The following is a 71,438-nucleotide window of genomic DNA, read 5'->3' on the forward strand; positions in this document are numbered from 1 at the left end:
AGCGCCGCGCTCCCTCAGCACTGACCCTCCGACAGCGCCGCGCTCCCTCAGCGCTGACCCTCCAACAGCGCCGCGCTCCCTCAGCGCTGACCGTCCGACAGCGCCGCGCTCCTTCAGCGCTGACCCACCGACAGCGCCGCGCTCCCTTAGCGCTGACCCTCCGACAGCGCGGCGGCCCCTCAGCGCTGACCCTCCGACAGCGCGGCAGCCCCTCAGCGCTAACCCTCCGACAGCGCGGCGCTCCCTCAGCGCTGACCCTCCGACAGCGCGGCGCTCCCTCAGCGCTGACCCTCCGACAGCGCGGCGCTCCCTCAGCGCTGACCCTCCGACAGCGCGGCGCTCGCTCAGCGCTGACCCTCCGACAGCGCGGCGGTCCCTCAGCGCTGACCCTCCGACAGCGCCCGGTCCCACAGCGCTGACCCTCCGACAGCGCCGCGCTCCCTCAGCGCTGACCGTCCGACAGCGCCGCGCTCCTTCAGCGCTGACCCTCCGACAGCGCGCGCTCCCTCAGCGCTGACCCTCCGACAGCGCCGCGCTCCCTCAGCGCTGACCCTCCGACAGCTCCGCGCTCCCTCAGCGCTGACCCTCCGACAGTGCCGCGCTCCCTCAGCGCTGACCCTCCGACAGCGCAACGCTCCCTCTGCGCTGACCCTCCGACAGCGCCGCGCTCCCTCAGCGCTGACCCTCCGACAGCGCCGCGCTCCCTCAGCACTGACCCTCCGACAGCGCCGCGCTCCCTCAGCGCTGACCCTCCGACAGCGCCGCGCTCCCTCAGCGCTGACACTCCGACAGCGCGGCGGTCCCTCAGCGCTGACCCGCCGACAGCGCCGCGCTCCCTCAGCGCTGACCCTCCGACAGCGCCCGGTCCGTCAGCGCTGACCCACCGACAGCGCCGCGCTCCCTCAGCGATGAACCTCCGACAGCGCCGCGCTCCCTCAGCGCTGACCGTCCGACAGCGCGGCGGTCCCTCAGCGCTGACCCTCCGACAGCACGGCGGTCCATCCGCGCTGTCCCTCCAACAGCGCCGCGCTCCTTCAGCGCTGACCCACCGACAGCGCCGCGCTCCCTTAGCGCTGACCCTCCGACAGCGCGGCGGCCCCTCAGCGCTGACCCTCCGACAGCGCGGCGGCCCCTCAGCGCTGACCCTCCGACAGCGCGGCGCTCCCTCAGCGCTGACCCTCCGACAGCGCGGCGCACCCGCAGCGCTGACCCTCCGACAGCGCGGCGCTCCCTCAGCGCTGACCCTCCGACAGCGCGGCGCTCCCTCAGCGCTGACCATCCGACAGCGCCCGCTGTTTCAGCGCTGACCCTCCGGCAGCGCCGCGCTCCTTCAGCGCTGACCCTCCAACAGCGCCCGCTACCTCAGCGATGACCCTCCGACAGCGCGGCGCTCCCTCAGCGCTGACCCTCCGACAGCGCGGCGCTCGCTCAGCGCTGACCCTCCGACAGCGCGGCGGTCCCTCAGCGCTGACCCTCCGACAGCGCCCGGTCCCACAGCGCTGACCCTCCGACAGCGCCGCGCTCCCTCAGCGCTGACCGTCCGACAGCGCCGCGCTCCTTCAGCGCTGACCCTCCGACAGCGCGCGCTCCCTCAGCGCTGACCCTCCGACAGCGCCGCGCTCCCTCAGCGCTGACCCTCCGACTGTGCGCGCTCCCTCAGCGCTGACCCTCCGACAGTGCCGCGCTCCCTCAGCGCTGACCCTCCGACAGCGCAACGCTCCCTCTGCGCTGACCCTCCGACAGCGCCGCGCTCCCTCAGCGCTGACCCTCCGACAGCGCCGCGCTCCCTCAGCGCTGACCCTCCGACAGCGCCGCGCTCCCTCAGCGCTGACCCTCCGACAGCGCCGCGCTCCCTCAGCGCTGACACTCCGACAGCGCGGCGGTCCCTCAGCGCTGACCCTCCGACAGCGCCCGGTCCGTCAGCGCTGACCCACCGACAGCGCCGCGCTCCCTCAGCGATGAACCTCCGACAGCGCCGCGCTCCCTCAGCGCTCACACTCCGGCAGCGCGGCGGTCCCTCAGCGCTGACCCTCCGACAGCGCCCGGTCCCTCAGCGCTGACCCTCCAACAGCGCCGCGCTCCCTCAGCGCTGACCGTCCGACAGCGCGGCGGTCCATCCGCGCTGTCCCTCCAACAGCGCCGCGCTCCTTCAGCGCTGACCCACCGACAGCGCCGCGCTCCCTCAGCGCTGACCCTCCGACAGCGCGGCGGCCCCTCAGCGCTGACCCTCCGACAGCGCGGCGGCCCCTCAGCGCTGACCCTCCGACAGCGCGGCGCTCCCTCAGCGCTGACCCTCCGACAGCGCGGCGCTCCCTCAGCGCTGACCCTCCGACAGCGCGGCGCTCCCTCAGCGCTGACCCTCCGACAGCGCGGCGCTCCCTCAGCGCTGACCATCCCACAGCGCCCGCTGTTTCAGCGCTGACCCTCCGACAGCGCCCGCTGTTTCAGCGCTGACCCTCCGACAGTGCCCGCTCCCTCAGCGCTGACCCTCTGACAGCGCGGCGCTCCTTCAGCGCTGACCCTCCGACAGCGCGGCGGTCCCTCCGCGCTGACCCTCCGACAGCGTGGCGCTCCCTCAGCGCTGACGCTCCGACAGCGCCGCGCTCCTTCAGCGCTGACCCTCCGACAGCGCCGCGCTCCTTCAGCGATGACCCTCCGACAGCGCGGCGCTCCCTCAGCGCTGACCCTCCGACAGCGCGGCGCTCCCTCAGCGCTGACCGTCCGACAGCGCCGCGATCCTTCAGCGCTGACCCTCCGACAGCGCGCGCTCCCTCAGCGCTGACCCTCCGACAGCTCCGCGCTCCCTCAGCGCTGACCCTCCGACAGTGCCGCGCTCCCTCAGCGCTGACCCTCCGACAGCACAACGCTCCCTCAGCACTGACCCTCCGACAGCGCCCGGTCCCACAGCGCTGACCCTCCGACAGCGCCGCGCTCACTCAGCGCTGACCGTCCGACAGCGCCGCGCTCACTCAGCGCTGACCGTCCGACAGCGCCGCGCTCACTCAGCGCTGACCGTCCGACAGCGCCGCGCTCCTTCAGCGCTGACCCTCCGACAGCGCGCGCTCCCTCAGCGCTGACCCTCCGACAGCTCCGCGCTCCCTCAGCGCTGACCCTCCGGCAGCGCCGCGCTCCCTCAGCGCTGACCCTCCGACAGCGCGGCGGTCCCTCAGCGCTGACCCTCCGACAGCGCCGCGCTCCCTCAGCGCTGACCCTCCGACAGCGCCGCGCTCCCTCAGCGCTGACCCTCCGACAGCGCCGCGCTCCCTCAGCGCTGACCCTCCGACAGCGCCCGCTACCTCAGCGCTGACCCTCCGACAGCGCCCGCTACCTCAGCGCTGACCGTCCGACAGCGCCGCGCTCCTTCAGCGCTGACCCTCCGACAGCGCCGCGCTCCCTCAGCGCTGACCCTCCGACAGTGCGCGCTCCCTCAGCGCTGACCCTCCGACAGCGCCGCGCTCCCTCAGCGCTGAACCTCCGGCAGCGCTGCGCTCCGTCAGCGCTGACCCTCCGACAGCGCGGCGGTCCCTCAGCGCTGACCCTCCGACAGCGCGGCGCTCCCTCAGCGCTGACCCTCCGACAGCGCGGCGCTCCCTCAGCGCTGACCCTCCGACAGCGCGGCGCTCCCTCAGCGCTGACCCTCCAACAGCGCCCGCTACCTCAGCGCTGACCCTCCGACAGCGCCGCGCTCCTTCAGCGCTGACCCTCCGACAGCGCCGCGCTCCCTCAGCGCTGACCCTCCGACAGCGCCGCGCTCCCTCAGCGCTGACTCTCCGACAGCGCCCGGTCCCTCAACGCTGACCCTCCGACAGCGCCGCGCTCCCTCAGCGCTGACCGTCCGACAGCGCGGCGGCCCCTCAGCGCTGACCCTCCGACAGCGCCGCGCTCCCTCAGCGCTGACCCTCCGACAGCGCGGCGCTCCCTCAGCGCTGACCCTCCGACAGCGCGGTGCTCCCTCAGCGCTGACCCTCCGACAGTGCCCGGTCCCTCAGCGCTGACCCTCCGACAGTGCGCGCTCCCACAGCGCTGACCCTCCGACAGCGCGGCGCTCCCTCAGCGCTGACCCTCCGACAGCGCCGCGCTCCCTCAGCGCTGACCCTCCAACAGCGCCCGCTACCTCAGCGCTGACCCTCCGACAGCGCCGCGCTCCTTCAGCGCTGACCCTCCGACAGCGCCGCGCTCCCTCAGCGCTGACCCTCCGACAGCGCCGCGCTCCCTCAGCGCTGACTCTCCGACAGCGCCCGGTCCCTCAGCGCTGACCCTCCGACAGCGCCGCGCTCCCTCAGCGCTGACCGTCCGACAGCGCGGCGGCCCCTCAGCGCTGACCCTCCGACAGCGCCGCGCTCCCTCAGCGCTGACCCTCCGACAGCGCGGCGCTCCCTCAGCGCTGACTCTCCGACAGCGCCCGGTCCCTCAGCGCTGACCCTCCGACAGCGCCGCGCTCCCTCAGCGCTGACCGTCCGACAGCGCGGCGGCCCCTCAGCGCTGACCCTCCGACAGCGCCGCGCTCCCTCAGCGCTGACCCTCCGACAGCGCGGCGCTCCCTCAGCGCTGACCCTCCGACAGCGCGGTGCTCCCTCAGCGCTGACCCTCCGACAGTGCCCGGTCCCTCAGCGCTGACCCTCCGACAGTGCGCGCTCCCACAGCGCTGACCCTCCGACAGCGCGGCGCTCCCTCAGCGCTGACCCTCCGACAGCGCCGCGCTCCCTCAGCGCTGTCCCTCCGACAGCGCCGCGCTCCCTCAGCGCTGACCCTCCGGCAGCGCCGCTCTCCCTCAGCGCTGACCCTCCGACAGCGCGGTGGTCCCTCAGCGCTGACCCTCCGACAGCACGGCGGGCCCTCAGCGCTGACCCTCCGACAGCGGCGCGCTCCTTCAGCGCTGACCCTCAGACAGCGCCCGCTCCCTCAGCGCTGACCCTCCGACAGCGCCGCGATCCCTCAGCGCTGACCCTCCGACAGCGCCGCGCTCCTTCAGCGCTGACCCTCCGACAGCGCGGCGCTCCCTCAGCGCTGACCCTCCGACAGCGCCGCAATCCCTCAGCGCTGACCCTCCGACAGCGCCCGGTCCCTCAGCGCTGACCCTCCGACAGCGCCTGGTCCCTCAGCGCTGACACTCCGACAGCGCCGCGCTCCCTCAGCGCTGACCCTCCGACAGCGCCGCGCTCCCTCAGCGCTGACCCTCCGACAGCGCCGCGCTCCCTCAGCGCTGACCCTCCGACAGCGCCGCGCTCCGTCAGCGCTGATCCTCCGACAGCGCCCGGTCCCTCAGCACTGACACTCCGACAGCGCGGCGGTCCATCCGCGCTGACCCTCCGACAGCGCCGCGCTCCTTCAGCGCTGACCCTCCGACAGCGCCGCGCTCCTTCAGCGCTGACCCTCCGACAGCGCCCGCTCCCTCAGCGCTGACCCTCCGACAGCGCCGCGCTTCCTCAGCGCTGACCCTCCGACAGCGCCGCGCTCCCTCAGCGCTGACCGTCCGACAGCGCGGCGGTCCCTCAGCGCTGACCCTCCGACAGCGCGGCGGTCCCTCAGCGCTGACCCTCCGACAGCGCGGCGGTCCCTCAGCGCTGACCCTCCGACAGCGCGGCGGTCCCTCAGCGCTGACCCTCCGACAGCGCGGCGGTCCCTCAGCGCTGACCCTCCGACAGCGCGGCGGTCCCTCAGCGCTGACCCTCCGACAGAGCGGCTGTCCCTCAGCGCTGACCCTCCGACAGCGCGGCGGTCCCTCAGCGCTGACCCTCCGACAGAGCGGCTGTCCCTCAGCGCTGACCCTCCGACAGCGCGGCGGTCCCTCAGCGCTGACCCTCCGACAGCGCCCGCTACCTCAGCGCTGACCCTCCGACAGCGCGGCGGTCCCTCAGCGCTGACCCTCCGACAGCGCGGCGGTCCTTCAGCGCTGACCCTCCGACAGCGCGGCGGTCCCTCAGCACTGACCCTCCGACAGCGCCCGCTACCTCAGCGCTGACCCTCCGACAGCGCGGCGTCCCTCAGCGCTGACCCTCCGACAGCGCGGCGGTCCCTCCGCGCTGACCCTCCGACAGCGCCGCGCTCCTTCAGCGCTGACCCTCCGACAGGGCCTGCTCCCTCAGCGCTGACCCTCCGACAGCTCCGCGCTCCCTCAGCGCTGACCCTCCGACAGCGCAACGCTCCCTCAGCGCTGACCCTCCGACAGCGCAACGCTCCCTCTGCGCTGACCCTCCGACAGCGCCGCGCTCCCTCTGCGCTGACCCTCCGACAGCGCCGCGCTCCCTCTGCGCTGACCCTCCGACAGCGCGGCGGTCCCTCAGCGCTGACCCACCGACAGCGCCGCGCTCCCTCAGCGCTGACCCTCCGACAGCGCCCGGTCCCTCAGCGCTGACCCACCGACAGCGCCGCGCTCCCTCAGCGATGACCCTCCGACAGCGCCGCGCTCCCTCAGCGCTGAACCTCCGACAGCGCCGCGCTCCCTCAGCGCTGACCCTCCGACAGCGCCGCGCTCCCTCAGCGCTGACCCTCCGACAGCGCCCGGTCCCTCAGCGCCGACCCTCCGACAGCGCAGCGGTCCCTCAGCGCCGACCCTCCGACAGCGCGGCGCTCCCTCAACGCTGACCCTCCGACAGCGCCGCGCTCCCTCAGCGCTGACCCTCCGACAGTGCGCGCTCCCTCAGCGCTGACCCTCCGACAGCGCGGCGGTCCCTCAGCGCTGACCCTCCGACAGCGCCCGCTACCTCAGCGCTGACCCTCCGACAGCGCCGCGCTCCTTCAGCGCTGACCCTCCGACAGCGCCGCGCTCCTTCAGCGCTCACCCTCCGACAGCGCCCGCTCCCTCAGCGCTGACCCTCCGACAGCGCCGCGCTTCCTCAGCGCTGACCCTCCGACAGTGCGCGGTCCCTCAGCGCTGACCCTCCGACAGCGCCGCGCTCCCTCAGCGCTGACCGTCCGACAGCGCGGCGGTCCCTCAGCGCTGACCCTCCGACAGCGCCGCGCTCCTTCAGCGCTGATCCTCCGACAGCGCGGCGGTCCCTCAGCGCTGACCCTCCGACAGCGCCCGGTCCCTCAGCGCTGACACTCCGACAGCGCCGCGCTCCCTCAGCGCTGACCCTCCGACAGCGCCGCGCTCCCTCAGCGCTGACCCTCCGACAGCGCCGCGCTCCCTCAGCGCTGACCCTCCGAAGGCGCGCGCTCCCTCAGCGCTGACCCTCCGACAGCGCGGCGGTCCATCCGCGCTGACCCTCCGACAGCGCCGCGCTCCTTCAGCGCTGACCCTCCGACAGCGCCGCGCTCCTTCAGCGCTGACCCTCCGACAGCGCGGCGGTCCCTCAGCGCTGACCCTCCGACAGCGCGGCGGTCCCTCAGCGCTGACCCTCCGACAGCGCGGCGGTCCCTCAGCGCTGACCCTCCGACAGCGCCGCGCTCCTTCAGCGCTGACCCTCCGACAGCGCCCGCTCCCTCAGCGCTGACCCTCCGACAGCGCCGCGCTTCCTCAGCGCTGACCCTCCGACAGTGCGCGCTCCCTCAGCGCTGACCCTCCGACAGCGCGGCGGTCCCTCAGCGCTGACCCTCCGACAGCGCCCGCTACCTCAGCGCTGACCCTCCGACAGCGCCGCGCTCCTTCAGCGCTGACCCTCCGACAGCGCCGCGCTCCTTCAGCGCTCACCCTCCGACAGCGCCCGCTCCCTCAGCGCTGACCCTCCGACAGCGCCGCGCTTCCTCAGCGCTGACCCTCCGACAGTGCGCGGTCCCTCAGCGCTGACCCTCCGACAGCGCCGCGCTCCCTCAGCGCTGACCGTCCGACAGCGCGGCGGTCCCTCAGCGCTGACCCTCCGACAGCGCCGCGCTCCTTCAGCGCTGATCCTCCGACAGCGCGGCGGTCCCTCAGCGCTGACCCTCCGACAGCGCCCGGTCCCTCAGCGCTGACACTCCGACAGCGCCGCGCTCCCTCAGCGCTGACCCTCCGACAGCGCCGCGCTCCCTCAGCGCTGACCCTCCGACAGCGCCGCGCTCCCTCAGCGCTGACCCTCCGAAGGCGCGCGCTCCCTCAGCGCTGACCCTCCGACAGCGCGGCGGTCCATCCGCGCTGACCCTCCGACAGCGCCGCGCTCCTTCAGCGCTGACCCTCCGACAGCGCCGCGCTCCTTCAGCGCTGACCCTCCGACAGCGCGGCGGTCCCTCAGCGCTGACCCTCCGACAGCGCGGCGGTCCCTCAGCGCTGACCCTCCGACAGCGCGGCGGTCCCTCAGCGCTGACCCTCCGACAGCGCCCGCTCCCTCAGCGCTGACCCTCCGACAGCGCCGCGCTTCCTCAGCGCTGACCCTCCGACAGTGCGCGGTCCCTCAGCGCTGACCCTCCGACAGCGCCGCGCTCCCTCAGCGCTGACCGTCCGACAGCGCGGCGGTCCCTCAGCGCTGACCCTCCGACAGCGCGGCGGTCCCTCAGCGCTGACCCTCCGACAGCGCGGCGGTCCCTCAGCGCTGACCCTCCGACAGCGCGGCGGTCCCTCAGCGCTGACCCTCCGACAGCGCGGCGGTCCCTCAGCGCTGACCCTCCGACAGCGCGGCGGTCCCTCAGCGCTGACCCTCCGACAGCGCGGCGGTCCCTCAGCGCTGACCCTCCGACAGCGCGGCGGTCCCTCAGCGCTGACCCTCCGACAGCGCCCGCTACCTCAGCGCTGACCCTCCGACAGCGCGGCGGTCCCTCAGCGCTGACCCTCCGACAGCGCGGCGGTCCTTCAGCGCTGACCCTCCGACAGCGCGGCGGTCCTTCAGCGCTGACCCTCCGACAGCGCGGCGGTCCCTCAGCACTGACCCTCCGACAGCGCCCGCTACCTCAGCGCTGACCCTCCGACAGCGCGGCGGTCCCTCAGCGCTGACCCTCCGACAGCGCGGCGGTCCCTCAGCGCTGACCCTCCGACAGCGCGGCGGTCCCTCAGCGCTGACCCTCCGACAGCGCCCGCTACCTCAGCGCTGACCCTCCGACAGCGCGGCGGTCCCTCAGCGCTGACCCTCCGACAGCGCGGCGGTCCTTCAGCGCTGACCCTCCGACAGCGCGGCGGTCCCTCAGCGCTGACCCTCCGACAGCGCCCGCTACCTCAGCGCTGACCCTCCGACAGCGCGGCGGTCCCTCAGCGCTGACCCTCCGACAGCGCGGCGGTCCCTCCGCGCTGACCCTCCGACATCGCCGCGCTCCTTCAGCGCTCACCCTCCGACAGCGCCCGCTACCTCAGCGCTGACCCTCCGACAGCGCCGCGCTCCTTCAGCGCTGACCCTCCGACAGCGCGGCGGCCCCTCAGCGCTGACCCTCCGACAGCGCGGCGGTCCCTCAGCGCCGACCCTCCGACAGCGCGGCGGTCCCTCAGCGCTGACCCTCCGACAGCGCCCGCTACCTCAGCGCTGACCCTCCGACAGCGCCGCGCTCCTTCAGCGCTGACCCTCCGACAGCGCCCGCTACCTCAGCGCTGACCCTCCGACAGCGCCGCGCTCCTTCAGCGCTGACCCTCCGACAGGGCCCGCTCCCTCAGCGCTGACCCTCCGACAGCGCCGCGCTCCCTCAGCGCTGACCCTCCGACAGCTCCGCGCTCCCTCAGCGCTGACCCTCCGACAGCTCCGCGCTCCCTCAGCGCTGACCCTCCGACAGCGCAACGCTCCCTCTGCGCTGACCCTCCGACAGCGCAGCGCTCCCTCTGCGCTGACCCTCCGACAGCGCCGCGCTCCCTCTGCGCTGACCCTCCGACAGCGCCGCGCTCCCTCAGCGCTGACACTCCGACAGCGCGGCGGTCCCTCAGCGCTGACCCGCCGACAGCGCCGCGCTCCCTCAGCGCTGACCCTCCGACAGCGCCCGGTCCCTCAGCGCTGACTCACCGACAGCGCCGCGCTCCCTCAGCGATGACCCTCCGACAGCGCCGCGCTCCCTCAGCGCTGAACCTCCGACAGCGCCGCGCTCCCTCAGCGCTGACCCTCCGACAGCGCCGCGCTCCCTCAGCGCTGACCCTCCGACAGCGCCCGGTCCCTCAGCGCCGACCCTCCGACAGCGCGGCGGTCCCTCAGCGCCGACCCTCCGACAGCGCGGCGGTCCCTCAGCGCTGACCCTCCGACAGCGCGGCGGTCCCTCAGCGCTGACCCTCCGACAGCGCGGCGGTCCCTCAGCGCTGACCCTCCGACAGCGCCGCGCTCCTTCAGCGCTGACCCTCCGACAGCGCCCGCTCCCTCAGCGCTGACCCTCCGACAGCGCCGCGCTTCCTCAGCGCTGACCCTCCGACAGTGCGCGCTCCCTCAGCGCTGACCCTCCGACAGCGCGGCGGTCCCTCAGCGCTGACCCTCCGACAGCGCCCGCTACCTCAGCGCTGACCCTCCGACAGCGCCGCGCTCCTTCAGCGCTGACCCTCCGACAGCGCCGCGCTCCTTCAGCGCTCACCCTCCGACAGCGCCCGCTCCCTCAGCGCTGACCCTCCGACAGCGCCGCGCTTCCTCAGCGCTGACCCTCCGACAGTGCGCGGTCCCTCAGCGCTGACCCTCCGACAGCGCCGCGCTCCCTCAGCGCTGACCGTCCGACAGCGCGGCGGTCCCTCAGCGCTGACCCTCCGACAGCGCCGCGCTCCTTCAGCGCTGATCCTCCGACAGCGCGGCGGTCCCTCAGCGCTGACCCTCCGACAGCGCCCGGTCCCTCAGCGCTGACACTCCGACAGCGCCGCGCTCCCTCAGCGCTGACCCTCCGACAGCGCCGCGCTCCCTCAGCGCTGACCCTCCGACAGCGCCGCGCTCCCTCAGCGCTGACCCTCCGAAGGCGCGCGCTCCCTCAGCGCTGACCCTCCGACAGCGCGGCGGTCCATCCGCGCTGACCCTCCGACAGCGCCGCGCTCCTTCAGCGCTGACCCTCCGACAGCGCCGCGCTCCTTCAGCGCTGACCCTCCGACAGCGCGGCGGTCCCTCAGCGCTGACCCTCCGACAGCGCGGCGGTCCCTCAGCGCTGACCCTCCGACAGCGCGGCGGTCCCTCAGCGCTGACCCTCCGACAGCGCCCGCTCCCTCAGCGCTGACCCTCCGACAGCGCCGCGCTTCCTCAGCGCTGACCCTCCGACAGTGCGCGGTCCCTCAGCGCTGACCCTCCGACAGCGCCGCGCTCCCTCAGCGCTGACCGTCCGACAGCGCGGCGGTCCCTCAGCGCTGACCCTCCGACAGCGCGGCGGTCCCTCAGCGCTGACCCTCCGACAGCGCGGCGGTCCCTCAGCGCTGACCCTCCGACAGCGCGGCGGTCCCTCAGCGCTGACCCTCCGACAGCGCGGCGGTCCCTCAGCGCTGACCCTCCGACAGCGCGGCGGTCCCTCAGCGCTGACCCTCCGACAGCGCGGCGGTCCCTCAGCGCTGACCCTCCGACAGCGCGGCGGTCCCTCAGCGCTGACCCTCCGACAGCGCCCGCTACCTCAGCGCTGACCCTCCGACAGCGCGGCGGTCCCTCAGCGCTGACCCTCCGACAGCGCGGCGGTCCTTCAGCGCTGACCCTCCGACAGCGCGGCGGTCCTTCAGCGCTGACCCTCCGACAGCGCGGCGGTCCCTCAGCACTGACCCTCCGACAGCGCCCGCTACCTCAGCGCTGACCCTCCGACAGCGCGGCGGTCCCTCAGCGCTGACCCTCCGACAGCGCGGCGGTCCCTCAGCGCTGACCCTCCGACAGCGCGGCGGTCCCTCAGCGCTGACCCTCCGACAGCGCCCGCTACCTCAGCGCTGACCCTCCGACAGCGCGGCGGTCCCTCAGCGCTGACCCTCCGACAGCGCGGCGGTCCTTCAGCGCTGACCCTCCGACAGCGCGGCGGTCCCTCAGCGCTGACCCTCCGACAGCGCCCGCTACCTCAGCGCTGACCCTCCGACAGCGCGGCGGTCCCTCAGCGCTGACCCTCCGACAGCGCGGCGGTCCCTCCGCGCTGACCCTCCGACATCGCCGCGCTCCTTCAGCGCTCACCCTCCGACAGCGCCCGCTACCTCAGCGCTGACCCTCCGACAGCGCCGCGCTCCTTCAGCGCTGACCCTCCGACAGCGCGGCGGCCCCTCAGCGCTGACCCTCCGACAGCGCGGCGGTCCCTCAGCGCCGACCCTCCGACAGCGCGGCGGTCCCTCAGCGCTGACCCTCCGACAGCGCCCGCTACCTCAGCGCTGACCCTCCGACAGCGCCGCGCTCCTTCAGCGCTGACCCTCCGACAGCGCCCGCTACCTCAGCGCTGACCCTCCGACAGCGCCGCGCTCCTTCAGCGCTGACCCTCCGACAGGGCCCGCTCCCTCAGCGCTGACCCTCCGACAGCGCCGCGCTCCCTCAGCGCTGACCCTCCGACAGCTCCGCGCTCCCTCAGCGCTGACCCTCCGACAGCTCCGCGCTCCCTCAGCGCTGACCCTCCGACAGCGCAACGCTCCCTCTGCGCTGACCCTCCGACAGCGCAGCGCTCCCTCTGCGCTGACCCTCCGACAGCGCCGCGCTCCCTCTGCGCTGACCCTCCGACAGCGCCGCGCTCCCTCAGCGCTGACCCTCCGACAGCGCCCGGTCCCTCAGCGCTGACTCACCGACAGCGCCGCGCTCCCTCAGCGATGACCCTCCGACAGCGCCGCGCTCCCTCAGCGCTGAACCTCCGACAGCGCCGCGCTCCCTCAGCGCTGACCCTCCGACAGCGCCGCGCTCCCTCAGCGCTGACCCTCCGACAGCGCCCGGTCCCTCAGCGCCGACCCTCCGACAGCGCGGCGGTCCCTCAGCGCCGACCCTCCGACAGCGCGGCGGTCCCTCAGCGCTGACCCTCCGACAGCGCCCGCTACCTCAGCGCTGATCCTCCGACAGCGCCGCGCTCCTTCAGCGCTGACCCTCCGACAGCGCCGCGCTCCTTCAGCGCTGACCCTCCGACAGCGCCGCGCTCCTTCAGCGCTGACCCTCCGACAGCGCCGCGCTCCTTCAGCGCTGACCCTCCGACAGCGCAACGCTCCCTCAGCGCTGACCCTCCGACAGCGCAACGCTCCCTCTGCGCTGACCCTCCGACAGCGCCGCGCTCCCTCTGCGCTGACCCTCCGACAGCGCCGCGCTCCCTCAGCGCTGACCCGCCGACAGCGCCCGCTACCTCAGCGCTGACCCTCCGACAGCGCCGCGCTCCCTCAGCGCCGACCCTCCGACAGCGCGGCGGTCCCTCAGCGCCGACCCTCCGACAGAGCGGCGGTCCCTCAGCGCCGACCCTCCGACAGCGCCCGCTACCTCAGCGCTGACCCTCCGACAGCGCCGCGCTCCTTCAGCGCTGACCCTCCGACAGCGCCGCGCTCCTTCAGCGCTGACCCTCCGACAGCGCCCGCTACCTCAGCGCTGACCCTCCGACAGCGCGGCGCTCCCTCATCGCTGACCCTCCGACAGCGCCGCGCTCCTTCAGCGCTGACCCTCCGACAGCGCGGCGGCCCCTCAGCGCTGACCCTCCGACAGCGCGGCGGTCCCTCAGCGCTGACCCTCCGACAGGGCCCGCTCCCTCAGCGCTGACCCTCCGACAGCGCAACGCTCCCTCAGCGCTGACCCTCCGACAGCGCAGCGCTCCCTCAGCGCTGACCCTCCGACAGCGCCGCGCTCCCTCTGCGCTGACCCTCCGACAGCGCCGCGCTCCCTCTGCGCTGACCCTCCGACAGCGCGGCGGTCCCTCAGCGCTGACCCGCCGACAGCGCCGCGCTCCCTCAGCGCCGACCCTCCGACAGCGCGGCGCTCCCTCAGCGCCGACCCTCCGACAGCGCGGCGGTCCCTCAGCGCCGACCCTCCGACAGCGCCCGCTACCTCAGCGCTGACCCTCCGACAGCGCGGCGCTCCCTCAGCGCTGACCCTCCGACAGCGCGGCGCTCCCTCAGCGCTGACCCTCCGACAGCGCCCGCTCCCTCAGCGCTGACCCTCCGACAGCGCCGCGCTCCTTCAGCGCCGACCCTCCGACAGCGCCCGCTACCTCAGCGCCGACCCTCCGACAGCGCGGCGCTCCCTCAGCGCTGACCCTCCGACAGCGCGGCGCTCCCTCAGCGCTGACCCTCCGACAGCGCGGCGCTCCCTCAGCGCTGACCCTCCGACAGCGCGGCGCTCCCTCAGCGCTGACCCTCCGACAGCGCCCGCTCCCTCAGCGCTGACCCTCCGACAGCGCCGCGCTCCTTCAGCGCTGACCCTCCGACAGCGCCCGCTACCTCAGCGCTGACCCTCCGACAGCGCGGCGGTCCCTCAGCGCTGACCCTCCGACAGCGCCCGCTACCTCAGCGCTGACCCTCCGACAGCGCCCGCTACCTCAGCGCTGACCCTCCGACAGCGCCCGCTACCTCAGCGCTGACCCTCCGACAGCGCGGCGCTCCCTCAGCGCTGACCCTCCGACAGCGCGGCGCTCCCTCAGCGCTGACCCTCCGACAGCGCGGCGCTCCCTCAGCGCTGACCCTCCGACAGCGCGGCGCTCCCTCAGCGCTGACCCTCCGACAGCGCGGCGCTCCCTCAGCGCTGACCCTCCGACAGCGCGGCGCTCCCTCAGCGCTGACCCTCCGACAGCGCCGCGCTCCTTCAGCGCTGACCCTCCGACAGCGCCCGCTACCTCAGCGCTGACAATCCGACAGCGCCGCGCTCCTTCAGCGCTGACCCTCCGACAGGGCCCGCTCCCTCAGCGCTGACCCTCCGACAGCGCCGCGCTCCCTCAGCGCTGACCCTCCGACAGCTCCGCGCTCCCTCAGCGCTGACCCTCCGACAGCGCAACGCTCCCTCAGCGCTGACCCTCCGACAGCGCCGCGCTCCCTCAGCGCTGACCCTCCGACAGCGCCGCGCTCCCTCAGCGCTGAACCTCCGACAGCGCAGCGCTCCCTCTGCGCTGACCCTCCGACAGCGCCGCGCTCCCTCTGCGCTGACCCTCCGACAGCACCCGCTACCTCAGCGCTGACCCTCCGACAGCGCCGCGCTCCTTCAGCGCTGACCCTCCGACAGCGCGGCGGCCCCTCAGCGCTGACCCTCCGACAGCGCGGCGGCCCCTCAGCGCTGACCCTCCGACAGCGCCGCGCTCCTTCAGCGCTGACCCTCCGACAGGGCCCGCTCCCTCAGCGCTGACCCTCCGACAGCGCCGCGCTCCCTCAGCGCTGACCCTCCGACAGCGCAACGCTCCCTCAGCGCTGACCCTCCGACAGCGCAACGCTCCCTCAGCGCTGACCCTCCGACAGCGCAACGCTCCCTCTGCGCTGACCCTCCGACAGCGCAACGCTCCCTCTGCGCTGACCCTCCGACAGCGCCGCGCTCCCTCTGCGCTGACCCTCCGACAGCGCCGCGCTCCCTCTGCGCTGACCCTCCGACAGCGCCGCGCTCCCTCTGCGCTGACCCTCCGACAGCGCCCGCTACCTCAGCGCTGACCCTCCGACAGCGCCGCGCTCCTTCAGCGCTCACCCTCCGACAGCACCCGCTACCTCAGCGCTGACCCTCCGACAGCGCGGCGGCCCCTCATCGCTGACCCTCCGACAGCGCCCGGTCCCTCAGCACTGACACTCCGACAGCGCCCGCTACCTCAGCGCTGACCCTCCGACAGCGCCGCGCTCCTTCAGCGCTCACCCTCCGACAGCACCCCCTACCTCAGCGCTGACCCTCCGACAGCGCGGCGGCCCCTCATCGCTGACCCTCCGACAGCGCGGCGCTCCCTCAGCGCTGACCCTCCGACAGCGCCCGCTCCCTCAACGCTGACCCTCCGACAGCGCCCGCTCCCTCAGCGCTGACCCTCCGACAGCGCCGCGCTCCTTCAGCGCTGACCCTCCGACAGCGCCCGCTACCTCAGCGCTGACCCTCCGACAGCGCCGCGCTCCTTCAGCGCTGACCCTCCGACAGCGCCCGCTACCTCAGCGCTGACCCTCCAATAGCACCGCGCTCCTTCAGCGCTGACCCTCCGACAGCGCCCGCTACCTCAGCGCTGACCCTCCGACAGCGCGGCGGTCCCTCAGCGCTGACCCTCCGACAGCGCGGCGGTCCCTCAGCGCTGACCCTCCGACAGCGCCCGCTACCTCAGCGCTGACCCTCCGACAGCGCCCGCTACCTCAGCGCTGACCCTCCGACAGCGCCGCGCTCCTTCAGCGCTGACCCTCCGACAGCGCCCGCTACCTCAGCGCTGACCCTCCGACAGCGCGGCGGTCCCTCAGCGCTGACCCTCCGACAGCGCCCGCTACCTCAGCGCTGACCCTCCGACAGCGCCCGCTACCTCAGCGCTGACCCTCCGACAGCGCCCGCTACCTCAGCGCTGACCCTCCGACAGCGCCGCGCTCCCTCAGCGCTGACCCTCCGACAGCGCCGCGCTCCCTCAGCGCTGACCCTCCGACAGCGCCGCGCTCCCTCAGCGCTGACCCTCCGACAGCGCCGCGCTCCCTCAGCGCTGACCCTCCGACAGCGCCGCGCTCCCTCAGCGCTGACCCTCCGACAGCGCCGCGCTCCTTCAGCGCTGACCCTCCCACAGCGCGCGCTCCCTCAGCGCTGACCCTCCCACAGCGCGCGCTCCCTCAGCGCTGACCCTCCCACAGCGCCGCGCTCTCTCAGCGCTGACCCTCCGACAGCTCCGCGCTCCCTCAGCGCTGACCCTCCGACAGCGCCGCGCTCCCTCAGCGCTGACCCTCCGACAGCTCCGCGCTCCCTCAGCGCTGACCCTCCGACAGCGCGGCGCTCCTTCAGCGCTCACCCTCCGACAGCGCCAACGCTCCCTCAGCGCTGACCCTCCGACAGCGCCGCGCTCCCTCAGCGCTGACCCTCCGACAGTTCCCGGTCCCTCAGCGCTGACCCTTCTACAGTGCGCGCTCCCACAGCGCTGACCCTCCGACAGTGCCCGCTCCCTCAGCGCTGACCCTCCGACAGTGCCCGCTCCCTCAGCGCTGACCCTCCGACAGTGCCCGCTGTTTCAGCGCTGACCCTCCGACAGTGCCCGCTCGCTCAGGGCTGACCCTCCGACAGTGCGGTGGTCCCTCAGCGCTGACCCTCCGACGGTGCCCTCTCCCTCAGCGCTGACCCTCCGACGGTGCCCTCTCCCTCAGCGCTGACCCTCCGACAGTGCGGTGGTCCCTCAGCGCTGACCCTCCGACAGTGCCCGCTCCCTCAGCGCTGACCCTCCGACAGTGCCCGCTCCCTCAGCGCTCACCCTCCGACAGTGCCCGCTCCCTCAGCGCTGACCCTCCGACAGTGCCCGCTCCCTCAGCGCTGACCCTCCGACAGTGCCCGCTCCCTCAGCACTGACCCTCCGACAGTGCGGTGGTCCCACTACGCTGACCCTCCGACAGTGCCCGCTCCCTCAGCGCTGACCCTCCGACAGTGCCCGCTCCCTCAGCGCTGACCCTCCGACAGTGCCCGCTGTTTCAGCGCTGACCCTCCGACAGTGCCCGCTCCCTCAGCGCTGACCCTCCGACAGTGCGCGGTCCCTCAGCGCTCACCCTCCGACAGTGCCCGCTCCCTCAGCGCTGACCCTCCGACAGTGCGGTGGTTCCTCATAGTGCTGTGAATGGTTTTTACTGTCCAGGATGTACCTTGAATTTTCCGACCTGGACAGATGAAGTTGCTGACTGATGTTGAGCTGATAGTGGGTTTTGTTGTTGTTGGGCTGGGTTCCCTGACAGTGTAATAGCAGCGTAGGACCTGAAGGAAAGAAGTTCAGACAGACACGGGCAGTGGACAGTTTCAGAGTTTGTGGCTCTTTAATTCCAGCGCGGTTACAATGAGCTTCTATCCCATCTCACTTCATGCATCAATCACTGAGGTGTTCACCGTTTAATACTGCAAATGCCCCTCCAACCTGTTTCCCCACCCCTCAGGGCTTGCACTGCTCAGTGTCCTGCTCACTCCGACTCACTGAGCATCCCAACATGCACCTGCCCTCAGTCAGCACTGCACTCTGGGATCACAATCAGAGGAAAGCTCCTTCTGCACTGTCCTGCATCCAACACCCCCAGGGCAGGGACAGCACAGGTTAAACGTAGAGTAAAGTTCCCTCTATCCTGTCCCCCATAAAGCACTCCCAGCACATGTACAGCACAGGGTTAGACACAGAGTAAAGCTCCCTCTACACTATTCCCCGTCAAACTCTCCCAGGACAGGGACAGCACAGGGTTAGATACAGAGTAAGGCTTTCTTTGCACTGTCCCCCATCAAACACTCCCAGCACATGATGGTACAGAGTTAGATGCAGATTCAAGCTCCATCTACACTACCTTGTTCACTGTAAGTTTTTAAATTTAATTCCAGATTAGAGAGGGTTTGGATCTGAGTTTATAACATCTCAAAATTATTTCATGAGTCACAGATGAGATACTCATCTCCTCCTCCTGGGCCCTATTGGAATAACGGGTCCCAGAAATCAAGGGTTGGTATCATTCCCATTGTCTAAGCCAATACCCTTCTCATTAAGTCAACAGGACACGACAGGCCATTCAGCCCATCTTCTCTGTGCTTTTGTTTCTGCTGCCCACCGGACTCCGCCTTCATCTCCATTTCCTCTCATGTCATCACCATATCTTGATAGTCCTTTCTTCATTATGCACCCACACAATGTCCCTGTAAATGAATCAGTGAGATTTACCTCAATCACTCCCTATGGGAGCAAGGCCCACGTTCAGTCCACTCTCTGGGTGAGGAATTTTCTCCTGTATTTTGTTTGGATTTATTTGAGACTGTCTTATATTGATGGACCCTGGTACCAGTCTTACCACAGGCAGAAAGATCTTTTCTCCATTGAACTGATCAAAACCTTTCTTCATTTTAAAGACCCCTTCCATCACCCTCAGACTTCCCACTTCCAGAGAAAGAAACCCAGACTGTTTGATAATTGCTAAAACCTTTTGTTGTGCCAAAATCATCACTGAAGTCTTATCACAAAACCTCTCTGTCCTTTCGATAATAGGGAGGCTACATCAGGGCAGTAGCAAGAGAGTTCAAATATGGACAATACAAACCTGCCACAATTCCCGTTCTTTTTAACTCCATTAAATACAATCGTCTTACCAACCTGTGTCGCTAAGTGTAAACAGTGGTGTAACCTATATCCATCATTTTACTCCACTATCCCGTTCACTATGTCCTTCCTCAGTGACTACATATCTCGTTCTTCCATCTTCCACATTCTTTTGACCCCCTACATGTATTGGCAGCGACTTTAATGGTGCTCTACCCTCAGATTTTGGTTTTGTAGCCAGATTTCTCTGCTATTTGTCCCAAGTTGAAGCCAATGCCTTAGTCACAAGAACAAACGCACCCAAATATATTGCATCTTGGCATCATTCCTTTCTAATGATTCAATCACTAAAAACTAGCCTTAAAAAACAGAGACAAAACAGGATAAGCACTGGAGAAACTCAGCAGGTCTGGCAGCATCTGTGAAGAGAGAAACAAAGTTAATGTTTCGAGTCTGTGAATGTCCCTCAGAACTTGGAAAAGTCGGAGATGGAATGGGTTTGGATCAATGACAAAAGAAAGGTCTGTGATAGGGTGTGGTTAGGAGAGATGGAATAATGAAGGTGTGATGATTAAGAACAACTCTTCTATTAGTCAACATGAGTTGCCATTCACCTTATTCCTCTTGTCCCAGGCATGTTGTCCCTAAATGGTTACATCACAAATTATTCCTGTCTTAGTCCAAAATGTTAACTCTGATTGCCTTTCTCCCTGGATTCTGCCAGACTTGGTGAGTCTCTTCAGAGTGATTTCTCTTTGTTTCAGATTACCAGCATCCACAGTACTCTGCTTTTTGATAAAGGATGAGAGAGTGAGGGAGCATCAAAGGCACTTTGCTGCCTTCTTGACACAGAGAGAATAGCAATGAGCTGAGCGATGGTTCAGTGACACTGCACTGAGGCAGATTGCATGCTAAAAGTCCTGATAAATTCGGCAGGAGCGTGCACGTTCCCGATCCTGAGTCATTCTATAGAAGTGACGATGTCTCATTCTTTCTCCTCTTCTGTCTTCTTGGAAGGTCCCACGCCCTTCTCTGTGGGTGACCCCTTATCAGTTCCTGGTGTAGAGTCTGGAGCAGTGCTGGTGCTGTCTTCCTTGCAGGGGTAAGGTGGGCACTCTTCAGGTTCCTCCTCGTCCTTGTTGGCAGCTTTGCCAGGGACTGTGTCTTCGGAGTTCTGGTGGACCGTGGCTTTGAAGGAGGCCCGGGGTGAGCCGGATTCGGAGTCCTGGTCCGTCTCCTGGAATCGGTTGCGTGCGCCCAGGATGTATTTGCCCAGGACGGCAGAGGCATCTCCTGATTTGGCAGCAGTTGTGCCCGCAGCGCCCATGCTGTACCGTAGGCGCTTAATCTCTGACTGCAAACGGCCCACAAACTTCCCCAAATCTGTGATACGGTTCCCAAGGTCTGCAAGAGAAACACAGAGCGGTCAGTTAGTCAGGGCCCACTCCCCAGAATCATTACACTGCACCAGGACCGACTGCCTGAAAAACACACACGGCTATAATGTAGGAAACAGGGCTGCCAGTCACTGCACAGCAAGAACCCAAAAGGCGCAGCAGCCACATAATCTCCAATTGGCTGACACTGGCTGAGGGAGAGTCATTGGTAACAACACAAGACAGAACATTCCCAGCATTTCAACCAATAATGGCCCTGGGAAAAATTACACCTAACTCGGGGATGGATAGACTCACAGTTCATCTCAAAGATGGCAGTGCGGTGCTCCCTCAGCGCCGACCCTCCGACAGTGCGGCGCTCCCTCAGCGCCGACCCTCCGACAGTGCGGCGCTCCCTCAGCGCCGACCCTCCGACAGTGCGGCGCTCCCTCAGCGCCGACCCTCCGACAGTGCGGCGCTCCCTCAGCACCGACCCTCCGACAGTGCGGCGCTCCCTCAGCACCGACCCGCCGACAGTGCGGCGCTCCCTCAGCACCGACCCGCCGACAGTGCGGCGCTCCCTCAGCACCGACCCGCCGACAGTGCGGCGCTCCCTCAGCACCGACCCGCCGACAGTGCGGCGCTCCCTCAGCACCGACCCGCCGACAGTGCGGCGCTCCCTCAGCACCGACCCGCCGACAGTGCGGCGCTCCCTCAGCACCGACCCGCCGACAGTGCGGCGCTCCCTCAGCACCGACCCGCCGACAGTGCGGCGCTCCCTCAGCACCGACCCGCCGACAGTGCGGCGCTCCCTCAGCACCGACCCGCCGACAGTGCGGCGCTCCCTCAGCACCGACCCGCCGACAGTGCGGCGCTCCCTCAGCACCGACCCGCCGACAGTGCGGCGCTCCCTCAGCACCGACCCGCCGACAGTGCGGCGCTCCCTCAGCACCGACCCGCCGACAGTGCGGCGCTCCCTCAGCACCGACCCGCCGACAGTGCGGCGCTCCCTCAGCACCGACCCGCCGACAGTGCGGCGCTCCCTCTGCACCGACCCGCCGACAGTGCGGCGCTCCCTCAGCGCCGACCCTCCGACAGTGCGACACTCCCTCAGCACTGACCCTCCAACAGTGCGGCGCTCCCTCAGCACTGACCCTCCAACAGTGCGGCGCTCCCTCAGCGCCGACCCTCCAACAGTGCGGCGCTCCCTCAGCGCCGACCCTCCAACAGTGCGGCGCTCCCTCTGCACTGACCCTCCGACAGTGCGGCACTCCCTCAGCGCCGACCCTCCAACAGTGCGGCGCTCCCTCAGCGCCGACCCTCCAACAGTGCGGCGCTCCCTCAGCACTGACCCTCCGACAGTGCCCCGCTCCCTCTGCACTGACCCTCCGACAGTGCGGCACTCCCTCAGCGCCGACCCTCCGACAGTGCGGCGCTCCCTCAGCACTGACCCTCCAACAGTGCGGCGCTCCCTCAGCGCCGACCCTCCAACAGTGCGGCGCTCCCTCAGCGCCGACCCTCCAACAGTGCGGCGCTCCCTCTGCACTGACCCTCCGACAGTGCGGCACTCCCTCAGCGCCGACCCTCCAACAGTGCGGCGCTCCCTCAGCGCCGACCCTCCAACAGTGCGGCGCTCCCTCAGCACTGACCCTCCGACAGTGCCCCGCTCCCTCTGCACTGACCCTCCGACAGTGCGGCACTCCCTCAGCGCCGACCCTCCGACAGTGCGGCGCTCCCTCTGCACTGACCCTCCGACAGTGCCCGCTCCCTCAGCGCCGACCCTCCGACAGTGCGGCGCTCCCTCAGCGCCGACCCTCCGAGTGGCAGATGGAGTTTAATTTGGATAAATGTGAGGTGCTGCATTTAGGAAAGGCAAATCAGGGCGGGACCTCTCCACTTAATGGTAAGGCCCTGGGGAGTGTTGCTGGTGAAATGGACCTTGGAGTTTAGGTTCAAAAGTTCCTTGAAAGTGGAGTCGCAGGTAGACAGGATAGTGAAGGTGTTGGGTATGTCTGCCTTTATTGGTCGGTGCATTGAGAGTAGGAGTTGGGGGGTTCATGTTGTGGTTGAACAGGATGTTGACTCGGCCATTATTGGAATGCTGTGTGCAATTCCAGTCTCCCTGCTATAGGAAGGATAGTGTGAAACTGGAAAGAGGTCAGGAAAGATTTACAAGGATGTTGCCAGGGCTGGAGGGTTTGAGCTACATGGAGAGGCTGGGTAGACTGGGGATATTTTCCCTGGAGTGTCAGAGTCTGAGGGGTGACCTTATGGAGGTTTGTAAATCCACGAATAGGGTGAAATGCCAAGATCTTATCCCCAGGGTGGGGTGGGCGAGTCCAAAACTAGAGGAACATAGGTTTAAGGTGAGAGGGGAAAGATTGAAAAGGGACCGAAGGGGTAACTTTTTCATGTAGAGAGTGGTGTGTGTATGGAATGAGTTGCCAGAGGAATTGGTGGAGGCTGGTACAGTTACAGCATTTAAAAGGCATCCGGGTGGGGACATGAATAGGAACGGTTTAGGGGCAGAGAGAGTAGGGTCTCGACCCGAAACGTCAGCTTTCCTGCCCCTCTGATGCTGCTTGGCCTGCTGTGTTCATCCAGCTCCACACCTTGTGATCTAGGGTCTGGTGGGATATGGGCCAAACGCTCGTAAGTGGAACAAGACTCAAACAGGAAACATGGCCAATTTGGACCGAAGGGTCTGTTTCTGTGCTGTGTATATCTATGATTCCAAACGTTCCCTCGGTCTCCTTCACTCACCTTTCCGTTGTTTCTCTGCAAATTCTTGTCGCGATGTTTCGATGTATCGCTGTACCAAGGTCTTTATCACCTGTAATCGATAGGAGACCCTGCTCCCAGACTGACAGCTGTCACCGCCCACGGCTGTGTTAGCCTGACGCAAAAAACAATTACATTCAGAACACTCTTGTAACTGTATCCCCCGTGACAGTCACCGGGTGTGCCTGGGACTGTATCCCCCGTGACAGTCACCGGGTGTGCCTGGGACTGTATCCCCCGTGACAGTCACCGGGTGTGCCTGGGACTGTATCCCCCGTGACAGTCACCGGGTGTGCCTGGGACTGTATCCCCCGTGACAGTCACCGGGTGTGCCTGGGACTGTACCCCCCGTGACAGTCACCGGGTGTGCCTGGGACTGTACCCCCCGTGACAGTCACCGGGTGTGCCTGGGACTGTATCCCCCGTGACAGTCACCGGGTGTGCCTGGGACTGTACCCCCCGTGAGAGTCACCGGGTGTGTCTGGGACTGTACCCCTGTGAGAGTCAGTGGGTGTGGGACTGTACCCCCCGTCAGAGTCACTGGGTGTGGGACTGTATCCCCCGTGAGAGTCACTGGGTGTGTCTGGGACTGTACCCCTGTGAGAGTCAGTGGGTGTGGGACTGTATCCCCCGTGAGAGTCACTGGGTGTGGGACTGTACCCCAGTGAGAGTCACTGGGTGTGTCTGAGACTGTACCCCTGTGAGAGTCAGTGGGTGTGGGTGTAGAATGTCCCAGTGGCAGGAATGACTGAATCACTTACAATTGATGTTGGTAGTGGAGGATAATCATCTTTCTTGGAGCTCACACAACACAGCTTCCGGAAAAACCACCTGGAATGTTAAGAAAACCAGCATCAATATCACATGGAGCCAAAGCCCTTGGAAAGCCCTGAGCAGTGAACCTGCCTGTGGGACTGGGGCCTATGTTGGTCTGAGCCACTCAGGGTGACCCTGTTCACGCTCTCGGGGAAATATTTTGGGAATGTGTGCAGGTACTGTTTCCAATGTCCCAGTTTGACTTTGTTGCTGAAATAGTGACAGAGAGACTCGAGAACCGCAAACATTTGTTTAAAATCGAATATAGGGCTCGGCCTGCCATAAACAGACAAGTCAATTTAACAGCAGTAAAACGCTTCTGTAGAGGGGCGAGTGAGTGGCACAGTGGCTCAGTGGTTAGCACTGCAGCCTCAGTACCAGGGGCCCGGGTTCGATTCCACCCTCGGGCGACTGTCTGTGTGGAGTTTGCACATTCTTCCTGTGTCTGTGTGGGTTTCCTCTGGGTGCTCCGGTTTCCTCCCACAGTCCACTGATGTGCAGGTTAGGTGGATCGGCCATGTTAAATTGCCCGTAGCGTTCAGGGAGCTGTGGCTAGACATGAGAAATGCAGGGTTACTGGGATCAGGGAGTGGCGTATGTTGGGTGGGACGCTGTTTGGAGCATCTGTGTAGACTTGATGAGCCAAACAGCCTGCTTCCTCACTGTAGGGATTCTATACATTATAGAAGTGACTCTCCGGGAGAAATTCAACATTCCACTTCATAAAATACAGACCATGAAAAGACAGTCCAGACTTGTTCAGGGAAAGTCATGTTTATCAAAAGTGCTGGAGTTTTTAAGGAGAGTTTGCCCTGTTGTTGTGTCGTACATGGACTTTCAGAAAAGATTTCATGATGTGCTGCCCAATAGACCTATGAGTGAGGTTGGAGGTTATGGATTAAAAGGGATGGTAACAAAATGAACGCAGAAATGGCCACATGACAGGAGACAGAGAGGATTGGTCATTGGTGAGGTCTGGAGGCAGGTTTGGATTAGTATTGTCATCCTGTTTGGTTTTGTTTTATATTAGTGAATTATATTTGAGTCTGCAAGGTAGAGTTTCAAAGTCTGCTGATGACACAACACTTTGGAAGTTTTGTGAGGCCCATGATTATAACCTTCCCCCCGGCTGGCTGATCTCCCACATTCTCCCCTCAAACACTCACATGGTGATAGAAACATCCATGACCCCAGTGTTCGAGAAAGTCCCCTTCTCCACTCACTCCCTACCCCCCCCTGCCCACCTCTGACCCACCCTGAGCTCTGAGCTGGTCTCTGGTCAGCTCAGTACACAGCTTACACATTCTCTTCCTCATTTTCAGGTGAGGTGACAGCCTCGTCCCTCCCTGTCTCCATCATCTTGTCCATCTCAGTCCTTCTCTGAACCCAGCTTCTGAGACTTGCAGGATTGTAATCTCAGTGTCACTGTACCCTGTGCCCTCAGCTCCCTGGGAGATAGTCACCAGAGCAAAACCCTACCCCCCAATCTGAGCATCTTTGTCTCTCTACCTCACATCGCCAAGTCACGCCGACAAACCATGCTGCGTCTGAACCCTTGGTGACCAGAGCGAGTACCTTGTTAGGTGGCTCAGTTTGGATGGACATTGTCTGCGTGGGTTCCCTCCAAGTGCTCTGGTCTCCTCCCACAGCCCAAAGATCTACAGGCTGGGTGGATTGGCCATGCTAACTTGCCCGTGCCCAGGTCTGTGTAAATTAGATGGGTGACAAGGGGATGCTCTGAAGGCCAGTGTGTTCTTGTTGGGCCGAAGGGCCTGTTTCCACACTGTAGGGACTCTGACATTCAGTCCTGTGAGACTAGCTGAGATGTATGAGTGTTACAGGCGCTACAGAAATGTAAACCATGACACTGGGCACGAGGCAGGCTTGAGGAGAAAGGGTAGGCCCCCTACCTGATCATGTAGAAGAAGGACTTGGGGGTTGGGATGATGTTGAATGGAACAGGCAGAGTGAGGCCTTCCCGGAAATAGCAAAGGTACAGCTTGGATCGAGCAAACTTCCACTCGACATCAGCATCATCCTGGAAACGAGAGAGACATGGGATGGAGAGAAATTAAACCTGGGCCTGAATGACAGTACGGGGTTAGATCCAGAGTAAAGCTCCCTCTACACCATTCCCCACCCCCATCACACCCTCCCAGGGACAGGGACAGCACGGGGTTAGATCCAGAGTAAAGCTCCGTCTACACTGTTCCCCCCCATCACACCCTCCCGCGACAGGGACAGCATGGGGTTAGATACAGAGTAAAGCTCCCTCTACACTGTTCCCCCCCATCACACCCTCCCGCGACAGGGACAGCATGGGGTTAGATACAGAGTAAAGCTCCCTCTACACTGTTCCCCCCCATCACACCCTCCCGCGACAGGGACAGCACGGGGTTAGATACAGAGTAAAGCTCCCTCTACACTGTTCCCCCCCCCCCCCCCCCCCATCACACCCTCCCGCGACAGGGACAGCACGGGGTTAGATACAGAGTAAAGCTCCCTCTACGCTGTTCCCCCCATCAAGCTCTCCTGGGACAGGGACAGCACAGGGTTAGATACAGAGTAAAGCTCCGTCTACACTGTCCCCCCCATCACACCCTCCCGGGACAGGGACAGCACGGGGTTAGATCCAGGTTCCACATGTACTGCTGTTGCCTCGAACATTGTGTCTTGCTGTGAATGATCAGCCTTACCTCAATCTTCTGAAAGGAGTTTGTGATCATAGCGACTAACATGTTGAGCAGCACTATGACCATGATGATTGTGAAAATCCCATACAGGATCCGTCCTACAAACTCTGCCACCACAAACTCTGTCAGATCCACTGAAGTTGGTTCCTCCATCCCAAACATGGTCCAGAAGAGGAATTGGAGCGTTCCATTAAAACTGCACCAGGGGGAGAGAAACAACCCTTTGGTCACACAGCACAGAAGCTAAACTGTGTCATTATCAACTCTGTCAGACTCTAACCTCACTCCATGACACGGTGATCCTTGCTCTGAGAACTGAACCAGGAGAACCAGGTGAAAATCAAATAGGCCTCTTGCTCCCAAAAGCCGGCCATTCAGTGTGGCTGTATGGCTGTGTGTGTCTGTACAAGAGTGTGTCCGAGTGAGTGTGTGTGTGCCTGTGTGTCAATGCATTTTTGTGTGAGTGTGTGTGAGAATGTGTGTGAGTGCGTGTATGTGTGTGTCTGTGTGTGTGTGTGTGAGAATGCATGCGAGTGTGTGTGAGAATGTGTGTACGTGCGTGTATGTATGTGTGAGTGTGAATGTGTGTATGAGAATGTGTGTGAGTGTATGAGTGTGCGTCAGTGTGAATATGTGTGAGTGTGTGCATGTGGGTGTGTATGAGTGTGAATGTGTGTATGAGAATGTGTGTTAGTGGGCGTGTGTGGGTGTGTGTGATTGTGAATGTGTGTGTGTGAGAATGAGTGTGCGTCAATGTGAATACGTGTGTGAGCCTGTGAGTGTGTGTGTGTGAGAGTGTGTGTAAATGTGAGAGAATGTATTTTTGTGCAAACGAGTGTGTGTGAGAGAATGTGTGTGAGTAAGTCTGAGAGTGGGTGTGTTAGTGTGACTGTGTGTATGAGTATGTCTGTGTGCATGTGCATGTGTGCGCATATGTGAGCAAGTATGTGTGAGTAAAAGTGCGTGTGATGAGTGAATGTGTGTGTGTGTGAATTGAGCATTTGAGTGTGTCTGAGAGTGAACATGTGGGTGTGTTTGTGAGTGAGTGAGTTTGTGTGTGCGCATGTGGGTGAGTCTCAGTACCTGTGTGTGAGAGTGTGACTGTCTATGTGTGAGTCTGAGTGTGACTGAATGCGTGTGTGCATGTGTGAGTGAATGTGAGTGTCTATGTGTGCGTGTGAGTGCGAATGTGTGTGTGAGTGAGAGTATGACTGAGCGTGAATGTGAGCCAGCCCTTTAGTTTTTAACAATTTCTGTACATGGAGTCCCCACAGTAATGTTACTCACTGAGAAAATACTTGGTCCTTCAGTGAGGTAGCTGCCCTGCACAGGGAGCAGCCCATCTAGGATGGAACTGTCACTGAGAGGGAAGGGAGCAAACAAGGAAGGAGGTATTTGCTCTTGGAAATGATTAAACTCAATGCTGAGGCTTGAGGGCTGAGGGTTCTCTGAGCACACCATCAGCTGCTGTTTCTCCAGTTTGCACTGAGCTTCACAGGAGCACAGGAGCACAGCAGCCAGCCGCCAGCCTGAGACAGAGCCGTTAGCCTGGGAACACAGTGCCGCTCTCTTTGTAAAAATGTCCCTGAGTGTGAGCTAGCCTGCCATTGCAAACCCTGACACCTCTTCCTCAGCAAACACTCCATCCTTCCACAGCCATCTTCAGTTCCAAAGAAAGATCACTGCACTCAAAACATTAACCCTGCTTCTCTCTCTGTGGGTGCTGCCAGACCTGCTGAGTTTCTTCAGTTGTTTCTGCCTTGGTCCCTTAGTTACAGTGTTATTTACATTGTCAGAAATCTGGTTTGGCTGGTTCGGCAAATCTATACTGACTGATCACACACATCAATTACACAGTGCATGGAATTACATAGCACAGGACAAAGCCAGGCCATTAGGCCCACCCAACTGCTTCTGTAACAGGGTCCTCCTACTCCCCGCTACATCTCGCCCCATCGCTATATCCTTCCATTCCTTCCGTCAACGTGTATTTATCCAGCTACCCCTTAGTGGCATCGACACAATTCTCTCAACTCCCTGTGGGAGTCATACATTCCCCACACACACCCCACTCCCATTCCCCCCCACCATACCCTGGGGAAGTGCATTCCCCATTCTCTCCCCCCTCACTCTCACCCACTCCCTGGGTGAAAGGGCTTCTCCTGAATTCCTGATTGGACTTATCAGAGACCAAGGTCTGGGCTCTGTCACAAGTTGAAACAACTGCATTTAGCCCATCGAACCCTTTCAGGAAATTGAAGACCTGCCAACCATTGCTGAAACATGGAATAGAATAGTCGGGGTTGTTTTCAACTAGCACAGACTAGATGGGCTGAAGGGCCTCTTTCAGTGCTGTAGCTCTGTATGACTGTGATTATCAGGTTTCTGTTATTATGACAAATCCATTGTCTTTAAAAGCCCTGTGTTCAACTCACAAGCGTAGGAACCACCTGATGCCTCCATTTCACTCCGAAGTATGAAGACCAGAACATTGACTGATATTCCAGCAGCGATCTTTAGGAATTTACAGAATTTATTACTTTATCAATTCCATTCAAATCTCAATGAATCCCCAGGGTCTGATTTGGTGTTTTAAAAAAATCTGTGACAAAATCTTGAATATTTTGTATATTGGCACCTACCCTCGATCTCTCTGCCTCATTTTTACAATTTCAAGTGCCACATGACCACACACATTCAGTGTATTGGCCACTATCCTGGGAGTGCTGGGCTCTCCCAGAGCCTGCATTACCCCCATCCAGCACCAAAAATCACCAACTAGCTGCAAATAGGATCGAACGAGTTCCAGAGAAATTTCTAGATTTCCAGGGAAGGTTCCAAGAAGGTTCTAGAGAGTGTTTTAGAGAAGGTTCTTGAGGAAGCTCTACAGAGATGACTTGGAGAGTTCTGAAGAAGGTGCTAGAGAGATGGCAAGAAAAGGTTCCAGGAAAAATTCTAGAGGCAGTTGTAGCGAGAAGTCTAGAGAAGGTTCCGAAAAGATTCTAGAGAGAGTTCCAGAGGAGGTTCTAGAGACAGCTGTCATACTTTCCAAGTCGATCCAGATCGATGTAATGGACATAAATGTTATTGATTCCACACAGGAAGGCAGTCAAGATGATCATCAGTAAAAACATAAACCTGCAAAGAAGAAATATTTTATTATTCCACTTCAGAGAGAGGTGGGCCATGTCCCATATACAGGAAACCAACATCCACAACAATGCCAGGCACAAAATAGGCAGGTGGGGACTGAGGGACACGGGGAGAGGGTGGGGACTGAGGGACACGGGGAGTAGGGTGGGGACTGAGGGACACGGGGAGTAGGGTGGGGACTGAGGGACACGGGGAGTAGGGTGGGGACTGAGGGACACGGGGAGTAGGTGGGAGATTGATGGACACGGGGAGAAGGTGGGGATTGAGAGAAATGGGGCGAGAGGGTGGGGATTATGTGACACTAGGAGACATTGGGGACTGAGGGACACGGGGAGAGGGTGGGGACTGAGGGACACGGGGAGTAGGGTGGGAGATTGATGGACACGGGGAGTAGGGTGGGGACTGAGGGACACGGGGAGTAGGGTGGGGACTGAGGGACACGGGGAGTAGGGTGGGGACTGAGGGACACGGGGAGTAGGGTGGGAGATTGATGGACACGGGGAGTAGGGTGGGAGATTGATGGACACGGGGAGTAGGGTGGGAGATTGATGGACACGGGGAGTAGGGTGGGGACTGAGGGACACGGGGAGAGGGTGGGGACTGAGGGACACGGGGAGTAGGGTGGGGACTGAGGGACACGGGGAGTAGGGTGGGGACTGAGGGACACGGGGAGTAGGGTGGGGACTGAGGGACACGGGGAGTAGGTGGGAGATTGATGGACACGGGGAGAAGGTGGGGATTGAGAGAAATGGGGCGAGAGGGTGGGGATTATGTGACACTAGGAGACATTGGGGACTGAGGGACACGGGGAGAGGGTGGGGACTGAGGGACACGGGGAGTAGGGTGGGAGATTGATGGACACGGGGAGTAGGGTGGGGACTGAGGGACACGGGGAGTAGGGTGGGGACTGAGGGACACGGGGAGTAGGGTGGGAGATTGATGGACACGGGGAGTAGGGTGGGAGATTGATGGACACGGGGAGTAGGGTGGGAGATTGATGGACACGGGGAGTAGGGTGGGGACTGAGGGACACGGGGAGAGGGTGGGGACTGAGGGACACGGGGAGTAGGGTGGGGACTGAGGGACACGGGGAGTAGGGTGGGGACTGAGGGACACGGGGAGTAGGGTGGGGACTGAGGGACACGGGGAGTAGGTGGGAGATTGATGGACACGGGGAGTAGGGTGGGGACTGAGGGACACGGGGAGTAGGGTGGGGACTGAGGGACACGGGGAGTAGGGTGGGGACTGAGGGACACGGGGAGTAGGGTGGGGACTGAGGGACACGGGGAGTAGGGTGGGAGATTGATGGACACGGGGAGTAGGGTGGGAGATTGATGGACACGGGGAGTAGGGTGGGAGATTGATGGACACGGGGAGTAGGGTGGGAGATTGATGGACACGGGGAGTAGGGTGGGAGATTGATGGACACGGGGAGTAGGGTGGGGACTGAGGGACACGGGGAGTAGGGTGGGGACTGAGGGACACGGGGAGTAGGGTGGGGACTGAGGGACACGGGGAGTAGGGTGGGGACTGAGGGACACGGGGAGTAGGGTGGGGACTGAGGGACACGGGGAGTAGGGTGGGGACTGAGGGACACGGGGAGTAGGGTGGGGACTGAGGGACACGGGGAGTAGGGTGGGGACTGAGGGACACGGGGAGTAGGGTGGGGACTGAGGGACACGGGGAGTAGGTGGGAGATTGATGGACACGGGGAGAAGGTGGGGATTGAGAGAAATGGGGCGAGAGGGTGGGGATTATGTGACACTAGGAGACATTGGGGACTGAGGGACACGGGGAGAGGGTGGGGACTGAGGGACACGGGGAGTAGGGTGGGAGATTGATGGACACGGGGAGTAGGGTGGGGACTGAGGGACACGGGGAGTAGGGTGGGGACTGAGGGACACGGGGAGTAGGGTGGGGACTGAGGGACACGGGGAGTAGGGTGGGGACTGAGGGACACGGGGAGTAGGTGGGAGATTGATGGACACGGGGAGAAGGTGGGGATTGAGAGAAATGGGGCGAGAGGGTGGGGATTATGTGACACTAGGAGACATTGGGGACTGAGGGACACGGGGAGAGGGTGGGGACTGAGGGACACGGGGAGTAGGGTGGGAGATTGATGGACACGGGGAGTAGGGTGGGGACTGAGGGACACGGGGAGTAGGGTGGGGACTGAGGGACACGGGGAGTAGGGTGGGGACTGAGGGACACGGGGAGTAGGGTGGGGACTGAGGGACACGGGGAGTAGGTGGGAGATTGATGGACACGGGGAGAAGGTGGGGATTGAGAGAAATGGGGCGAGAGGGTGGGGATTATGTGACACTAGGAGACATTGGGGACTGAGGGACACGGGGAGAGGGTGGGGACTGAGGGACACGGGGAGTAGGGTGGGAGATTGATGGACACGGGGAGTAGGGTGGGGACTGAGGGACACGGGGAGTAGGGTGGGGACTGAGGGACACGGGGAGTAGGGTGGGGACTGAGGGACACGGGGAGTAGGGTGGGGACTGAGGGACACGGGGAGTAGGTGGGAGATTGATGGACACGGGGAGAAGGTGGGGATTGAGAGAAATGGGGCGAGAGGGTGGGGATTATGTGACACTAGGAGACATTGGGGACTGAGGGACACGGGGAGTAGGGTGGGGACTGAGGGACACGGGGAGTAAGGTGGGGACTGAGGGACACGGGGAGTAAGGTGGGGACTGAGGGACACGGGGAGTAGGGTGGGAGATTGATGGACACGGGGAGTAGGGTGGGAGATTGATGGACACGGGGAGTAGGGTGGGAGATTGATGGACACGGGGAGTAGGGTGGGGACTGAGGGACACGGGGAGAGGGTGGGGACTGAGGGACACGGGGAGTAGGGTGGGGACTGAGGGACACGGGGAGTAGGGTGGGGACTGAGGGACACGGGGAGTAGGGTGGGGACTGAGGGACACGGGGAGTAGGGTGGGGACTGAGGGACACGGGGAGTAGGTGGGAGATTGATGGACACGGGGAGAAGGTGGGGATTGAGAGAAATGGGGCGAGAGGGTGGGGATTATGTGACACTAGGAGACATTGGGGACTGAGGGACACGGGGAGTAGGGTGGGGACTGAGGGACACGGGGAGTAGGGTGGGAGATTGATGGACACGGGGAGTAGGGTGGGAGATTGATGGACACGGGGAGTAGGGTGGGAGATTGATGGACACGGGGAGTAGGGTGGGAGATTGATGGACACGGGGAGTAGGGTGGGAGATTGATGGACACGGGGAGAAGGTGGGGATTGAGAGAAATGGGGCGAGAGGGTGGGGATTATGTGACACTAGGAGACATTGAGGATTGAGGGACATGGGGAGAGGGTGGGGACTGAGGGACACGGGGAGTAGGGTGGGAGATTGATGGACACGGGGAGTAGGGTGGGGACTGAGGGACACGGGGAGTAGGGTGGGGACTGAGGGACACGGGGAGTAGGTGGGAGATTGATGGACACGGGGAGAAGGTGGGGATTGAGAGAAATGGGGCGAGAGGGTGGGGATTATGTGACACTAGGAGACATTGGGGACTGAGGGACACGGGGAGAGGGTGGGGACTGAGGGACACGGGGAGTAGGGTGGGAGACTGAGGGACACGGGGAGTAGGGTGGGGACTGAGGGACACGGGGAGTAGGGTGGGGACTGAGGGACACGGGGAGTAGGGTGGGGACTGAGGGACACGGGGAGTAGGGTGGGGACTGAGGGACACGGGGAGTAGGGTGGGGACTGAGGGACACGGGGAGTAGGGTGGGGACTGAGGGACACGGGGAGTAGGGTGGGGACTGAGGGACACGGGGAGTAGGGTGGGGACTGAGGGACACGGGGAGTAGGGTGGGGACTGAGGGACACGGGGAGTAGGGTGGGGACTGAGGGACACGGGGAGTAGGGTGGGGACTGAGGGACACGGGGAGTAGGGTGGGGACTGAGGGACACGGGGAGTAAGGTGGGGACTGAGGGACACGGGGAGTAAGGTGGGGACTGAGGGACACGGGGAGTAAGGTGGGGACTGAGGGACACGGGGAGTAGGGTGGGGACTGAGGGACACGGGGAGTAGGGTGGGAGATTGATGGACACGGGGAGTAGGGTGGGAGATTGATGGACACGGGGAGTAGGGTGGGGACTGAGGGACACGGGGAGAGGGTGGGGACTGAGGGACACGGGGAGTAGGGTGGGGACTGAGGGACACGGGGAGTAGGGTGGGGACTGAGGGACACGGGGAGTAGGGTGGGGACTGAGGGACACGGGGAGTAGGGTGGGGACTGAGGGACACGGGGAGTAGGGTGGGGACTGAGGGACACGGGGAGTAGGGTGGGGACTGAGGGACACGGGGAGTAGGGTGGGGACTGAGGGACACGGGGAGTAGGTGGGAGATTGATGGACACGGGGAGAAGGTGGGGATTGAGAGAAATGGGGCGAGAGGGTGGGGATTATGTGACACTAGGAGACATTGGGGACTGAGGGACACGGGGAGTAGGGTGGGGACTGAGGGACACGGGGAGTAGGGTGGGAGATTGATGGACACGGGGAGTAGGGTGGGGACTGATTGTCACGGGGAGTAGGGTGGGAGATTGATGGACACGGGGAGTAGGGTGGGAGATTGATGGACACGGGGAGAAGGTGGGGATTGAGAGAAATGGGGCGAGAGGGTGGGGATTATGTGACACTAGGAGACATTGAGGATTGAGGGACATGGGGAGAGGGTGGGGACTGAGGGACACGGGGAGAGGGTGGGGACTGAGGGACACGGGGAGAGGGTGGGGACTGAGGGACACGGGGAGAGGGTGGGGACTGAGGGACACGGGGAGAGGGTGGGGACTGAGGGACACGGGGAGAGGGTGGGGACTGAGGGACACGGGGAGAGGGTGGGGACTGAGGGACACTGGGAAACATTGAGGATTGAGGGACACGGGGAGAGGGTGGGGACTGAGGGACACTGGGAAACATTGAGGATTGAGGGACACGGGCGGAGGGTGGGGACTGAGGGACACGGGGAGACGGTGGGGACTGAGGGACACGGGGAGACGGTGGGGACTGAGGGACACGGGGAGACGGTGGGGTTTGAGGGACACGGGGAGAGGGTGGGAGATGGAGAGATACAAGGAGAGGATGTGGTGATGGGTGTAGAAGCGTGAGAAAGAGGTGGGTCGGTTGAGTATAGAGATTTGAGTGTCCTGTCTCCCAGTTTGACCATTACCTTCGCTGCTGGGGACGGGTAGGAAACTGTGTTGTAAACCGAGGGCTAGATCAGAATGCGAACATGTGCAGGAGAATCCCGTACTGAGAGAGAGGAGGCAGCAAAGTGGGAGGGTGATGGGTGAGACATTTTCCAGGCCCTGCACTCGGTGAGTTATTGGCTATTGCCCCAATACAGGAATAAACCTCAATTCTGGAACATTCCAAACCTCATCATGTCATCAATCATCCTCCCGATGGAAATCTGGAGTGTTCCGAGGGTTTCGTGAGCTGGTAGGATGGATGTCAGCCTGGCTAAGCTCAGCATACTGGTGATTGCGAACAGCACCTCTGCCACCATCTGGGGGTCCTCCTGTCTCCATTCATGCCTGTCTGTAATAGAACCCAGTCCGAAGACCACCAGTTAGACACAACACAGAGATCACTGACAAGGAAACTGCTGGACTCTATATAACTCCCACCGTAAGGATGCCCCAAGTTATTTCACTCATTTACACAATGTGGGCATCACTGATTCATCAGCATTTGTTGCCCATCCCTAATTGCCCTCGATCTCAGTGGCTTGCTTGGCCATTTCAGGGGGCAATAACATGACACTGACATTGCTGTGGGTCTGGAGTCACACATGGGCCAGACCAGGTAAGGATGGCAGTTTCCTTCCCTAAAGACCATTGGTGAACCAGATGGGTTTGTACAATAGGAGATTCATGGTCCCACTTACTGAGGCTAGTTTTGATTCCTGGCTTAGGCATTTTGTTTTAAAATCAACCTGCTCAAGGATGTTACATCTGGAGCTGGTGGAACTGGAACCCAGGCCCCTGGCTGAGAGGTAGGGACACTACTACAACATCCCCCTCGATTCCTGGTTTATTGTTTGAATGTCAGTTTTATCAGGTGCAATAATGTGATTTGAAACCGTGCCCTAAGGACATTACTCTGGGTCTCTGGAGAATTCGCCCAGCGACATTCCCACCCTATCATCTTGTGTTCCGAGAGCTCGCTCCCTAACAGCACTCTGCGTGTCCCTGTGCCCCACAGATACCGTGGTAGAAGAACGCAGCAGTTCATCAGAGAACCCTCAGTGATGGGAACCTAATGGTGGCCCAGCCACTGAAGTCCATGTCCTGTGAACTATGGAATAGAGTTGCTCAGGAGGTCATTCCCTGTTCCTGCCTGAGGCTCATTCCCTGTCCCTGCCTCTGCCTGATGTTCATTCCCAGTCCCTGCCTGAGCTTCGTTCCCAGTCCCTGCCTGAGCTTCGTTCCCTGTCCCTGCCTGAGCTTCGTTCCCTGTCCCTGCCTGAGCTTCGTTCCCTGTCCCTGCCTGAGCTTCGTTCCCTGTCCCTGCCTGAGCTTCGTTCCCTGTCCCTGCCTGAGCTTCGTTCCCTGTCCCTGCCTGAGCTTCGTTCCCTGTCCCTGCCTGAGCTTCGTTCCCTGTCCCTGCCTGAGCTTCGTTCCCTGTCCCTGCCTGCGCTTCGTTCCCTGTCCCTGCCTGCGCTTCGTTCCCTGTCCCTGCCTGCGCTTCGTTCCCTGTCCCTGCCTGCGCTTCGTTCCCTGTCCCTGCCTGCGGTTCATTCCCTGTCCCTGCCTGAGGTTCATTCCCTGTCCCTGCCTGAGGTTTCCCTGTCAGGAGTTTGAGACGAGTCCAGTGTGCCATGTTTGTCCCAGCAGTGGGGACTGTGGCTGGGCTGAGGGTCTACGGATGAGAGATCATTTCATTGGAGGCAGTTCAGAGAATGTTCACGAGGAGGAGCCCCACTGTGGAAGGGGATTGTCTTATGAGTAAAGTTTAAACAGCTGGGAACTGTACTCGCTCGAGGTTAGAAGAATGAGAGATGACCTCATTGAAGCACATTGAAACTTGGAAACTTAAGGGCCCTGACAGTGGAAATAATGAGCGGATGTTTCCCCTCCTGGGAGAGTCTGCGACCAGGGGGGCACAGTCTAAGAATAAAGGGGCATCAATTTAACACTGAGGGGAATTTCTTCTCTCAGAGTGTTGTGAGCTTTTGCAACTCCTTGCTACAGAGACCTGTCTGGGGCAGAGTCTTTAAGGTTGAGATCGATAGATGCTTAATTACTCGGGAAATCGTGTGTTTACGGGGTTATTATGGCACAGTGGGGGAAATTACCCCCTGTGTTTACGCTGTTAGTATGATGCAGTTTGGGAAATTACCCCCTGTGTTTATGGTGTTATTCAGATGCAGTGGGGGAAATTACCCCCCTGTGTTTACGCTGTTAGTAAGATGCAGTGGGGGAAATTACCCCCCTGTGTTTACGCTGTTAGTAAGATGCAGTTGGGGAAATTACCCCCCTGTGTTTACGCTGTTAGTAAGATGCAGTTGGGGAAATTACCCCCCTGTGTTTACGCTGTTAGTAAGATGCAGTTGGGGAAATTACCCCCCTGTGTTTACGCTGTTAGTAAGATGCAGTTGGGGAAATTACCCCCCTGTGTTTACGCTGTAAGATGCAGTGGAGGAAATTACCCCCTGTGTCTGTGGTGTTATTAAGATGCAGTGGGGGACGTTACCCCTTGTGTTTACAGAGTTATTAAGATGCAGTGGGGGACGTTACCCCTTGTGTTTCAGGTGTTATTAAGATGCAGCGGGGGATAATACCCCCTGTGTTTACGGTGGTATTCAGATGGAGTGGGGGAAATTTACCCCCTGTGTTTACGGTGTTAGTAAGATGCAGTGGGGGATATTACCCCGTGTTTAGGATGTGATAGTGACGGAGACAGATAGTTGCGGGGACGTTGCCCTGTCACTGGCCATGATGCCCAGTGGCTGACACTCACCTGCGTCTGTGAAGTAGAAGCAGTAGTACGATGCACTGTCTGCCAAACAGTAGAGCTTGCCGCTCAGGTAGACCACTATCCGGAGGGCAAATGATGCCAGGTACATGCTGAGAATGACAATATCCAGGAAGTTCCACCAGTCGAGCAGGTAACTGCGCAATCCCTCAATCCAAACCTCTTTACACTCGTACCAGAAAAACCCTTCCAAGGTGAGGACAGAATGGTTAGCCATTGTCTCTTCACAAAAGCCTTACAATGGCCCTGACCCTGGCCTGTTGAATCTAATTCTTCGTCTATTCGTCTCCAGGAAGAGAAAATGTGAATTATTTTCTGGGAGGGCTGGGAAAAGTTGGGATTGTCCTCCAGAAAGCAGGGCAGGTCACGAGGAGATTCGACACAGGCATTTGAAATTACAAGGGGTTTTGGTCAAAGAAACAAGGAGAAATCCTTCAGCAGGTGAAGATAGATAAGTCCCCTGGGCCGGATGGGATTTATCCTCGGATCCTCTGGGAAGCTAGGGAGGAGATTGCCGAGCCTTTGGCATTGATCTTTAACTCGTCATTGTCTACAGGAATAGTGCCAGACAACTGGAGGATAGCAAATGTGGTTCCCCTGTTCAAGAAAGGGAGTAGAGACAACCCTGGTAATTATAGACCAGTGAGCCTTATCTCAGTTGTTGGTAAAGTGTTGGGAAAGGTTATAAGGGATAGGATTTATAATCATCAAAGAAAAGAATAAATTGATTAGGGATAATCAGCACGGTTTTGTGAAGGGAAGGTTGTGCCTCACAAACCTTATTGAGTTCTTTGGAGAAGGTGAGCAAACAGGTAGATGAGAGTAAACCGGTTGATGTGGTGTATATGGATTTCAGCAAGGCGTTCGATAAGGTTCTCCACAGTAGGCTATTGTACAAAATGCGGAGGAATGGAATTGTGGGAGATATAGCAGTTTGGATCGGAAATTGGCTTGCTGAAAGAAGGTAGAGGGTGGTAGTTGATGGGAAATGTTCATCCTGGAGACCAGTTACTAGTGGTGTACCGCAAGGCTCGGTGTTGGGTCCACTGCTGTTTGTCGTTTTTATAAATGACCTGAATGAGGGCGTAGAAGGATGGGTTAGTAAATTTGCAGACGACACTAAAGGTCGGTGGAGTTGTGGATAGTGACGAAGGATGCTGTAGGTTGCAGAGAGACATAGATAAGCTGCAGAGCTGGGCTGAGAGGTGGCAAATGGAGATTAATGCGGACAAGTGGGAGGTGATGCACTTTGGAAGGAGTAACCGGAAGGCTAAGTACTGGGCTGATGGTAAGATTCTTGGTAGTGTAGATGAGCAGAGAGATCTCGGTGTCCATGTACACAGATCCTTGAAAGTTGCCACCCAGATTGACAGGGCTGTTAAGAAGGCATACAGTGTTTTAGCTTTTATTAATAGAGGGATCGAGTTCCGGAACCAAGAGGTTATGCTACAGCTGTACAAAACTCTGGTGCGGCCGCACTTGGAGTATTGTGTACAGTTCTGGTCGCCGTGTTATAAGAAGGATGTGGAAGCTTTGGAAAGGATGCAGAGGAGATTTACTAGGATGTTGCCTGGTATGGAGGAAAGGTCTTGCGATGAAAGGCTGAGGGACTTGAGGCTGTTTTCATTAGAGAGAAGAAGGTTGAGAGGTGACTTAATTGAGACATATAAAATAATCAGAGGGTTAGATAGGGTGAATAGGGAGAACCTTTCTCCTAGAATGGTGACGGCGAGCACGAGGGGGCATAGCTTTAAATTGAGGGGTGAAAGATATAGGACAGATGTCAGAGGTAGTTTCTTTACTCAGAGTAGTAAGGGAATGGAACGCTTTGCCTGCAACGGTAGTAGATTCGCCAGCTTTAGGTACATCTAAGTCATCATTGGACAAGCATATGGATGTACATGGAATAGTGTAGGTTAGACGGGCTTGAGATTGTTGTGCTGACCTGTCATACCATCGAGGGCCGAAGGGCCTGTACTGTGCTGTAATGTTCTATGTTCTATTATTCCTAGTGATAGGAGAGTCAGTCACCATGTGGGATATGCACTGGGAGTGCGGGGAGAGAATGAGCAAAGCAGGAAGCAAGGATTTGCGGGAAAGGGTCAGTGCATAGGCTCCTGTCACACGGTACGTGCTGCTTTCAGAGGGGGTCGCTCCTGTTGCAGCTTTCAAATGGCAGTCGAACTGATACTTGAAAGGGTACAGTTCACTGGGCTGTGGCGAGGAACAAGGGATCACAAGTAATTAATGGCTCTACCATAGAGTTAGAACAGGCGTAATAGTTTGGATAATCTCCTGTGATTCACACGCTGAAAATGACCATCTGGCTATCATCACATTGCCAGGTGTACAATGGGATCCTGCTGTGCACAACCTGACTGGCACTTTTCCTGCACTATTCTATTGATGACAGGTTGAAATGCACTTTGTTGGCGTTGGATGTGCTGGGATTGTGAAAGGTGCTATAGGAACGCTGTTCAGTTTGTCCCTTTCCAATCTTACCTACTCCTGTTCAGACAATATCAGAAAAACAGGCAGTATGCTGGCTTTCATCGCGACTGGCCAATGAGTGCGGGAGTGAAGGTGTCTTCTTGTAGTTACATACAAACTTAGAGGTAAGAGCAGGCCATTCAGACCTTTGGGTTTGCTCTGCCAATCAATATGATCATGGCTGATCATCCAGCTCAAGCCCCAAGTGTGTATTTAACCCAATGAATCCATACTATGTAGAAGCAGGCCATTCAGCCCATTACATGCACACCAACCCTTCAAAAAATATCCCACCCAATACCATTTCCCAACTCTATCCCTGGAACTCTGCACCTCCCTTTCCTGGGAATTATGGGTAATTTAGCATGGCCAATCCACCTAGCCTGCACATCTTTTGGACTGTGGGAGGAAACCGGAGCACCTGGAGGAAACCCACGCAGACACGGGGAGAATGTGCAAACTCCACACAGACAGTTGTTCAAGGGTGGAATCGAACCTGGGTCTGGGGGCTGTAGGGCAGCATTGTTAACTTTGTTAGTGAGGCTGTTTCCGCCTGGTTCTCCGCTATAACGTCCCCTGTTTCTGACAGCTTCCACACTGAGGCTTGGTAAGACTGTACCTGGAGGACTGTGTGAAGGTGATAATGGGACTGTGTAAAGGATATGGTCACCTTGCCCAACAGATGACTGGGCCAGGCTGAACTTTAGAAAAATGACAAGTGATCTCGGTAAAACCTACAAAACCCTGAAAGGGACTGATTGTGTCAATTTAGGATGAATGGGTGAGGTGTCCTCACCAGGGGACACGGTCCAAAATGAAAAACCAGCCAATTAGGACTGAGATGAGGAGAAACATTTTCACTTGGAATATGGTGAATCTTTGGAATTCTTTACACAAAGCCAGTGCTGGGAACTCAATCATGGAGTCTGTCCAAGGCAGAAATTGAAGAATTTCTAGCTAATAAAAATATCAAAAGAGGTGGGGATATGGGGTGGAAGTAGCTGAACAGCCATGAGCTAGAATGGCAGACTGTGATGGGCTGAATGGCCTGCACCTGCTGCATTTTAAAAAGCCTTTTTGTTCAGATTTGAAACGTGTAAATTTCCTCTGTGCTCAAACATTCCTGGACACAACAGTCAAACCTAAGAGAGTGCCCACATTGTAACTTACCCACCACCCAAACCATATGGATGGAGTTGACGTAGATTGGTTGGTTCCTGGACGTGGAGACATCCCGGAATTGCTGTGCAATTATTGATTCCACCAGGAGCAGGACCAGGAACCAGATGTAGGATGAGGAGTGAAGGAGGAACTTGATAACAGGAGTGCGAACAATCTGTCCAAGCTGAAACACGAGCAGCAGAGGGAAAGATCAATTGAAAAGCACAGGGAAGAGCTGGGTGGGGGAGAGATGGGCATGGTGCCAAGAGGAAGCATCATTAAACACTCAGCCATGATGATCAAAGAGATCCACACCTATTCCTAACTTCACGTTATCAATCTGTGTATCTCAGTAAGGACAGAGAAGCGCTGCACTGCCGCGGGGGTCAGCGCCGAGGGAGCGCCGCACTGCCGCGGGGGTCAGCGCCGAGGGAGCGCCGCATTCCCCATCATGTCTCTCAGTCCTTTGCATTCCCAGTGTAGAGCCCTCCCCACTGTTTGTGAAGTGTACCTTGGATTTTGGGGCAATCCAGTAGAACAGACATAGCAAGGGCATGGTGAGGAACATCCCCAATGAGACGAACACCAACGAAATGGTCTTGCTGCCTCTCCACCAGGTGAGCTTCCCACACCAGATCGAGGTGAGCACTTGCTGGCAAATCGGGTGTGCCACGAACTGGAAGAGAAACACACGGCAGAGTGAGAGGGAAGGAGGAGACTGTCACAGGGAGAATGTTCGAGAGCTGCCAGTGATGGCTGTTTTGGGAACCCCTTGGACCTTTTTCCAATCAATAGGACTTTTGGGAAAGGGCCAGTTCACAAGCTGCACGTGTGAAGTATTGCTTGTACAGAGCGTTGGGATTGTATGAAAATAATCATCATAGTCAGAAAAAGATAGTCAGACTCAACTGGAATGAGATATTAATGTCCATGAGTAGTGTTTTACAATGTCACAGCTAAAGACACTTTCTGCATTTGTCGAACTTTCACAACAAACTTGAAGGATTTTTAGCAAAAGGTGGAAATGAAATGTTTTGATTGATTGCCATTAGACAGCCAGGACTGCAATGTCACCAATATTGGGCAATAGTGCTTCAAGTGTTTAGCTTTTGGAAGAGATTGACAAGATGGGAAAATTGGAGGCTAAAGAATGGGATGCTGGCTGTTGAGAGGAAAGATGTTCATGGGTGGCACGGTGGCTCAGTGATTAGCACCATAACCTCACAGCGCCAGGGGCCTGGGTGTGATTCCAGCCTCGGGTGACTGTGTGGAGTTTGCCGGTTCTCCCCGTGTCTGCATGGGTTTCCTCCGGGTGCTCCGGTTTCCCCCCACAGTCCAAAGATGCGCAGGTTCGGTGGATTGGCCATGCTAAATTGCCCGTAGTGTTCAGGGGTGTGTGGGTTACAGGGGGATGGGTCTGGGTGGGATGCTCCAAAGGGCAGTGTGGGCTTGCTGGGCCGAAGGGCCTGTTTTCCACACTGTAGGGAATCTAATCTAATCTAATCTTGGTAAAATCAAGAGCAAGAATTATCTTGGGTAGGGCTAAGAAATTATTGGTGGGAGTTATTTAGAGATCCCAAACAGGAGGTGTCCTGTTGGGAGATTGTAAGCACATGAAATGAGGATAATACAATTATCGTTGGAGACTTTAATCTTCATAAGTTTAAGGTGAGACGGGAAAGATTTAAAAGGGACCTGAGGGGCAACTTTTTCATGCAGATGGTGGTGCATTGTATGGAACAAGCTGCCAGGGGAAGTGGTGGAGGCCAGTACATTTACAGCATTTAAACAGCATCTGGATGTGTATAATCAGTAGGAAAGTGAATTTCATGAGGCTAGTCAGGTGGGTGTCATAGAATATGAGTTCCCTAATTAGGGCTGTTAACCCGGTCCAATCAGGGACCCCTGGCTGACAGATATAAACAGGAGCATCGGAAGAAGTTCTGTTCACTCCAGAGCTGGCTCTGAGGAAGCTGGATCAGTGTCAAGGACTCTCCATGTGTAAATAAAGGGTGGCTTGGTGATGGGATATCAGCCAGTGTGGAGTTATGTTGGAAGGGTTCAGAGGGCAAATGGTGATTTGTCTAGGGTAACTGGTTGGCATGAATGTGTTGGACCAAGGGGTCAGTTTCCATGCAGTAAACTCTATGACTCTACGTGGTTGGAGGAAGTTTATGAAATTTAGACAAAGTAGTTTTTGAAATAAAGCTATTAAACAAAACATTCTCGTACACGTAAGAACAAAATGATGACCAGGTTATTTTGGATCTTGTAGTTTGCAATGAGAAAGTGTTCGTTAATAATGTTATAATAAAGGAGTCACTGAGGAAGTGTAACCATAATAAAACTCAATTCTCTGATTTACATTAGTCCAAAACTAGGGTTTTAATCTATACAAAGTAAACTTTGTGCAGATATGAAGAGTGAGTTGCCAACGATAAGTTATGAAACTACATAAAAATTCAGGATGATAGAGAACCAATGGCTTACTTAAAGGATTAATGCATTATTCACAATAAATACACATCACTCTTCGGCAGTAAACCACATCATGGTGAACTGGAGGCATTAAAGACAGTCTTAAACTGGAGGAAGAAGCTTACACTGTTACCATAACATTATAGTAAACATGAAGTGTGCAAGGAATACAGGATTCAGCAAAACAATAGAGAGGAAATTGATAAGAAAAGGGAGCGAGATTACAGGAGAAGATGATTGAGAGGTGCAAGAACAAACAGTGACTGCTTTCTGTGCATGTAAATAAGAAGCCATTAATGACAGCAAATGTAAGCCTTTGAAGAGGCATTTTAATAAGGAATCAAGAAATGGTAGAAAACGATGCGAAACTTTGTATCATTCCTCACATTAAACACAAAATGTTACTCTGGAAATAACAGAGAAATAAGGCTCTGTGAATGGGAACGAAAACAAAATGGCATAAACAAGGAAGTGGTACCTTTTTTTCCTATTCATTTGTGGGATGTGGGTGTCGCTGGCTGGGCCCAGCATTTATTGCCAGTCCCTAGTTGCCCCGTGAGAAGGTGGTGGTGAGCTGCCTGCTTAAAATTAAGAAGAAATTAACTAGAGAAATTTATAGGACTAAGAAATGGCAACAAATTCCCTGGACCTGACAACCTGCAGCTTTGGGATTTAAACGTTGAGGCCACAGCAATAGAGGAAGAACTGCGCAGGCCATTATTGGCCAATCTGGTTAATGTTCTAAAGGACATAGGCTGGGCCTTCGGCAGGTGGTGAGGGAACCAACAAGAGGGAGTGGCATACTTGACCTCATCCTTACTCATCTGCCAGCTGCAGTTGCATCCGTCCTTGACAATATCGGTAAGAGTGACCATTGCACAGTCCTTGTGGAGACAAAGTCCCACCTTCACATTGTGAATAACCTTTACTGTGTTGTGCAGCACTATCACTGTGTTTAATGGGACAGGTTTTGCAGATCCAGCAACTCAAGACTGGGCATCCATGAGGCGCTGTGGACCATCAACAGCAGCAGAATTCTATTTCAGCACAATCTATAACCTCATGGCCTGGTGTATCCCCCACTCAACCATTACCATCAAGCCAGGGAATCAACCCTGGTTTAATGATGGGAGACCCCCCACTCAGTGCAAACGATGGAACATTTGCAGCAATCTTCAGCCAAAAGTGCCGAGTGGATGATCCATCTCAGCCTCCTCCAGTGGCCCCCAGCATCACAGATATACCAGTCTTCAGCCAATTCGATTCACTCCACTTGATATCAAGAAACAGTTGGAGACACTGGATACTGCAAAGGCTACAGATCCTGACAATATTCCGGCAGTAGTCCTGAAGACTTGTGCTCTAGAACTTGCCGCTCCCCTAGCCAAGCTGTTCCAGTACAGTTACAACACGGGTATCCACCCGACAATGTGGAAAATTGCCCAAGTATGTCCTTTACACAAAAAGCAGGACAAATCCAACCAGCCAATTACTGCCCCAGTCTCCTCTCGACCATCAGTAAAGTGACGGAAGGTGTCAGTAACAGTGCTATCGAGCAGCACCTGCTCAGAAATAACCCGCCCAGTGACGCCCAGTTTGGGCTCTGCCAGGACCACTCAGCTCCTGACCTCATTACAGCGTCAGTTCAAACATGGACAAAAGAGATAAATTCCAGAGGGTGAGGCGAGAGTGATAGTCCTTGATATCAAGGCTGCATTCGACCGAGTGTGGCATCACAAAGCCCTAGCAAAACTGGAATCAATGTGTATCGGGGGCAGACTCTGCGCTGTTGGAGTCATACCTGGCACATATGATGGTTGTGGTTATTGGAGGTCAATCATCTCCAGGACATCTCTGCAGGAGTTCCTTAGGGTAGTGTCCTTGGCCTAACCATCTTCAGCAGCTTCTTAAAGACAGAGATCTTTGGCACGAAAGAGGCCATTTGGACTATCACATCCATGTCATTATGTATGGGTGAAGAAGGTAACACCAGAAATGTTGACTGCTCCTTTCCTTCAGGTGCTGCCGGGCTTGCTGTGTCCTTTCAGCCTCCTGTTTGTCTACGTTCATCATTATATCCCTTCTTTTGTATTCTACACCTCTGCCAATGAAGGAGCGTGTTCCATATAACAAAGTGTGCGGCTGGATGAACACAGCAGGCCCAGCAGCATCTTAGGAGCACAAAAGCTGACGTTTTGGGCCTAGACCCTTCATCAGAAGAGGGTCTGATGAAGGGTCTAGGCCCGTAACGTCGGCTTTTGTGCTCCTGAGATGCTGCTTGGCCTGCTGTGTTCATCCAGCTCCACACTTTGTTATCTTGGATTCTCCAGCATCTGCAGTTCCCATTATCACTGAGCATGTTCCATGTACCTCCTTTACAACCTTATCCACTAATACAGCTTCCTTTAGTGACCTGTGCACTTGTATGACAAGATCTCTCACTTTATCTAACCCCTCAGTGTATTCCCTTTTTACTTATTGACCTTCCTAAAAGCATCACCTCACACCTATCAGAGGTGAACTCCACCAGCCATTTTCCTGCCCACCCCACCAACCCATCTATATCATTTTGGAGCTAATGGCTATCCTCTACACTATCCACTACATGGCCAATAATTGTGTTATCTACAAATTTCCCAATTGTAGCCCCCATTTTCAAATCCACATAGATAGTGTATAAAACTAACAGCAGGAATGCCAACACTGAGCCCTGCAGAATACTAAGTGAATCAGCTTTCCATTGACAAGGGCAGCCATTGGCCCTCGTGCTTTGTCTCCTGTTACGAAACCAATTTTCAGTCCAATTCAATATATTACAGTTAGTCACTATCTTCAAAGCTAAAGTTGATAGGTTTTGAGTACCCATGGAATTCCGGGAACTGGGAAAAAGGTCAAAGGAGCTAGATCCGCCCCTGATAACAGCCCAGCTCCTGTCTCGGATGGTATTGTGAGCCTCCCTCTCAAGTGAATCAACAGCAATGCAACCCCAGTAGGCATCACAGTCACACTCACTCTCTTCTGATTGTAGTTGACAGCAAGGCGCAGTCTGCCCAGGTTGGGGATCCCTTCTTCAAAGGCTTGGTTATCCGTATCTTCCACACTTTCATCACCACAATCATTCAGCACAGCATTCACTTCACTCTGATTCCGGCACATTCCAAGCAGCTCCACTGCCATGTCCTGACAGAGTTCCTCCAGGCTTAGATATTCCGGCTGGAAAAGAGAGATTATTTTTAATGCATTTATTCATAGCATGTGGCTGTCTCTCTTAATAAGCCCAACATTTGCTTCCCCTCTCTAATTGCTTCTGGTGCCGAGGGGCTTTCTATCTCAGAGTAATTAAACGTAACCCAAATTGCTGTGAGTCTGGAGTCACGTAGATCAGACCATGTAAGGATGGCAGATTTCCTTCCCTAAAAAGTCATTAGTGAACCCTATAAAGGATTTCCTGACAATCAGTAGTGGTTAAAATCTTAATTCCAGATTTTTATTGAATTGAAATTCCACCACCTACCACGAACATTACCTGGATCCCTGGCCTAGGCCAGACTATTATCTCCACTGAGTGACATCGGATTGGAGCACCAAGGTCAATAAATACAGTGTGGAGCTGGAAAAGCACATCAGGTCATACAGCTTCCAAGGAGCAGGAAAAGTCAACATTTTGGGCTGAAACCCTTGGTCAGGACTCAGGGGGAGGGGAGCCTAGAAACAAATAGAGGGAGGGGCGTGGGGCGAGGGAAAGGTAGGTAGGACAGTGACAGGTTCTCCAACCCCACCTTCCTCCCTCTATTTATTTCTGGGCTTCCCTCCTGGTCCCCAGTCCTGTTGAAGGGCTTTGGACCGAAGCGTTGATTTTTCCTGCTCCTCGGAAGCTGTCTGACCTGCCGTGCTTTTCCAGCGTCACACTTATAGACTCTGGTTTCTAGTCCTTGCTGATTCCTGGGACACCAGGGATTCAGTTGTGAGGTGGAAATAACAACTCAATGTTAGTAATAAAGTGGACATTCAGAGATTTCAATGATTGAAAAATATTAGGAGCTCCCACATTCCATCGCAACTGAGAGAGTCCGTACCTCGCTGTGGCTATGCCCTGACTTGTAGCATGTCCCATTTCTCTCTCATAACACCCCCTCCCCTGACACCCCACCCTCCACCATTTTCAGGGCAAACAATCTCTTCAATTGAGAATCTCATCTTTGCTTTGAGATCGCGAGATGGTCCTTCCTCCTTCCTTCCTCTAATCGCCCAGATGGCAGGGCCTTCCCCAAATCCTGATCTCGGCACCAGTCCCAATTTCTACCGTCCCAACATTAGCATCTGTGCTGAGATAATGGGAACTGCAGAGGCTGGAGAATCCAAGGTAACAGAGTGTGGAGCTGGATCAACACAGCAGGCCAAGCAGCATCTTAGGAGCACAAAAGCTGACGTTTTGGGCCTAGACCCTTCATCAGAAAAAGGGGATAAGGAGAGGGTTTTGAAATAAATAGGAAGAGAGGGGGAGGCGGATTGAAGGTGGATAGAGGAGAAGGTAGGTGGAGAGGAGACAGACAAGTTAAAGGGGTGGGGATGGAGCTAGTAAAGATGAGTATAGGTGGGGAGGTAGGAAGGGGATAGATCAGTCCAGGAAGGATGGACAGGTCAAGGGGGCGGATGAGGTTAGGAGATAGGGAATGGAGGTGTGGCTTGAGGTGGGAGGAGGGGATAGGTGAGAGGAAGAACAGGTTAGGGAGGAGAGGATGAGCTGGGCTGGTTTTGGGATACAGTGGGGGGGGAGGGGAGATTTTGAAGCTTGTGAAATCCACATTGATACCATTGGGCTGCAGGGTTCCCAAGCGGAATATGATTGAGGCACTGCAGGAGGCCCATGATGGACACGTCATCTGAAGAATGGGAGGGGGAGTTGAAATGGTTCGTGACTGGGAGGTGCAGTAGTTTGTTGCGAACCGAGCGGAGGGTTCTGCAAAGCGGTCCCCAAGCCTCCGCTTGGTGCCACAGCCGCATGCTCAAAACTTCTCATCATCTCTTCCTTTAAGATATTTCTCAAACTGACCTCTTTAACCAAACATTTGTTCACCTGATCCAATTGCTGTGGGAGTGATTTCTGGTCAAATTTTAGTTAGGAATAGATGATCTTGGGATGTGTTGTTACAGTGAAGGCATTACACTGTCAGACTGTCAGCACTGAGGGACCAGTTGCCCTGAGGAGATATAGATGATCTCCTGAGATCCCACAATCTCTGTAGGCAGCAATATCACACCTCCCACCACACCCGCTCAATTCTAGCCAGGCTGAAATGTGTCGCTGCCTGGCCCACACTGTGGAGTTACCCACCTTAAACTCGGGCTCTTTCTTGGACAGTTGTTTGAGCTCCCGGCTCAGCTTGAAGGCACTCAACATGGCATCATCATTGGCGATGGAGAGGTAGGGCCTGCTGGCCAGACCTTTGTAGGTGTTAATGCGAGACAGCGAGAACTTGAGCATGTCATACTGCCGGGCGTTGAGACACTCTGGGCAGGCACAGGAGATCTTGTGGGGGATCGGAATGACATGGCCCTTCTTCATCAGCAGGTCCACGATATCAAACAGATTCTTCTGGCAAGCCAGGGTCAACGGGGTGACCCCAGGCGCGAATCGGGAGCTGTCAATGGAGTGGTCGAACAAGGCCAGGGAGAAGGACATGATGTCTACCTTGTTGTGACTGACTCCTTTCTGCTGGTCCAGCCTCTCCAGCAGGAGCTTGACCACATTGATGAGGTTCATGTCCACGGCCACCAGCAGTGCCTCATGGATCTGCCGGAAGTCGAACTTGACCAGCCGCAGGAGGTTGATGATAATTTCCTCATTGCCCATGCGGATGGCCAGGTTGAGAGCCTCTCTCCAAGATCGGTCTTCTGCATCATCGAGCTGCCTCAGGAGACCATCACTCGTCTGCAGCAACTTATAAAGTTTGGCCAAGTTCCCATCGTAGATGGCTCCAATCAGAGTGGGTGGGAATTTCATCTTCTTCCCTGCTATCTCTCTCCAGTTGTCCTCCTAAAAACAGAACATGGGGCAGGAGTGGGTTAGAGGACACAGGTTCGAGAGGGTCAAATCCCCCTCCCCCCACAATAGGTTCCACCCCCACCCTCATCACCAATGGGTCAAAGGCTCTCTCTCTGTCTCCAATGGGTTGGATTTCCTTCACATTTGTGGGCACTGCATAACTGGGCAATTTCTTGGAGGTTTTAACTCTGATGGCTTGGCCTCTGGGTGTTAACAAAGAGGAAAAATTGGGATTTGATTGTTAGGTTGATTAACACAAAAAGATAGACCTTTGAGGATTAGATAGGGTGGACAGTGAGAGTCTTTTTCCAAGGATGATGACTTCAGCTTGTACAAGGGGGCATAGCTTCAAATTGAGGGGTGATAGATTTAAGACAGATGTCAGAGGCAGGTTCTTTACTCAGAGAGTGGTAAGGCTGTGGAACGCCCTGCCTGCCAATTTAATTAACTCAGCCCCATTAGGGGCATTTAACAGTCCTTGGATAAGCAAATGGATGATGATGGGATAGTGTAGGGGAGGGGGTAAGATTAGTTCACAGTTCGGTGCAACATTGAGGGCCGAAGGGCCTGTCCTGCACTGTATTGTTCTACGATTAGGATCCGGAGCAGAACCCCCATCAACTCCCAGAGACACTGGGAGGTAAATATGACTATAGAGTAAAATGAGCATCAGCTATTGTCAAGCTGTTCAGTTGGCACGTACCAGAACTCCCATCATTCCCCAGTCAGGTACCTGCTGGTACACCAACCTCGATCAACTTCCTGGGTGCTAATGCGTACCTCAATCCCGGGCATCGCTGGCTGGGCCTCCACTTATTGCCTAGTTACCCCTTGAGAGGGTGGTAGTGAGCTGCATTCTTAAACCACTGCAGTCCATCAGCTGTGGGTTGACCCACAATGCTATTAGGGAGGGAATTCCAGGATTTTGCCCCAGTGACAGTGAAGGAACAGCGATATATTTCCAAGTCAGGGTGGTGAGTGACGTGGAAGAGAACTTGCATGAGGTGGTGTTCCCATGTATCTGCTGTCCTTGTCCTCCTGGATGGAAGTGGTCGTGGGTTTGGAAGGTGCTGCCTGAGGATCTTTAGTGAGGTTCTGCAGTGCATCCTGTAGATATTACACACTGCTGCTACTGAGCGTCGGTGGTGGAGGGAGTGGGATGTTTGTGGATGTGGTGCCAATCAAGCAGCTGCTTTGTCCTGGATGGTGTCAAACTTCTTGAGTGTTATTGGGGCTGCCCCCATCCAGGCAAGTGGGGAGTATTCCATCACACTCCTGACTTGTGCCTTGTAGATGGTGGGACAGGCTTTGGGGAGTCAGGAGGTGAGTTACTCGCTGCACTATTCCTAGCTTCTGGCCTGCTCATGTAACCACTGAGTTTATGTGGTGAGTTTCTAGTCAATGATAACCCCCAGGATGTTGATAGTGGGGGATTCAGTGATGGTAACACCATTGAATGTCAAGGGGCGGTGGTTAGATTGTCTCTTATTGGTGATGGTCACAGCCTGGCATTTGTGTGGTGCGAATGTCACTTGCCACTTGTCAGCCCAAACCTGGGTATTGTCCAGATCTGCTTGAACGTGGACTGCTTCAGTATCTGAGGAGTTGTGAACGGTGCTGAACATCGTGCAATCATCAGCGAACATTCCCACTTCGGACCTTATGTTGGAGGGAAGGTCATTGATGAAGCAGCTGAAGATGTTTGGGCCGAGGACACTACCCTGAGGAACTCCTGCAACGATGTCCTGGAGCTGAGATGACAGACCCCCACCACCCATGACCATCTTCCTATGTGCCAGGTATAACTCCAACCAGCGGAACATTTGCCCCCCAATCAATACCGATTGATTCCAGTTTTGCCAGGGTTCCTTGATGCCACACTCCGCTGAATGCAGCCAGCCAGGAAGGCCCACATCCCAACAGTGAATGAAACAAACATGACCTATCTGTCCAATTTCCCTTTATAAACAAATTCTCCAGCTCAGGCAACATTCTGTTAAATTTCCTCTGTCCCCTCTCCAGTCTATCACATCCTACCTTTAATGTGGATTCCAGAATAGCACAGGAAGGGTCACTCAATCTGAAATGTTAACTCTGATTTCTCTGTATACATGCTGCCAGACCTGCTGAGCTTTCCCAACAATTTCTGATTTCCAGCATCCTCATTTCTTTTTTTTTCTCCACACAGTACTCCAGCTGTGACCTAATCAATATTTTATACTTGTCCAGCATCACTACCCTGCTCTTAAACTCTAACAGATGTTTTTTTAACCACGTTGTCTACTTGTTCTGGTACCTTAGGGGATCGGTGTACATACACACCTGGGTCCATCTGACCCTTGGTGCTTCCCAGGATCCTACTGTCCATCATGTAGTCCCGTGCCTTCTTTTTCCTGCCCAAGGACATCATCTGACAGCTATCCAGTCACACAAAGAAAATTGGGGAAAGACAAGATCCACTTGATAGTGCCTGATCCCTAGAACAGCAGCAACGCGGATTCTTCTCTGCCTCTCTACTCTCCATTCAGGCACTCCTTAAAATTCACCTCCTTGACCTAGCTTTGCCAGGGTCAGTGTTGGGACCACAAATTCACATTGTGTATTAATGATCTGGATATAGGAACTGAGGGTGTTGTGGTAAGGTTTGCAGATAGCACAAAGACAGGCAAGGGGACAAGTTGTGTTGAGGAAGTGCAAAGGCCACAGAAGGTCTATGAGAGGCTGGGGGAGTGGGCAAAGACATGGCAGATGGAATATAATGTGGGGAGAAGAGGTGTCAACCATTTTCTAAACAGCAAGAGGCTTTGGAAATTTGAAACACAAAAGGACTTAGGACTCCTAGCTCAAAATTCTCTCCACGTTAATGTGCAGGTTCAGTTGGCGGTGACGAAGACAAATGCAACGTTAGCAATCAGTGTAAGAGGGCTAGAATACAAGAGCAGGGATGTACGGCTGGGGTTGTATAAGGCTCTGGTCAGACCACATTTGGAATATTGTGAACGGTTTTGGGCTCTCTAAGGAAGGATGTTCTGGTGTTGGAGGAGTTCCAGAGGAGGTTCACAAGAACAGTCCTGGGGATGAAGTGATTGTCAAATGAGGAATGGTTGAGGTCTGCACTTGCTCCAGTTTAGAAGCTTGAAATGGAACTGATTAAAACTTACACAATACTGAGAGACTGGAATAGAGTGAATGTGGAGAAGGTGTATTCACTTGCAGGAGAGACGAGGGCTTGAGGGTGAAGGGATAACCCTTTAGAACTGGGAAAAGGAATTTTTTCAGCCAGAGGGTGGTGAATCTGTGGAACTTATTGTTGCAGTCATTGACTGTACTTAAGACAGAGATCAATAGGTTCTTGATTAGTAATGGGATCAAGGATTACAGAAAGAAAGCAGGGTCTGAAATACATATCAGCCATGATTCAGTGGTGGAGTAGACTCGATGGACTGAACGGCCTAATTCTGCGCCAATACCTTGTAGTCTTATGTAGCACCATGTCAAATTCAGTTTGATAATTGCTCCTGTGAGGTGATTTATGGTACTAAGGTAGTGTATAAATGCAGTTAGCTGTTGTTTTACAGCTTTGTAATGCATTATTCTGCACTGTTTCACACAATTACACAAAGTCAGGCTCTATCAGAGGCTGGGAGAGTTTAGAACTCTTGCTGTTCAGCGGCCAGCGGGACTCAGTTCTTCCTGCTCTCTACAAACGCCAGTCTCTCACCTCAGTGGACCCCTCAACCTGTGGGTACCTCGTCCTGTGGGCACCTCACCCTGAGGGGCCCGATCTGTTGATTGAAGGTGAAATCAGTTGGCTGAACGGTGGGACGCGGGCCGTACCAGGGAGTGGTCATTCCCTGGCTGTGAGCCTGTGTTACCATTGCCTTTGAGAAATGGGAGAATGGTTTCACTGATTACAGCCTGGGCAAACCGTGATACTGGTACAGCTTGATGCCAGTCTGAGTTCGGGTACAAGTTTCACTCCCTCTCCTATTGCCTGCCCCTCTGTATCGATAATCAATTTGCTGACCCACTGACTGGAAGGGCCTGAGCGTTAACTGACCTTGACAAAGGGCAGCAGAGGGATGGCGGTGGGTGGGGATGAGCAAACTGAACCCCAGTGTGGCACCGAGTCTGTACCCACAACCCCCCCCCCCGCCATCTCCGTAAGATATCACATTAATTCCAAATAAAACATTGTTTCTCTTACATTTCTCCCGCTATATAATCAGAGTGTGCAGGAAGATACCATTCAGCCCATCAATATTCTGCTGGTTATTTTGAAAGAGCTATCCATTATTCCCATCGCCCTGCTCCATACCCGTGAAAACTCCACAGTCTGATTCCCCCAGTTCCCTTTCGGAAAGTTCCTGTTGAGTCTGCCCCTTCAGGCAGCTTGTCCCAGACCACGATAATAAAATGTGATCCCCCCCACCCACTGCATCCCAAAACCAGTCCCTCCTTGACCTGTCCGTCTTCCCTGGACTGACCTGTCCCCTCCCTACCTATCTTCTTTACTCTCCATCTTCGGTCCGCCTCCCCCTCTCTCCCTATTTATTCCAGTTCCCTCTCCCCATCCCCCTCTCTGATGAAGGGTCTAGGCCCGAAACGTCAGCTTTTGTGCTCCTGAGATGCTGCTTGGCCTGCTGTGTTCATCCAGCTCCACATTTTATTATCTTGGAATCTCCAGTTCCCATTATCTCTGTCCCAGACCACGTTGACTCACTGTGGGAATAAAATTCACTCTCTCACACCCCCAACCCCCCACCTGCCCCAATCCCCCTCACTCTGCGGCTTTTCCCGATTCCCCTCAATCCGTCTCCCTCTGGTCCCCGACTCTCCTGACCCTGAGAACACTTTCTCCTGGATGGCTCTATCGAAACCTCCTTCCTGATTTTATACGAGATAATGGGAACTGCAAATGCTGGAGAATTCCAAGATAATACAATGTGAGGCTGGATGAACACAGCAGGCCAAGCAGCATCTCAGGAGCACAAAAGCTGACGTTTCGGGCCTAGACCCTTCATCAGAGAGGGGGATGGGGAGAGGGAACTGGAATAAATAGGGAGAGAGGGGGAGGCGGACCGAAGACGGAGAGTAAAGAAGATAGGTGGAGAGAGTGTAGGTGGGGAGGTAGGGAGGGGATAGGTCAGTCCAGGGAAGACGGACAGGTCAAGGAGGTGGGATGAGGTTAGTAGGTGGATGGGGGTGCGGCTTGGGGTGGGAGGAAGGGATGGGTGAGAGGAAGAACCGGTTAGGGAGGCAGAGACAGGTTGGACTGGTTTTGGGATGCAGTGGGTGGGGGGGAAGAGCTGGGCTGGTTGTGTGGTGCAGTGGGGGGAGGGGATGCACTGGGCTGGTTTAGGGATGCAGTAGGGGAAGGGGAGATTTTGAAACTGGTGAAGTCCACATTGATACCATATGGCTGCAGGGTTCCCAGGCGGACCTGTCCGTCTTCCCTGGACTGACCTATCCCCTCCCTACCTATACTCTCCTCTACACCTATCTTCTTTTCTCTCCATCTTCGGTCCGCCTCCCCCTCTCTCCCTATTTATTCCAGAACCGTCACCCCATCCCCCTCTCTGATGAAGGGTGGTGGACTGAAGCGTCAGCTTTTGTGCTCCTGAGATGCTGCTTGGCCTGCTGTGTTCATCCAGCCTCACATTGTATTATCCTGATTTTATACATCTTGATTAAATCTCCCTCTGCTCTGGTCTGAGGGCAGCAGCGCCAGCGTCTCCAAAATCTGATTGAAGAGGTTGATCAATGACATTGGTAATTATCTGCAAATAATGTTGGCCATAGCTGTCGAGTCTGACATAGCCGTTACTCACCGTTAGATGCTCCATGGTTGAACCTTCCTCCTGGTGACTCCTCCAGTCAATTTAATGCTGACTGTCCCCCTGACTCCACAGACAGACGGTGTCGCCTGTGCGTTGCCCCTGATCAGGAACGCAGGGACTAGGTGTCCATGGTGATGTGTTGGCCGTCTGGCTGTCTTCCTCAGCAATGGCTCACCCACAGCTGCGAGTCTGACCCTCTCTGATCACTGTATTTCTCAACGCCAGCATCATTTGCGGGCGTTGTTCCGCGGTGCGACGCTCAGTGCTTCAGCTGCTGGAGCCTGTTGTCACATTAACTACCCAGGGACTTCCCTCCTGCTCTGTAATTGGTGCCTGTACCTGCCCAACTCCCCAGTGGGCACATTAATCCAGCCTTGGAAAATTCCAGAAGGATTCACTAACTAGAAGTGAACTACTCATTAAAACCAGCAGGAGCGTGTTAACAATTAAATACAAACGTGTTTTTCTGAGCCCTGGTTCTGACAGCTCCGCTCAATCACTTAACAACTCCCAGTTGTTCCCTCCTTCCTCTGTCTCCGCTCTCTGCCTCTCTTCCTGACTAGTTTACTTTTCTCTCTCTGTCTCTGGTGTACACCCCAGCTGTATGATTATCTGAGATCATCACTCAGTTTACACCATTCTCATCCAAAATTAAGATGTTCCCTACCGCTTTCTCTCGGTCTGTCTCATGCTCTCTCTCTCGCTCTCAGTCAGTCTGGTAGGTGCTGTGTGATTGTTTTCTCCTCTCTTGGTTTGACCTCAACGGCAGGGAGTGAGGGGGGCAAATACTAATCGCTGGCCCCAGTGAAGCCAAAGAGGGAGATAGAGAGACTGGGAGAATGGCTGAGAAAGAGAGAGACAGAAAACATTCATTTCCAGAAAGAATGGAAGAGAGGAGAGCAATAGAACTCCTGAAAATTGATTCACTCTTTTCCTGCCCTCTCCCAGTGTCTCTTCAAGATTTCCCTTCTGTTTCTGACCCCTTAGTATCTGTTCTGCTGATGAAAGCTCCTTGTGCCGCCAGTTACCTGGAGTTTCAGTGCTGAGCTTGCTGATGTGTCATCCTGACTCTGATGGGAGGTTTAGACCTTTCCAAACCCCAGGGGCCGAAGTCGGCCTCGGAGATCGAAGCATATAAACATGTTTTTTAATCAAACATTATTTTCAACGGTTATGTTGTGACACTTAGTTAGAAGTGGAATAACAGGGTGTGAGGCATTCCATTAGATATAAGCTGGGGCAGTCGGACTGGGTGAGCTGCAGCGAGATGCCCAGGACAGGTGTTTAGACATCGGTGTTAAATAAAGGAGCATTTGCTATGGTTCCTGCAGATTCTTACTCCTGTCTCTCTCTCTCTCTCTTTCCCCGTGTCTTCACCTGCCTCATACTGTGTTGTTTTTTATTTAATCACAGGAGGTTGACATCACTGCCTGGGCCCAGCATTTATTGTCCCGTCCCTAGTTGCCCCTTGAGAAGGTGGCGCTGAGCTGCCTTGTTGACCCGCTGCAGCCCATGTGCTGTAGGTCACTGGCTGGGCCCAGCACTCACTGCCCGTCCCTGGTTGCCCTTGAGAAGGTGATGCTGAAGCCTGTGTGCTGTGGGTTGAACCACAATGCCCTTAGGGAGGGATTTCCAGGATTTTGACCCAGCGACAGTGAAGGAACGGCAATATATTTCCAAATCAGGATAGTGAGTGACCTGGAGGGGAACTTGCAGGGGGGTGGTGTTCCCGTATATCCGCAGTCCTTGTCCTTCCAGACGGAAGTGGTTGTAGGTTCGGAAGGTGCTGCCTGAGGATCTTTGGTGAATTTCTGCAGTGCATCCTGTAGATATTACACACTGCTGCTACTGAGCTTCGGTGGTGGAGGGAGTGGGATGTTTGTGGATGTGGTGCCAATCAAGCGGCTGCTTTGTCCTGGATGGTGTCAAACTTCTTGAGTGTTATTGGGGCTGCACCCATCCAGGCAAGTGGGGAGTATTCCATCACACTCCTGACTTGTGCCTTGTAGATGGTGGGACAGGCTTTGGGGAGTCAGGAGGTGAGTTACTCGCTGCACTATTCCCAGCCTCTGGCCTGCTCTTGCAGCCACTGTATCAATATGGCTAGTTCAGTAGAGTTTCTGGTCATTGGTCACCCCGAAGATGTTGATGGTGGGGCATTCAGTGGTGGTAATGTCCTTTAGTGTCAAATAGCAATAATTAGATTCTCCCACACTGGCCATGCTCACTGCCTGGCAATTGTGTGGCATAAATGTTACCAATCACTTGTCAGCCCAAACCTGAATAGTGCCCGGATCTTGATACATTTGAACATGAACTGCTTCAGTATCCGAGGAGGCAAGAATGGTTACAACCATCAGTGTCCACCTGCATTTCTGACCTTATGATGGAGGGAAGGTCATTGACGAAGCAGCTGAAGATGTTTGAGCTGAGGACACTACCCTGAGGAACTCCTGCAGAGATGTCCTGGGGCTGAGAATGATTAACCTCCAATAACCACAACCGTCTTCCTACGTGCCAGGTATGACTCCAACCAGTGGAGACTTTGCCCCTGATACCCATTGATTCCAGTTTTGCCAGGCTCCTTGATGCCAGGTTGGATTTGTCCTGCTTTTTGCATACAGGACATACCGGGCAATTTTCGCCATTGTCGGGTAGATCCCAGTGTCGTAACTGTACTGGAACAGATTGGCTAGGGGAGCGGCAAGTTCTGGAGCACGAGTCTTCAGTATTATTGCTGGAATGTTGTCAGGGCCCATAGCCTTCACAGTATCCAGTGTCTCCATCACGTGGAGTGAATCGAATTGGCTGAATACTGGTATCTGTGATGCTGGGGAGCCTGGGAGGAGGCTGAGATGGATCATCCACTCGACACTTTTGGATGAAGATTTCTGTGAATACTTCAGCCTTACCATTTGCACTGATGTGCTGGGCTCTTCCATCATTGAGGATGGGGATATTTGTGGAGCCTCCTCCTCCAGTGAGTTGTTTAATTGTCCACCACCATTCACAACTGGACATGGCAGGACTGCAGAGCTTAGATCTGAGCCGTTGGTTGTGGGATCAGTTAGCTCTGTCTATCACTTGTTGCTTTCACTGTTTGGTGTGCAAGTAGTCCTGTTTGGTCGCTTCACCGGGTAGATACCTCACCTTTGGATATGCCTGGTGCTGCTCCTGGCATGTCCTCCTGCACTGTCCATTGAGCCAGGGTCGATTCCTGGCTTGATGGTAATGGTTGAGTGGGGGATACGCCGGGCCATGAGGTTACAGATTGTGCTGGAGTACAATTCTGCTGCTGTTGATGGCCCACGGGTATGTGACTTTTTCAAAGGACAGGCAGGAAGGAGCAGGTGGTGGGGGTCACATTGTTAGTGCAGGATGGGATAAGTTCACTAACAGGAAATGATCTCCGATTGGGTGATCTAGAACTCATACGGATAGAGGTAAGAAATAAAAAGGGAGGAGAAGGTAAGAAATAGACCAAACAACGCAAGTAGGAGCAATCTTTAGGCCCCCTAACTAGACTGTGGGACAGAGAATAAACCAGGAGACAGCAAGGGCATGTAATAAAGGCAGTTCGTTAATCATGTCTAACTTTAAAATTTGTGTAGTTTGGCAGAGATAGCCATAAGGAGGAATCCATCAAGTGCAAAGTACAGGGCTAATGGTAAGATTCTTGGTAGTGTAGATGAGCAGAGAGATCTCGGTGTCCATGTACACAGATCCTTGAAAGTTGCCACCCAGGTTGACAGGGCTGTTAAGAAGGCATACAGTGTTTTAGCTTTTATTAATAGAGGGATCGAGTTCCGGAACCAAGAGGTTATGGTGAAGCTGTACAAAACTCTGGCGCGGCCGCACTTGGAATATTGCGTACAGTTCTGGTCACCGCATTATAAGAAGGATGTGGAAGCTTTGGAAAGGGTGCAGAGGAGATTTACTAGGATGTTGCCTGGTATGGAGGGAAGGTCTTACAAGGAAAGGCTGAGGGACTCGAGGCTGTTTTCATTAGAGAGAAGAAGGTTGAGAGGTGACTTAATTGAAACACATAAAATAATCAGAGGGTTAGATAGAGTGGATAGGGAGAGCCTTTTTCCTAGGATGGTGACGGCGAGCACGAGGGGGCATAGCTTTAAATTGAGGGGTGAAAGATATGGGACGGATGTCAGAGGTAGTTTCTTTACTCAGAGAGTAGTAAGGGAATGGAACGCTTTGCCTTCAATGGTAGTAGATTCACCAACTTTAGGTACATTTAAGGCGTCATTGGATAAGCATATGGACGTACATGGAATAGTGTAGGTCAGATGGGCTTGAGATCAGTATGACAGGTCGGCACAACATCGAGGGCCGAAGGGCCTGTACTGTGCTGTAATGTTCTATGTATCTGGGTGGCACAGAGGCTCAGTGGTTAGCATTGCTGCATCACAGCATCGGGGTCCGGGGTTCGATTCCGCCCTTGGGTGACTGCAGTTTACACGTTCCTTCCCCTCTTATTCTGCACGGGTCCCCTCTTGGTGCTCTGGTTTCCTCCCACTGTCCAAAGATGTGTAGGGTTAGGTGGATCGGCCATGCTAAATTGTCCATAGTGTCCAGGGATGAACAGGCCAGGTGGATTAGCCATGGGCTATGCAGGGTTACAGGGATTGGGCAGGATGCTCTTCAGAGGGTCAGTGTGGACTCAATGGGCTGTACTGTAGGGATTCTATGTATTTTGGAAAATTTCCTTGAACAAATTTGTTACAGATCCAACCGTGGCTCAGGATACTTTAGATCTAGTCATATGTAATGAGGCAGCTTTCATTTACACCAAGTAAAAGATCTTCTAGGAAACTGTGACCATCTGGTATTCAGTTTGAGAGGGAGGATCTTGGTTTGGAAAAGATGTGCTAAAGTTAAATAAGGGCAATCGTAACAGAATGACAGCAGAGCTGGATGGAGTGGAATCGGGAAGGAATTTAACAGCAGACAGTTGAGGAACGGGAAGGCGATGGCCTAGTGGTATTATCACAGAGACCCAGATAATGTTCTGGGGATCCAGGTGTGAGTACTGCCACGGCAGATGGTGGAATTTGAATTCAATAAATATGTGGGAATAAGAATTTAATGATGACCGTGAATCCAGTGTCAATTGTTGGAAAATCCCATCTGGTTCACTAATGTCCTTTAGGGAAGGAAACTTCCATCCTTACCTGATCTGGTATACATGACTCCAGATGCACAGCATTGTGATTGACTCTTAACTGCTCTCTGGGCAATTAGGGATGAGCAATAAATGCTGGATTAGCCAGTGATGCCCTCGTCCTGTTAATAAATTAAGAAAAAAAAGGCAGCTGTTTGAGAAGATAGCTCATGGCTCACAACAAAGCTATATCCAGTGAGAAGAAGGGTTCTGGAAAGCGGATTTGTCAACCAGGGAGAAGTATCAAATTGAAAGAAAATATATAAAAAGAAGCAAAGATTAGTAGTAAGCCATGGGACTGGGAAAGGTTTAAAAACCAAAAGATGGCCAAAAAATTATCAAGAGGGAGAAGATAAACTTCGAGGGTAAACTCACCAGTAATATCAAAATAGACAGTAAGAACTTCTTTCAATACTTTGAAAGGAAGAGAGAAGCCAAAGAGAAAATAAGCCCCTTAGAGAATGAGGCCTGGAAAATAATAATAGGGAACCAGGAAATGGGAGATAAGGAAAATAAATATTTTACATCAGTCTTCACTGTGGAAGAGATTAACAATATTTCCAAAATTGCTTAGTAATCTAACGACAAAAGGAAGAGAGAAAATAAATGCTATAACCGTCATTATTGAAGAAGTAGACACAGAGATAGTGGATGTATTGGTAGGAATCTTCCAGGAATATTTAGATTCTGGAAAAGTCCCAGAGAGTTGGAAAGCTGCCAATGTAACATTACAAAGCATTACAAAGAGAAGCAGACAAAAGAAAAGTTACTATAGGCCGGTTAGCTTAATATCTGCTATGGAAAAATATTAGAATCCACTGCTTTTCATCCAGATATGAACATAGGAGGAATGGTTAGTAGTTTGCAGGTGACACTAAAATTGGAAGTGTAGTGGACAGTGAAGAATGTTACTTTAGACTGCAATGGCACCTTGATCAGATGGGCCAATGAGTGGCAGATGGAGTTTTAATTTAGATAAATGTGAGGTGCTGGATTTTGAAAAAGCAAATCAGGGCAGGGCTTATACACTTAATGGTAAGGTCCTGGGGGCTGTTGCTGAACAGAGACCTGGGAGTGCAGGTTCATAGTTCCTTGAAAGTAGAGTTGCAGTTAGACAGGATGGTGAAGAATGTGTTTGGTACACTTGCTTTATTCATCGGTGCACTGAGTAAAGGAGTTGGGAGGGTCATGTTGCGGTTGATTAGGATATTAGTTCGGCCACTATTGCTATAGTGTGTGCAATTCTGGTCTTCCTGCTGTAGGAATGATGTTGTGAAACTTGAAATGATTTAGAAAAGATTTACAAATTTGTTGCCAGGGCTGGAGGGTTTGAGCTAAAGGAAGAAGTTGAATAGGCTAGGGATATTTTCCCTGGAGTGTCAGAGTCTGATGGGTGACCTGAAAGAGGTTTATAAAATCATGAGGGGTATGGACAGGGTGAATGGGCAAAGTCTTTTCCCTGGGTTGGGGGAGTCCAAAACTAGAAACAGGTTTAACGTGAGAGGAGAAAGATTTAAAACGACCTGAAAGATAACTTTTTCATGCAGAAGGTGGCGCGTGTATGGAATGAGCTGCCAGAGGAAGTGGTGGAGATGGCTACAATTACAACATTTAAAAGGCATCTGGATGGGTACATGAATAGGAAGGTTTAGAGGGATATGGGCCAAATGCTGGCAAATGGGACTAGATTAATGTAGGATATATGGTCAACATGGACGAGTTGGACCAAAGGGTTTGTTTCTGTGCTGGACATCACTATGACTGAATTGTAAGGGATGTAAGAGGAGAGCACTTAGAAACACACAGGATGATCAATCAGAATCAGCATGCAAGTGGAAATCATGCCTGGTTGAGTGATTAGAATTCTTTGAGAATGTAAAAGGCAGCATAGATAAAGGGGAAGCAGTGAATGTAATATATTTGGATTTTCAGAAGGTTTTTGACAAGGTACCTCATGTAGGCCACTTGATAACAGCAATGGTGTTTGAGGTATATTACCATAGAAGATTGGCTAAACAATAAAAGATGGCAGTTTGGGGCAAGGGGTACATTTTCAGGATGAAACAAATAACTGGACCTGTAACTAATGGAGCAATGCCGGAACCAGTGCTAGGAATGCAATCATTTACAAAATATATACATCAATGATTTGCATGAGGTAAGTAAATCTACTGTTAGCAAGTTTGTGGATAACACAAAAAACAGGTGGGAAGGCAAATGGTGAGGACGAGACCAAAAGTCTGCAGTGCGGGATAGATGGTAAAAACTCAACAGACAGAATATAATGAGGGAAAATGGCAGGTCATGCACTTTGGCAGGAAGCATAGAGCAGCTGGATATTATTGAAATGGGAAAAGTCTCAGATAGTTATGGAACAGAATGATTTGGGAGGTCCTTGCACTTAAATCAGAGAAAGTTAGCATCCAAGTTCAGCAGGTAAAATGGAATATAAATGGAATGTCGGCCTTTATTTCAAAGGAAATGGAGTATAAGAGCAGTATACTGGTAAAACTATGCATTAGTCAGACGATTGCTGGAATACCATGAACAGTTTTGGTCCCCTTATCGAAGGAAAGATGTACTGGCCTTACAGACAGTCCAGAGAAGGTTCACTACACTGTCACAAGGAATGTAGGGGCTGTCTTATGAGGGAAGGTTGAATAGACAGGGCATGTACATGTTGGTGATTAAAATAATGAGAGATAACCTGAATTAAACTTCAATATTCTAAGGGAACTTGACAGGGTAAATGCAGAAAGGTTGTTTTCCCTTGCGAGGCCATGTTCCCAGAATAAGGAAATATTTAAGACAGAGAAGGGGGGAATTACTTCTCTCAGATGGCCATGAGTCTGCGGCCTCTCTTTACTGCAGAGGGCTATTGAGGCTGGAAGACAGATGTTTAATCAGGAAGAGAATCATTGGTTATGGGGAAAAGTGCTGTCATTGACTAGGTTTGTGCTGTGTTGATGTTATTTGCCACATATCAGCACAAACCCATTTATTGCTCATGTCTTGGTGGATATGGGACTGTCAGAAACCACATCTTTATTTTGAACTTTGGATTGAAAATGAGGATTATCGGCACTGACTGTAAACGTGGAAAAAGTCCAAGGAGTTTGCAACTTTTGAAAAAGACCAAGAGGACCTAACAGTTTCTTATGAGACAACAGACTGGTTGTGGTTGTTGGGGGGTCAGTCATCTCAGCTTCAAGGTATCTCTGCAGGAGCTCCTCAGGGCAGTGTCCCGACCCAACCATCTTCAGGTGTTCCATCAATAACTCTCCCTCCGTCATAAGGTGGGTGGCCGATGATAGCACAATGTTCAGCACCATTTGCAACTCCGCAGATACTGAAGCAGTCCGTGTTATCATGGCTGACTGAGAAAGTGCTCTGGAAATCAAGCCTCACTATTCCCACAGTCACCACAAATGTGAATGTTTAATGAAACTACGAAAAATCACAATTTGCCTCGGACTGACTGCAACTTAGGACAAAAGGAAACAATAGCAGATTCCTTCATTAACCATAACAAACAAAAATTATTCTAAAAGTGTTAACTGAAACAAGAACAGTAAAAAAAAACAGGATTTATAATTTATGAAACTTGAACTGAGCTCCATTTAAAATTTCAACCCCCCCACCACATTCATGCAGATACACATTCACTCACACAAAGAAGATAAAATGCAAAACACAAATATTAGGTAGGAAGAAAATAATGGTCAGAGGAACAGAGTTCAATATTTAAACAAAAACTGCTGGCAGTCACAGCAGGTCAGGCAACATCTACAGAGAGAAACCAAACTAGTGTTTTGAGTCTGCAGCATCTGCAATAATTTGCTCCTACACAGAGTTAAGTATCACAGGTCCAAATAACGAAACCAGCTGGGTTCATTTCACAATCCTGAATTATTTGATGATGCTCCAATGTTGTATGTACAGAGATGATCAGTCTGTAGTTCATTGGTTGCTTGGCTGGACCAAGCCTTTCTTGTCGCTCTGGGGTTACAGAATAATTTCTTTCAACATCTCCGAAAATAGTTCTTCTGCTCTTTCAGCAGAAAGTTGGAGGGAGCAGCTTGACAGAGAGAGGGGAGACTCAGACACACACAAACACACACACAGAGGGAGAGAGAGAGGTACGGCCAATTTGTTCAGGTCTCCCTGTTTCTGCCTGTTTTGCAGCCAGGATGTGTTAGACTGGCATGGGCAAAGTCAGAAATCACACGACACCAGGTTATAGTCGTGATAATGGGAACTGCAGATGCTGGAGAATCCAAGATAATAAAATGTGAGGCTGGATGAACACAGCAGGCCCAGCAGCATCTCAGGAGCACAAAAGCTGATGTTTTCTCTGATGGAGGGTCCAGGCCCGAAACGTCAGCTTTTGTGCTCCTGAGATGCTGCTGGGCCTGCTGTGTTCATCCAGCCTCACATTTTATTAACCAGGTTATAGTCCAACAAATTTATTTGAAAAGACAAGCTTTCAGAGCCTTGCTCCTTCTTCAGGTGTTAGTGAGAGAGGCTGTATCCGACACAGAATTTAAAAGTAAAAGATCAAAGGACCACGGCATTGATCAGGATGTACTGAACAGCGACTTGAAAGGAATTCAGGGATTTACATGGACATTTTAATCAATTAAAACCTTCTAACTGATTAAAGATTTAACAACATCTTAGGTTTGTTTACTACGTCAGCAGTTCAATTCCTGGCTAAATTCTATCTATTTATACTAAATAGGAATTCTCATTCAGGGCAGAAAGCTGCTTTCTGTCAACCTGGCTCTGAAGGACAGGGAAATTAGGAAATTTTACATACTTTTTAAAATGTTTAACTTTTGGGAACAGTGGGGCATGATTTCCAGCACAAAACTCCAATGAGGCACAACAGAAAGGCATTCCAGAGAGGAAGGCCAGGTAGATGAGGGCACAGCTGTCAATGGAGCAATGGAAGCAGGAATGCTTGAGTGGTCAGATTTAGAGGCATGCAAATACATTGGAGGGGTCTGGGGCTGGAGGAGATTACAGAGAAAAGGATGGTCTAGGTCATGCAGCAATTTTAAAACAAGGGTGATCATTTTAAACACGGACCATTGCCTCTTTTCAACCACTATTTCAAGACTGAAACAGCCAGAGGTTTGAACGATTGTGGAGTTGAGAATTATTTTTGGACGAGAGAGAGTGAAATTGAGGCCAACATCAAACAAGGTCAGAAATCACTCAACACCAGGTTATAGATATCACAAGCTTTTGGAACATAGCCCCTTTGTCTGATGGGTGTGCATGCATGTGTGTGTATATGGGGACCGAACTTGGATATCAGCCTCTGCTTGGTGGCTCTGCATTATTGTGTATCCCGAAGTCTGCCCTGAAGGACATTTACCTGAAGATCCGAGACAGAACGCCCTTGACCGTTGGGAGGCAACATCCCGGTCTGGCGAATGTTGCACAGTGTCCATTCATCCATTGCAACATTCGCCCGAGTAACAGGTGAACACACACACACACTCTCTCACACACACACACTCTCTCTCTCACACACACACACAGACACACACCCTCTTTCTCTCTCAGACAGACACACACACACACACACACCCTCTTTCTCTCTCAGACACACACACACTCTACCACAAACAGACACACACATACAGATACACACACACACACTCCCGCTTTCTCTCTCTCTCTCTCTCTCACACACACACGCTCACACACACACAGACACACACACCCTCTTTCTCTCTCACACACACACACACTCTCTCTCACACACACTATCACACACACACACAGACAGACACACACTCTCTCTCTCACACACACACACACTCTCTCACACACACACACATACACACACATGCACACACACACCTTCTCTCTCTCCCACACACACCCTCTCTCCCCACCCTCCTGCACCCCGCTCCCCTCCCCTCCCACACACACACACACACACCTTCTCTGTCTCTTTCCTCCCCTCTCTCTCACACACACAGTTGAGGCTACCTCATTGAATGTTTTTTAAGGCAAAGGCATATTTTTGACCAGTAAGGGAATTAAGGGTTGTGGTGAACGGGTGGTTTAGTGGAGCTGAGCCCACAAAAAAATGAGCCATGATCTTATTGAATGGCAGAGGAGGCTCGATGGATCAGATGGCCTACTCCTGCTCCTATTCCTTATGTTCTTATACATGAACAAACCAAATGCAACATTTCCAAGATTGCTGATAACACAAAACTGGGCGAGGAAGTGAAGAAGAGCAAACAGGCTTCAAGGTGATTTAGTAAGTAAAATAACACAGGCACTATCCCTGCTCTCTCTTGAGATAGAGACAATAGGTATTGGTTTAAGCAGAGGGTCACCAACCTTCAGGCCAGGGGCAAGGTTGAGAAAACAGGGTCTTCCTGGTGGCTTCAGGCAATTCAGGGATTGAACTCATGTTGTTGGCATCACTACATTGCAAACCAGCTGTCCAGCCAACTGACCAAACCAGGGGTGTGACGGGGGAGAAGGTGATTACCTACCAATCAGAGGATGCAGAGTCCCAGCTCTTCCTCTGTCCTTATGCAGGGACTGGGCCCTTTGTTTCAAAGCCCTTTACCCCGGTCCCATGTTAGCTTACACTGTACCGTCTGGGTGCCTGCACACTGTGACACAGCAATGAAGTCCTCTCACAGGTAATGCACACCCAAACCATACCCAGAAAGGAAAACACATCAACAGGAATCAGCTGATTACCAAGAAACACGGCCTACAAACACAACTAATTTCAATCGCTCCAAGTCAGAGGTTCCCTCCTGGGTTCCAGTCTTCCTTATGTAATTGTATTTATTAAATCTGAGGCTGTTGTTCTCAGTTGCTTGTCCTGTGAGGATGGGGATAGGATCTCCCAGGGGAAAGTTTATAAACCACAGAGTATCTTGGACAAGCTGATGGAAAAATATCCTGTAAATATGAATCTGACTGATGTAAGATGCCTGGGTTTTTATCATGAATCAAGGGGAGGCAATAGGTAATATTTACATCAACACAGAGGAAACTGAAACAGGAGGACACCATCACACCCCCTGAGCCTGCTCCATTTCCAGATTCCGATATGCGTAGTGAACATGAGAAAAACAAGTTCAACTATTTGCCCAGATCACCTTCACCCCAGGTAAATCAATCCCCACCTCCCCCCACAGCGTCACTCAATCCCCACTCCCCTACCTCCCCCCACAGCATCACTCAATCCCCACTCCCCTACCTCCCCCCACAGCATCACTCAATCCCCACTCCCCCACCTCCCCCCACAGCATCACTCAATCCCCACTTCCCCCACAGCATCACTCAATCCCCACTCCCCTACCTCCCCCCACAGCGTCACTCAATCCCCACTCCCCCACCTCCCCCCACAGGGTCACTCAATCCCCACTCCCCCACCTCCCCCCACAGCATCACTCAATCCCCACTTCCCCACCTCCCCCCACAGCGTCACTCAATCCCCACTCCCCTACCTCCCACCACGGCATCACTCAATCCCACTCCCCTACCTCCGCCCACAGCATCACTCAATCCCCACTTCCCCCACAGCATCACTCAATCCACACTCCCCCCACAGCATCACTCAATCCCCACTCCCCTACCTCCCCCCACAGCGTCACTCAATCCCCACTCCCCCACCTCCCCCCACAGGGTCACTCAATCCCCACTCCCCCACCTCCCCCCACAGCATCACTCAATCCCCACTTCCCCACCTCCCCCCACAGCGTCACTCAATCCCCACTCCCCTACCTCCCACCACGGCATCACTCAATCCCACTCCCCTACCTCCCCCCACAGCGTCACTCAATCCCCACTCCCCTACCTCCCCCCACAGCATCACTCAATCCCACTCCCCTACCTCCGCCCACAGCATCACTCAATCCCCACTCCCCTACCTCCCACCACAGCGTCGCTCAATCCCCACTCCCCTACCTCCCACCACAGCGTCACTCAATCCCCACTCCCCCACCTCCCCCCACAGCATCACTCAATCCCCACTCCCCTACCTCCCACCACAGCGTCACTCAATCCCCACTCCCCCACCTCCCCCCACAGCATCACTCAATCCCCACTCCCCCCACAGCGTCACTCAATCCCCACTCCCCTACCTCCCACCACAGCATCGCTCAATCCCCACTCCCCCACCTCCCCCCACAGCATCACTCAATCCCCACTCCCCTACCTCCCACCACAGCGTCACTCAATCCCCACTCCCCCACTTCCCCCCACTGCATCACTCAATCCCCACTCCCCCCACAGCGTCACTCAATCCCCACTCCCCTACCTCCCACCACAGCATCACTCAATCCCCACTCCCCTACCTCCCACCACAGCGTCACTCAACCCCACTCCCCTACCTCCCCCCACAGCGTAACTCAATCCCCACTCCCCTACCTCCCACCACAGCGTCACTCAATCCCCACTCCCCTACCTCCCCCCACAGCGTCACTCAATCCCCACTCCCCTACCTCCCCCCACGGCATCACTCAATCCCCACTCCCCTACCTCCCCCCACAGCGTCACTCAATCCCCACTCCCCTACCTCCCCCCACAGCATCACTCAATCCCATTCCCCTACCTCCCCCCACAGCATCACTCAATCCCCACTCCCCTACCTCCCACCACAGCGTCGCTCAATCCCCACTCCCCTACCTCCCCCCACAGCGTCACTCAATCCCCACTCCCCTACCTCCCCCCACGGCATCACTCAATCCCCACTCCCCTACCTCCCCCCACAGCGTCACTCAATCCCCACTCCCCTACCTCCCCCCACAGCATCACTCAATCCCATTCCCCTACCTCCCCCCACAGCATCACTCAATCCCCACTCCCCTACCTCCCACCACAGCGTCGCTCAATCCCCACTCCCCTACCTCCCACCACAGCGTCGCTCAATCCCCACTCCCCCACCAGCATCACTCAATCCCCACTCCCCTACCTCCCACCACAGCGTCACTCAATCCCCACTCCCCTACCTCCCACCACAGCGTCGCTCAATCCCCACTCCCCCACCTCCCCCCACAGCATCACTCAATCCCCATTCCCCTACCTCCCCCCACAGCATCACTCAATCCCCACTCCCCCCACAGCGTCACTCAATCCCCACTCCCCTACCTCCCACCACAGCATCGCTCAATCCCCACTCCCCCACCTCCCCCCACAGCATCACTCAATCCCCACTCCCCTACCTCCCACCACAGCATCACTCAATCCCCACTCCCCCACCTCCCCCCACAGCATCACTCAATCCCCACTCCCCCCACAGCGTCACTCAATCCCCACTCCCCTACCTCCCCCCACAGCATCACTCAATCCCCACTCCCCTACCTCCCACCACAGCGTCACTCAATCCCCACTCCCCTACCTCCCCCCACAGCGTCACTCAATCCCCACTCCCCTACCTCCCACCACAGCGTCACTCAATCCCCACTCCCCTACCTCCCACCACAGCGTCACTCAATCCCCACTCCCCTACCTCCCCCCACAGCGTCACTCAATCCCCACTCCCCTACCTCCCACCACAGCGTCACTCAATCCCCACTCCCCTACCTCCCACCACAGCTTCACTCAATCCCCACACACCCCACCGCGTCACTCAATCCCCACTCCCCCACCTCCCACCACAGTGTTGCTCAATCCCCACTCCCCCCACAGCGTCACTCAATCCCCACTCCCACATCTCTCCCCACAGCATCGCTCAATCCCCATTCGCCCCACAGCATCACTCAATCCCCACTCCCCCACTACCCCCCACAGTGTCACTCAATCCCCACTCTCCCATCTCCCCCACAATGTCACTCAACCGTCACCTCCCCACCTTGTCCTCACTGACCACTGACTCACCATCACCATGTACCCACCCCAGTATCCTTCAGCCTCCACTGATTCCATCCTCTCCATTACCTGCGCTCAGTCATAGCAGTGTGTACCACCTAAAAGATGCTCTGCAGAAATTCACCATGGCTTCTACAAAAGCACGTTCCAAACCTGTAACCTCTGTAAAAGACCAGGGGAGCAAACAACACCCTCCTCAAGCTCCCCTCCAAGCCACTCACCATCCTGGCTTGGGATTGGCAGTAAATGCTTACCTTGGTAACAAGACCTACATCCCAGAATAGCCTGCCTGGTGACAAAGTTCAGTTCTAGTTTCATTCCACAACACAGGGTTTAAGATGGGGTCACAAGGGGCAGAGAGAAAATACAGCATCAACAGCACAGGTAGCCAACAGCTGGCTCTAACCCAGCACCACGTCTCTCTCTCTCTCAACTTCTTCATTCTTTCACAGAATGCTGGTACTTCCGACAAACCCAGTATTGGATTCCCATCCGAGGCATGAGGAGAACTCTTTTTACCTGCAGCAGGTCATGAGTCTTTGGAACCATTTCCCTGAAAATGGTGTGGAAGCAGGGTCTCTATGTAGGAGGTGGAGACAGATAAGATTGTTATGAGCAAGGTGCGGGGAAGGGGTGAAAGTTATTTGGAGTAGGCA

General features: G+C 56.2%; 1 protein-coding gene across 1 annotated transcript; it reads right to left on the reverse strand.

Annotated features, from left to right (window-relative positions):
• Positions 1 to 17,617: 17,617 nt before the first annotated feature.
• On the reverse strand, positions 17,618 to 56,772 carry trpc2b (transient receptor potential cation channel subfamily C member 2b). Its single transcript, XM_059646887.1, has 13 exons — positions 55,740 to 56,772; positions 49,198 to 49,899; positions 46,875 to 47,075; positions 41,896 to 42,060; positions 41,394 to 41,568; positions 37,719 to 37,919; positions 35,132 to 35,294; positions 29,606 to 29,698; positions 26,564 to 26,756; positions 25,778 to 25,905; positions 23,813 to 23,882; positions 23,034 to 23,166; positions 17,618 to 20,298 (listed from the first exon to the last, which is right to left on the reverse strand). The coding sequence occupies exons 1-13, from the start codon at positions 55,752 to 55,754 to the stop codon at positions 19,880 to 19,882; spliced, it is 2,658 nt and encodes an 885-aa protein (XP_059502870.1). The 5' UTR covers positions 55,755 to 56,772; the 3' UTR covers positions 17,618 to 19,879.
• Between the last annotated feature and the right edge of the window lie 14,666 nt (positions 56,773 to 71,438).

Source organism: Stegostoma tigrinum, chromosome 6 (genome assembly GCF_030684315.1).
Source record: "Stegostoma tigrinum isolate sSteTig4 chromosome 6, sSteTig4.hap1, whole genome shotgun sequence".
NCBI classification, from domain to species: Eukaryota; Metazoa; Chordata; class Chondrichthyes; order Orectolobiformes; family Stegostomatidae; genus Stegostoma; species Stegostoma tigrinum.

Coding starts and splice junctions, on each gene's coding strand:
- trpc2b (XM_059646887.1), bottom strand. Junction 47,076..49,197: donor AGAAAGAGCCCGAGTTTAAG/GTGGGTAACTCC, acceptor TCTCTTTTCCAG/CCGGAATATCTAAGCCTGGA. Junction 35,295..37,718: donor CTTCTACTTCACAGACGCAG/GTGAGTGTCAGC, acceptor GTTCTATTACAG/ACAGGCATGAATGGAGACAG.